General features: G+C 35.7%; 1 protein-coding gene across 3 annotated transcripts; it reads right to left on the bottom strand.

Moving 5' to 3' along the window:
* Positions 1-14,524: 14,524 nt before the first annotated feature.
* LOC145676510 (uncharacterized) lies at positions 14,525-64,994 on the bottom strand. Of its 3 annotated transcripts, none has more exons than XM_081747328.1 (3): positions 64,807-64,994; positions 35,839-36,404; positions 14,525-18,283 (listed from the first exon to the last, which is right to left on the bottom strand). In XM_081747328.1, exons 2-3 carry the CDS (start codon positions 36,273-36,275, stop codon positions 17,353-17,355), a joined length of 1,368 nt encoding a protein of 455 aa, XP_081603454.1. In that variant the 5' UTR covers positions 36,276-36,404; positions 64,807-64,994; the 3' UTR covers positions 14,525-17,352. The 3 variants fall into 3 exon arrangements, with proteins under 3 accessions (XP_081603454.1, XP_081603453.1, XP_081603455.1); XM_081747327.1 differs by having other exon boundaries at positions 14,526-18,283; positions 35,839-36,305; XM_081747329.1 differs by lacking the exon at positions 14,525-18,283 and adding an exon at positions 28,523-28,636 and having other exon boundaries at positions 35,839-36,305.
* Between the last annotated feature and the right edge of the window lie 7,095 nt (positions 64,995-72,089).

Raw genomic sequence — 72,089 nt, 5'->3', positions numbered from 1 at the left:
TTTTTTAAAATCCGGGTTGTAGTTTTCCAGATATTCAAAAAAACAGTTTTAAATGCCTCATTTTTCAAATGTTTGTGAGCCATTTTGATTTTTGTCGATTACAGCGCCATCTACCACGCAACGAAAAAAATGTTCAATACAAAAGTTACGTATTTTTTCACGGAGAATCAGAATATGGAATAAAAAATGGGGGTTCCTATTTAAGATTTCAAAGTTGCCTCCCCTCCCGCCCCCGGGGGTGGGGGCAGGGGGTCGAGTGTGGTATCGTTGGATGTCCCCCTTCGAGACGAACAACTTTTATTACAACTTTTTCAAAATCTGATTTGTAGTTTTCCAGATATTCAAAAAAACAGTTTTAAATGCCTCACCCGGTATATAGTTGATTATCGTAACATTGTACAATATAATTATGTTCCTAACTATTGTAAACATATGTATGATGTTATGCTTAGGCCTTATAATGTAATCATCATCTTTTTCTTCTGATATATATATATATATATATATATATATATATATATATATATATATATATATATATATATATATATATATATATATATATATATATATATATATATTTGTGCAGGCGTTTCATCTGTGGAACTAGCTTAATAAAATGCATATCAGGAAATTAAGCGTTGATGTCGAAGCTGTTTATTCTTTTGATTAGTATAATCCAGAAGTAGTGTATGTATCTATGTTTTATAACATGTACTGAATGGTTGGATGATGTATATGTGTTTGAGAGTCGACTAGTGATACAACATATGGATTCCCCGTGTAAAAATGATATATTAAGTTCGAGCCGATGAGATGCCGAACTAAATAGAATGAGAGGTGTTGAATCCAATGTTTTTCAATAATCACTCTGTTGACCTTGTCACTATGCTCACCTTCCATACATGTGAAAAGTTATTATATGACTACACACTTCCAGACCGATTTATTTTATGCTGACGTCGACCTGCTTTGTCTAACGATAACGCCTTTTACCACGAATATAGTATATCGTCACAACAGTTAGGGATTCCAGTCTGAAGCGAATCTGGAAAAGCGATATCCTGAACCTTTTTACTAGATGTAACAAATTCTCTATGAGAAGAGAAAGTTATAACAAAAGTCAGGATCACAATCTTCATCATCTTCTTTGCAAACTACATCACTTAGTTCTTGCTCTAACATGTCCCTTATTCTTTGAACATATGCCTCATAGCTTTCGGCCATGCTTCACTTGAATATATACAAAACTATACAACAAGTGCTTAAAAAACATCGAAATCAACACACGGAAATATGAAGTTTTCTCTTCTAAAATCGCTACTTAATATTATTTAATCGTTCTAGTAAAAATAACATCACTGGTAACGTTGGGTCTGTCTGGCCCACTCTATGGAAAAGCACGCGGCACACAACAATGACCAAGCGAAAACTAAAACAGGCTACGTATGATTAAACTACAACTTAGGAGTGGAAGGTAGGGGGAGGATGTAGCAGTTCAAGTGTTGTCAACTAAAGTTATATTATTTTTTGTAAAGGCTTGGGTCTCACAGACCCAACGTTACCAGCGTAGTGTTAAGAATCTAGTCATGTCGGAAATTACCTTTTTTTGTAATTATTGATGCATAAATATTAGTTCTGGCCCATATGAATAGATACGTAGAAAAATTACATTATAAATTAGCTTTTGTACTGAAAGAATCTAGTATTAGTTTATACAAATTCTCGCGTATTGATCAGTGTACTATAGTTCATGTAGTGGCTTGTTGATTTTTATATATAATAACACTGTTTTGTACAATCTAGGACAGAATGATGGAACAGGATGCCTATAAAGGAGTTTATGTTATAAACGACAATAAATATACATGAATTAAGATAGTGATAACTTATATATTGTAGTAAGCGTGAATAAATAATAGGAGAGCCATGCATATATGTGCCCAGCTGTAATTTTTGCCACAAAGTATTGATTATATTTATAATCAATGTTTATAAATGTTTCGTGCACTGGTTATTACATTAGAATTTTGTGTGAGGATACTGTGTCGTGTGAAAATGACTGCTTGTATTTTCACTTTGTGGCCCGACATTTAATAGTAACCGTACATACTAACTGCTCATCTGGTGTGGCGATTGGAATAGTGGTCATGCAGCAAATGATTCTGGATAGTTTCCAAGTAATCACAGAACAGAATAGCGGTTTGCAGAATTGGTAAAGTTTAAATATATGACTTCGGCTTACATTTGCGATACTACTCTCCAACTTTGATTTTTCCCCCACGTCATTTGATTAAGCAAATTCATTACTGTTCGCAGAGGTGAGGAAGTGGATAGGACTGAATAATATAGTAAATTTATTACAATAGACTCTCCTATTTCCGAAACAAGCTGTCGATCCTCCCCCTTAAATATTTACATTTTCATTAGTTTCTGAACTAAGTAGTGCTTGAAATTAAATGACACTTCAAGATGTAGCGAATCTTGTGGATTGGGAGCTATTAGTAAGAGTTTGGCAATCAACTCATACTAATTTATTTTACACTTTTTTATTTTGGCAAATCCCTCTTAGATTTTGTCTAGTTATTGACTTTATTCTAGTTTCCATACTTTACTCGGAACTCTTCTCAGCTCTTGAGGGATCGAATATTTTTTAAATTAGAAATTAGAGACCACACTGACCTTTCGGTAGGGCAGGAGTCTCCAAGGTTTCAGCCGTATATGGCGAGAAGTAGGATTTCCAAAAGGTCAGTCTTTGTAGAAGTCCAGCTCACAACACAGACTAGCTTGTGGGCTTGGAGATATATATTTAAGCTAAATATTTAGTAGGGTACCTATTTCGGCATATAAAATTATATTTGGCTGTGGATTGTTATATGTGTAATTTTGACCATTTAGCTTTGTAGTATTTAGTGTGTTTTCCTTTGCCGCACCGCTTTTTCTTTTCTCTTCTCTATCTATCTCGCTATTCTCTTCTCCAAGATTTTTTTTTTATTTTTCCGATCTTCCCTCTTAAGTTTTAAGTAGACAGATATCAACCACTTAATATATATCATTTGAACCTGAATTTCCGACTGAGATGTTGCGACGCACAATTCGTGGAAGAATATGTTGATGCCGAATATCAAGGGACCGTTTCTCATCACAATTGGACCCACCGCGATAGTTCGGTGTACGATTCAATTTTTGCTTTCGTTTTTGTTATCGCTATAAATTTGAAATTCTCCGTGGCACTATTCGTATTTTGTACTTTTGTTTCCATGGATTACCATAGAGATGTATCTTGTTTAAATTTTGGGCTCATAAGTATTATTGTCATTGTTAGAGTCGTTTATATATATAATTTCAGTCTTTACGTGCCTGCCTTGTACATTAAATGTCTACTTTTTTAAAAATTGTTTGAGAATATAAAGTTTCATCATTATGCGCGGTTAATCAGTTGTATAGTCGGATGTTTCTTATGTGAAGTGTTGCAACCTTAGAATTTTATTAATCGAGGTCATTGATTTGAAAGATTAAATGAAAACTCAGTATATGTAGGCTATGTTGAGATATAAATACGTGTTGAATGTGATATTTAAGTAAAATGTATAATGTTGAATTAAATATTTCTAAAGGGGCTTGATATCTTGCCCTGAACGGTTGTTGGTTGCCATAGTTTTTCTTTCCTTTGAATTTCTCTTTTCGCTTACAAAGACGCCACAATTACTTGGAACTCAACTTTTTTACCAAAATATTCTATCATGTATTTTTTGGACGACATATCAAAATCTATCACTAACACTTAATTAGTTACGGAAAAAAGGAAACTTATACGAAGTAAAGCACATTCTGGCGAAGCCCTTGAATTTACAGACAAAATATTTTACAAAATAGTATTCGCTTATTTTCGTTTTAAGACAATATATATACGATTGAAACATATTGAAATTTCTTAAGATTTTTTTTTCTTTTACTTAATTCACACCTCTTGAATTCACAGAAAAAAATAATCCTATAAAAATGTGTTTATCTTAACTGTAAGACAATATTTGCATGATTCAATAATTTTTAAATTTCTAAAAGCATGGCTTCCTTCCCAAGACCACCTTGAAAGTGTTCCAACCATACAATTTAGATCCGTTTTGTAACATTAAAATTATTACAAATTTTCCAGATATAGAAATGGATAATGGTGTATTACGTAGCTATTAAGATATTCAAGATACTCTATATTTTCCGTAGCTATACGTTGATTAATTAGAATATCTTTTATGGTGAACAAGAATTTGTTAATTGTAGTGGAGCTATAGAAAATTTCTAACTATTCAAACTAATATATAATCATCAATTTAGGTCTGAAAGCCCGTAACAATAATACATTGCTTGAATTATAATTGATGAAACATTTACAGTAAGGAAACGTGGTAAATGATACATAACTAATAGAATGATTCCATTACATAATGACAAAAATAAATGACGCTAACATAACAAATGATGTTAAATTAACATGTTTCGAAACATTTCCAAAATATTGAATGTTGTGTAAACAGCACTTTAATATCATTTCTAACTATTACGGGTTGTACTGCAATGTTACATAAAAATTTAAGGGCATTAGTCTACACATATTTGAGAGGTCTCACTGGGTTTGGTCTTTATGTAATGATACATGTTTAAGACTTATGATCGCAAAACGAGCTATCAAACTTCGCAATCATCTTCTGAATAATCTGAAATGAAATGAAATTTTTAAGCTTTACGTCCCACGATTATGTCGGCTAGACTAAAGGAGACGGTGATGGTGAGAAATGAATATGGTGGAATGAAGAAAATGGGAGGAAGCGGGAGAACCCAGAGAAAACCCCCACACAGAGTGTTTGTCCACCACAAAATTTACCTGGAGCGAGCTGGAATCGAACCATGGACCCCATGCAGCAAGGGTGAACACTCTACTACTGAGCCACTGCCCGCCTGAATAATCTGAAATATCTCATAAGCTGCCTACGGGCAGGAGATTAATATTATTTTCGTTTCCATCATCATCAACTAAAGTATGGGTACTACCATCCGTAACCAAAGTATTCACTATATTTCCAGGTAAAACGGGACCCTCTGAGCACATCGGTTCTAAAAGCTTTTCAAAAATATGCCAACCATGTAGAATTGGGCTTGGAATCTCTGGATTTGGTATACTTGATTGCTTGGATATACCACATCTGTAATATATACGTTTGATATGAGGAAGTAGCGAACGTTTGCATTGTGGCAACTGGGAGAGGTCTACTTTGGAAGAACCTTTCATGACTTTATTTTCTCCAACTATTATCTTTAACATAAACATCCAAACTTTATTAACGTCTTTCAAGCGAAAGTGTCCATAGATCAAGAAGTAAATTCATTTAATTTTACTGTTAATGCTTCAGAAACATTCCATTGGTTTCCTAAAGCAGCAAGTGTCCTGAAATGTTTTCTTTTGCATTTTCTTCAAAGGTATCTTTATCTTTATCTTTCCCCTTGAAAGCGCGGTTGCAATTGCAATCCCCCTCCGAAAAAAGCATCACAAAAACCTTATCCAAATTTCCTTGCAACATCCGAAATATTTACAAGTCGTGTGTTTCGTCCATTTCCTATATGCAAAGAAACTAGCAAGGAATCTAAAACATGTCACTATCAGGCTCCGAACTACTGCATTCTCTATTTTCTTTCATGTAAACGAGGAACAATATTACTGTAGTATCTGTTTCTTCTTGCGTAGAATGAAGAGACTCAATCTCTTTCTCCTCAACTGATTTTCCATCTGATGTCAAAAGGAAAATCTTTCCTTCAAAACAAACATAACTGTTGTTTACCAACAAGTCGTGTTGCAACTGAGTCACCTTTCCACACACAATGCATTAGGTCCACCAATTACTCCTTATTTTCATCGTTTTGCAAAAAAGCATGGAACCCTGCAAGTTTTCTGAGTTTTGTTAGTTTAAGTCCTTGAAATAATAGTCTCTCATTACATCCACGGGGCAAACGTCTTGAGATTTTATAGAAATCTCCACGTAAGTATCAGTTGAAAATATTACATGTGCTTTACGACTGTGGGAGTCCAGTACTTTGAGAAAAATTTCTCAAAAGTTGGTGGCAGATCCTTGATTGCATGAAATTGGGCATTGCGATCTTCTATGAAAAGGGTTTCTTCTGTAAGAGGGGGTATGCAGTATCTAGAAAATCTCTAGTAAGGAATTGCACTATTTTGCTCTTGTTTGTTTTCGCTACTAATCCATTAGGTGTGCCCTGACTATGAGGAACAGGTATTATACAATATATCATGAGCTCATCAATGCTCACAAGTTGTTCTTCAAGCTGAGAGTTAACAAGTATTTTGAAAGCAACATCACCCTGTTCGTGGTATTTTATAAGTATCCCATCGAGTGCTTTCTACTTGGTCATTTTACTTTTGTGGGCCATTGATTTCGATTAAATCGTGGCAGTCTGTCAAAGTATTTGGGGGAGGGGTATCTAACTTTCTTAAACCTGAAGCCCCTCATGTAGAAATTTATTTTTCTCTCTTGTTTCTCTGCTCCTTGAGCAGTAGAACATCGCATGCCATATCTGAAGGAAGAGGAGCACAATATGAAATTATGTACAAATTATTTTTATCAGCAAATGGAAACGGATTAACAAAACCCTGTATGTCATCCATTACACGCTGAACTGGAACTTCGTTTCGACAAATTCCCGTTGACGAAAGTTTAGGATGTTTGCCGTTTTGGAGTGTGTCTTCACCGAGAATCATTCCAGTCATTTCATAATACTTGCTTCCTTGAGAAGTTTTACGGATCCAACGTTGGTAAAAACCACAGTTAACCATGACACCACTGAGTCCAGCTCTACGAGAACTAAGACGAGATTCAGCAAATCTCATGAATGTTTTCTCCAGAGTTCTCTCAACAGAACACCGGTTACCTCGAATGAATGAGAGAGCGACTGAAGTGCCCCTTTATTCAACATCTGAGTAGCTGCTGGGTGAGTGGTTTCGATATTTGCAAGGAACACATCAAACTAATTTAAACTACTTACCGTTCAAAACAATACGAGTGGTTTAATCCGGATTTAAGTCTACTAAAACAAAGCTTGTACAATGGAGAATATTTCACCAAAAAAGTAAGGTAACGGGCATAATTGTGATCACTAAGGCTGAAGAATTGATTCGCCATATTTCCCATACATTTATGAAAAAGCATGCATTTGTTTGTCTTGACTTCGTACAACAGCATGAACACAAGCTGAGCATGGTCCAAAAAGCTTAATCAGAACTTGACAGTTTTGCGTATTTCGCCATTTCTAAGTTTCTCTTAAAGAGAATCTAATCTTTCATCTGACGTTGGGTAATAGGGACTTGGAGAGCTGTGTCAAGATTGTTGGCAGTGCAAGTTTTTACTAGAGTTTCATGTAAACGACTCTAAGATCTCATTAGTTTTTCGCCATATTATGACAACTATGCGTCAAGAAATAGACGTTGCAATGCTTCACTGACTATCCTCAAGCACCAAAAATTTGTTCTAGCCTTTCCCATTAAGGACGCCATTTAAGTAACCGGCAGACATTTGGTTGGCTTCCAATATTATTTCGGAGTAACCTGATCCTTCCACCTTGCGGTCAATCATATTTAAGAAGTTCATTATCGTATGAAAAGCTCCAATAAGCACTAAATGATATGCATATTCTTCTGGATTACTCCAATTAACTGGAAGTGCTTTCATACATACCCCTAGATCAAATGTGATAGTGTTTACCTGACCCACCTCTGCCATAGCCTCTTCACGCCGTTTAAAAAGTTCTATCACAACATTGTACTCCGTGATAGGCTCTGCGATTGACGGAAAATTATCAATAGTTTGTTAGGCGAGTTTCTGTCTATCCGGTTGCTGATATGAATCCTGTAAAACTAAATACTGTTTGCTATTTTGTGCTGCGAGTCCATATTATTGAAGTGCCGATATTATATGAAATAACATTATTTTAAATTTGCACTTATACCTATGATCAAGTACTACGAAAAGTTATTTTGAGAAGGAAACCATTCTTTTAGAAATTTAAATATTTTTCAATCTTATATGTATTGTCTTAAAATGAGATAAAGGGACTGGTCTTTATATTTTTTTCTGTAAATTCAGGGTTTCACCAGGATTTGCTTTACTCCATACATTTTTTTTATCCGTAACTAATCAAGTGTTACTCAGAGATTTCCGTATGTCGTCAGATACATGATAGAATATTTTGGTAATAGACTTCACTTAAAAGTAACTGTGGTTTCTCTGTAAGCGAAGAGAAATTCAAAGGAAAAATGTATATTTCTGATGCTTCTTCTTTTTTCTTCTAAACCTAAGAAATATGGGGACAATAATATACTACGCTCTTAATTGCTTGTTATATACCAAACAAAACAAGGTATGTTTTATAATTCTACTGTTATTAATTTTTGTTCTGTAAATCTTTGAAGAAAACAGTTATTTCATACGTAAGGAATGTTGCGACTGGCGGCCATCTTCAATTTTCATTCTTCAGAGCACTTTTTTCTTTTTTTGCGTGTAAACATCTTAAATCTGATTCACGGAAGTATGAAGCTTTTGAAAAGATTACTTTCATTTAGTACTGGGGGCGGGGCGTGTAAATTGAGGGCTAACCTAGATACCCTACTATCGATATTAGTTGAGAAATAATTGTTAATTGAGAAACAAAAACTACTCTGCTTCGCATTTTATACCCATTGCTTTCTATTAAAATAATTGGTGAAGTTTGTGTTTATTATATGGAGCGTTCAGAGTACAATGCAATCAAGCGATAAAGTTGTGAGCAAAACAGACATAAAATTTGTACTGTAAGCTTAATTACATGGAAATTTTAAGTTTGTTAGTAGGCTTAATTATAGGCAGAAGTTATGCATTTTCTCATTTACTTTGGTCTACTTTACCTTGATTTGGGACTTTCAAATTTCATCCTATTTTTTTTTTTTTTTTTTTACTGAAAAGTGTCTAACAGGGAAATAATTATATATGATACTTAAATTGAAATTCACCGTAATATGGCCCACCATTTTATATCGTGAGTCAGATTCAGCGGTATTGTAATGGAACGGTGCTCGAGCCATTGCCCATAGAAATTCAAACTCCGATTAATGATCATTTCATAGCTTTGTTTTATTACAAGTGTAAACTCGTAAACTCTTTAAAGTGTAGGAGACCTGGGATCGATTCCCAGCGGGAGTTCATGTAGTTCAGATTCCATGTTTCATATAGCTTCGCTGCTGAAGGGATGTTAAATTGAAATCAACTTAACTGATCAGCGGAGAGGAGGGCGAGGATCATGTATTTTTATGGCTCACAATGGGTCAGGGTGGTTCATGGTGGGTGGTAGGCCAGAGTTGTGGGTCAGAGTGAGTGATAGTTGGTCGTGAGTTGTGGGTCACGATGGGTGGTGGTCAGTGGGTAGTAGGTAAAGTTTTCATTGACCCACGTCATCTCTGGTAAAAATGTGGTTTTAGGGGAGTAGGACTCCCGCGAATTTGCAACCCTGATTGTAACGCTATGTTAAGATTGTGCGGGAAGTAAGTATGCGTGTGTTATTTTCGTAAATAATTCAGGAATAGTCGTACGTGTAGTATCATCAGAATGCCCGAATGGACCAAGTTTTTTTTTTTTTTTTTTTTTTTTTTTTTTTTTTGGAAATCCATTTTCTGACTGTTCATTTGAAAATAAGTGCTTCTGAAATAAAGTAGACCAACACTGAAACTAAACATTGCGGACAAAGATGGAACCTTAGCTACAGATTTCGGCGCCTCTACACTCACCTTAAAAGCTTTTATTTCTTCTTTTTGTTTACAAATAAGAGAAGCAGCTTATGTTGTTATGATACACGGAATTTTTATGAAACTTCTTAGACAGATCATTACAACAATCAAAAGTGATCATTATGTGTAAGAGGTGTTTCCGAGAGGCTTATCTCGGAGTTCATTTAATTAAACTTAATAAAACCATGTTTGGTTGTACTATACAAATCCACTTGGAGAAGTTATGGAACTTTACAATTATTAAGAAAGTTTCATAGTATCGATAAGAAATTAAATTTCAATTCATCATTGTAAATTTCTGTAATTTTATTCTGTACGTGGCCACATAAATAGCATTGTAACAGGAGCGTCATTTCAGATTTTGCTGGGGGGGGGGCAAAACCCCTTGATATAAGTCACATTTCGCGTATTTCAATGATTTACTACTATTTTATTGATAAAATCTATAGAAATTTCAAACACAGGGGGGGCAATTGCCCCTTCTTGCCCCCCTAAATGACACCCTGGCATTGTAACTTCGATTCTTTTACGGCAAAAAAATGAAAAACGAATATTTTGTAAATGTAACAGAAGTTCAGAAGGAGCCTTGTTTGTGAATTTCTTAATATTGATAGATGGAGGTGAAGAGTATATTTATTATGTGTATTTAAAGTCCAAAATACACTTTAGCTAGTACATGTGTTTGAAATTATAATAATTACTGAGTTCCTTAACGACTGAATATTCTGAGTTTAAGGTTACTTACTATTAATTGACATATTAAAAATACTCTCATATACATTATATATATACAGGGTATCTCAAAAGTCCCATGAGATAGCGTAGCTGTTCTGTACAATGTATTACGCCCACTGTCAAGTGAAAATGCAACGTTGTCATTTACCTGTTAACATATTTCAACAAATTTTACTGTATTTAGAAGGTGTATGTTTGATCTATGGAACTCTCAGTTCAGATAAATCATATCATTTCAGTCGGTATCAGCCTCCTATCTTGATTCATTTTTGAGACTCTTCAGATCGCTTTAAAATATATAATCACTAAAGAACAGGAGAAATAGGATTTCGTTGCCAAATTAATTGTAAACAGAAAAATATATTACTTTGCATTAATTGATTATTGGAATAATGCATAATATTAGCACTAACAAAATACAAATACTGGCAGTTACAACGTCATATATTAATATTCCGTTCTTTCTTCACATGAACAAAATACAATCTCGACCGAACACGGACCCGAGCAGTGTTTTTCTAGCAAAATATATGAAAATGAAATGAAATCTTTGAGTTTTACGTCCCACGGTTATGCCGGCTAGGCTAAAAGAGACGGTGATGATGAGTAATGAATGAAATGGTGGAAACGGGAGAACCCCAAGAAAACCCACGCACGCGGTGTTTGTTCACCACAAAGTTCACTTGGCGGGGGCTGGGATCGGACCTGGGACCCCAAGCACCAGAGGTGAACGCTCTACCACTGAGCCACCGCAGCCCCTCTAGCAAAATATAATTTGAGGTACACATAATTTAATATTTACTTATGCTCAATATTTTTTTTATTAACGTAGACAAAGTCACTCCCTTACACTAAAGAAAGTAAAGAGCGAAATATATAAACAAACATACTACGACGAATAATCTTCCATCAATGAAACTACTTGTGTGTGTATATCTTTATGAAGGGTAAAAGTGGATTTGAAAAGGTGGGGGACGGTAAGTAGCGTAATGACGTCAAACCGTTCCCTCAGTTTATTTTTAATCACTGTAATTTTTGAAAACTGGAGGGACTCTGTACATATTTTTTCAAAGTGGGGTAACGGCATTCCCCCTGATTTTTACCCCTGGCTTTATAGGAATAATCAGAATAAACGTCAGATAGTAAAGGAAAGGAATATCATAATTATTCACTTCTTTAACGCACACACTTTGAATACCGGTTTTGAATGTCGCGTATAACTTAGCAGTTTAAATATTATAAGTAAGCTTATATAAAATAATATCGCAAAGTTGTTCACAGAATATAACATCTGAGATATATAGATCTATTAATTTTAATATTTATTGACAATCTATGCAGAATAACTCAATATATCTAAAAAGAGAAAAATATACTCATAAATACTTACGTTAGCCTCGCTTTATACATCTAGAATACGGAACTGGAACATCAGTTTTGATACAAAGAGCAGCTACAAGCAAGGGATTTACAAAGGTAACCAAAAAGGTTCTGTTGGCTTTTCTGGAGGTCTGTGTTAAATTGGCTCTCATGCCGTGAGTTGAATCCAAATGGAGATAAGTTGAAGGTCAGTGTAAGTGTGAGTATATCCAATATACAACCTGGTTGTGGCAGTTCAATTACACCGTGAACATGCGTAAAGACAGAGTAAACATGGGACTTCCACAGAGCGTCATAAGGACGTATATGCTGGACGCTTCAAAACTAGAGTCAAACGCTGCTGCAGCGGGACAGAAGATACGCCTGGCCTTTGGTGAGCGTGTCGTGACTACGCGGACAGTGCGGCGGTGGTTTAACAAGTTTAAGAACAGAGACGAAACACTCGAGGAGTTATCATGTGAAGGAAGACTAACACATGTACAAAATGAAGATCTTCAGGCAGGAAATGAGGCGAACAATGGCGAGATATGTGAGGAAATTGGACTACGATAAACTGTGAGTGAAAAAAAACATTCAGCAGCACCTCAATCAACTTGGGAAGAACTACAATTCCTGTCGATGTGTCCCATATGATTTGAATCCAGGCTACAAGGCAATGCGAGCAGGGACCTGTGTTTGTTTACTATCTCGTCTGAGGAAGGAGCCATTTCTGGACAGGGTGTTGACATGTGATGAGAAGTGAGTCCTGTACGAAGCTCCATGGCGCCGTCATCATTGGTTAGCATCCCGAGTACCGGTCCAAAGCAGCCGAAACCAACACTGCACCAGAATAAGGTCCTCCTGTGTGATCGTGGACTGCTCGCGGCATCTTGTATCGGGAACTCCTATCAGCTACTAAGAACATTAATGTATACTGTCAGCTGTTGAGCCGTGTTCAAGAAAGACTCAAAACTCTGGAGCCAGCAGTTCTGTATCGGTTTCGGGAACTCGTGTTATAGGACAACGCTGAACCCCACGCCAATGGGATATCCCGGGAAACGATTCTAAGCCTTGGATAAGAAAACCATTGCATCCGCCATACTCTCCGGACATTGCAGCGTGCAATTATCACATTTTCCTTTCCTTGTACAACCACCTTTGGGGACTCCAGTTCAAATGAATGGTGAAGGTGCAAAATGCAGTTACCTTCTTCGCCTCATGGCTCACTAAATTCTACCGCGATGGAATCTATGGGCTTCTCGACAATTACCAAAAGGTAATCAATACTGATGGGAACTATGGTGGAAGATGTTGATGATGCAGAATAGTGGAAGGAAAAGCGACAGAACTTTCTTGGCTAAATTTATAATTTAAACTCACAACGATGCACTATATAATATACTGAGCCGTTTATCTAGGTAACACCTTGCTATCATTGCACATTCTGTTGGATCTGCAGGCCACCTCTACTGGCTATTTTCCGGTACCTACGTTCCAATTCCAGGAGAATGAGTTCCAGCTGAATCACGTGTATGGCACGCCATTCCCGTTTGCAGAATTTTCACACGCCAGTGACGGTGCGGACTGGATGATGAGATAGGTGCCACTTGAAGAGTCCGAAAACACCAAAGTAGAATGAGCTTGCATCTAGACTCTTGCAGAATTTCACTCGGGAATTGCAGAAATTCGTGTTTCCTGTTCTGTTTTTACTTTGTCTCGACGCAGCTCAACTGGCTCAAAATATCCTAATCTCTTCTAGCATATGTAATTCTTGATATCGATTTATCTCCGTCTAGTTTATATGGCGTAATCGTAAACGTCTAAAGAATAGAGACAGTAAGTGTTATCCATTCTAACGCGTTGTTAACTATTGCTAATTTCATTTCATGTTCGCGTACTTAATTTCAAAAATAACAGAAAGCTAGATAAACAACGAAGTGAACTCACTCATAGTCACACGGTCACAGTAATCTTGTAGCTTTTATTTCATATAAAGCTATAAGTCCGAGTCTCATATAGCCCTGATTCTGTAAAAAAAAAAAAAAAAACTCCAAAATCCAATTCAACTAACCAGAAGGGATAGTGAGGGTATTAAGAAAACGAAATAGGCACGCTGGACACTTCAGAAGTTCGGGGAGATATTACTTAACGGTTATCTTAAGGCAACACAAAATGATGAACTCTAGTCTAGGAAGAAGTGAGACGTTTAAATTTGATTTCCAAAATTCGTATGGCAGTTTTTCAGTGCTATGCTGAATGATGTTTTTCCAAGGTTTTGTTCATTCACCTTAGCCAAATGCCGGAATTGTACAGACAATATATGTATATGTATCACACACTGAAAACCTAATGCGTGCCCTAGAATATTATATTCAATGCAGAAAAGTGCCCGATATATAGACAATAAATGCGACTGTTAGTATAACAGTTAACAATTGCTTCTAAGATTCTAAAATAGATTGAAAGATCCTTAAATATACTCTAAAAATCACTAAATCGAATAAACGATTACTTTAAAAACATTGATTTGTTATGCGTTAAAAGTCAACTTTAAAAATGGAAAGATGTAAACAAATTGAAGTATAGCAACTGATTCGTACTTAGAACCCACGTTCTAGATAACATTATTTTTTTATACTTTCTCATTATATCGCCGATTTTCCTAGGTATGAATAAAGTATTTTTCAATATGAAAAACGAGTTTTTAATATTTAATACGCCGAACAATTCACAAATATATTAACTTTGGTATGAAAAGTCGAACTGTGAATTTTATGTCTACGAATTATTTTAAGCTGAATGCAATCTTCAAGACTAATACTCACTCAATCTTTAATGCTTAAAGATTGCCCACTCTCATTTCTGAATGTTTCTTCCCTCTTCAGCCATAATTATGTAAATAGCTTGCAGATATTACCACCATGTTTTTCTCACGCTTTATCTTTTAACTTTCATAATAGATTTTTCTTAGTTTTATCAGACGGAGTTGAATGTTATCGAACTATTCAGTGTTGAGAACTGACCATCTAGTACACACCATTGGCTTCGAGGTAGTATGTTCCTTCTCCAAAAGAAAATTAAACAAAATCATACAATACGATTTTTAGATTGCTCATTTTGCAATAATTTTTATTGTACTTATACACTTTCATTTTTGATAAAACTTTTACTATTGTGCAATGGGCTTATTACTTGTGAACAATAAATATTAATTGAATGCTAGCGTGGTCAATTGGTAAAAAACAATATTATTCAACCGATGATTTCTTCTCGATTTCCACCACAGAAGATATACTAGCTTATGTTTAAATACGTTCTTATTCTAAAGACAGAATAACACTGGACATTGATGGCAAGTCTATATGTACACTATCTGACTTCAGTACGGAAGCCAGAGCTTTTTATATAACGGGATTACATTCTTTTTATATATATCTGGCTCGAAAAATAGCGAGAGAACATATGAATCTTTTGCCTAGCTAATCTAAGTCCGAAACATGTATTATTATGTATCGTATTGGTCGCAAATCCAATTGGATTGGGAAGAATGTTCTGGAACAATTACAGCACTCCGAGAAAAAAAATGCATTTGGATACTGAGCATAGTAATAAAATTTCGAAATCTCCCATTATATATATCAAAGAATAATTTGACCGTTACAAATATGGCTTCAGAAAGGAAGCACTAAACAGTGTGAAGACTACATATCTCACAAATCTTGGATGTTATACTAAATATTATTCCAACACTCTCAACGGCTACGTTTTTTTCTGAACCATATGTGTAAGTTTTGTCTTGTAGTTTGAACTTTGTGACTAAATTCTCACTCCCATCTTTGGCGACAAAACTACTTAAATTTATTCATACAATATGTGTTGCCAAGCATGTATGATATGCAAGCATTTCAATGCTCCGCACTCGTAAGATTTTTACCTTCTGAATGTCTTACTATGCGTCTTGCTAAATACGAACTATTTCCTCTCCACACCACTGGCATATGTTCTTTGAAATACATTTTTGACATGTGAGTCAACTTTCATTTTGCCTATACTTCTTTGTAAACTTCCAGGTGTGAAGTTTTAATAGTATGTATTGATATGTGTGTTGCCGAATTAGACCTTAAACTACATCCTTTCACTTTCGCGATCTTTATATGTATATTAATGTTTTAGCTAGAACTCAGGGAAAACTAAATCACTTTCCACACACTTCGAATGTGAGAGGATTTCACCAGTATGTAGTACTGTGTTACCAAGCGTGTTCTTTCAGTAAATACGATTCCACCATTTTGGCATTAGGCGATTTTTATCTCTATGTATCAACGTGTGTTGACAAATCTAAGGTTATTACTTATATGAATTATGTGTCTTGCCAAATGTAATATACAATAAAATCTTTTCGAACATTCTTGGCACATCCAAGACATTCACCTGCATGTACTCGCATGTCTTGCAAAAAATGACCTGTAAAAAATTTCCTTTCCACACTCTTAACAAGAGAGATTTTTCACAAGTATGTCATAAAATGTTATGCCAAGACTGACTTTTGACTAAATCCCTTTCCACACGTGAGGTTGACCCGTATATATAAATATGCGCTGTGGCAAACATGAGTTATCGCTGAATCCATATCCACACTCTTGGCACGTGAGAGTTTTTAAGCTCTATGTGTTGAAATGTCTTGCCAAATCTGACCTAATTCTAAATCGCTTTTCACACTCTCGGAACATATGGGGTTTTGTCACTAGTATGTATCAATATGTGTGGAGAAGTGTGAGCTTTGACTAAATCCCTTACTATACTCTTGACACGCGTCAGGTTGTATGTATGTATAAAGATATGCCTTGCAAACCTTGTCACTGAATCCCTTTCCGCAGTCTTGCCATGAATGAGAATACTCACCTGTTTATATTAACATGTATGTTTTCAACGTTGACCTTTCACTAAATTTTTTCCACTCCTGGCACGTGTGACTTTTTATCTGTATGTATTTACACGTATCTTGCTAAATTTTTTCCACTCCTGGCACGTGTGACTTTTTATCTGTATGTATTTACACGTATCTTGCTAAATTTGACCTACTCCTAAATCCCTTTCTGCACCACTGCTACGCGTGAAGTTCCATACTACTGTTTAAAAACATAGGCATGCAAAACTTTAACTAAAACTGAATCCCTTTCCACAGTCTTAGCTTATATGAGGTTTCTCACCAGTATGTAACAGGTGTGTTCAAAAGTGTGAACTTTGACTAAATCCCCGTTTACACTTCTGCCACGTATGACGTTTTTCACCCGTTATGTATGAATATATGTCTTGTCAAAACTGACCTAATTAAAAGTCGCTTTTCACACTCTTCGCACCTATGAGCTTTACACCAGTATATATTGATTTCAGTCTTAATAAGGGCGACCTTCCTGTAAATCACTTCCACGCTTTTAGCACGCGTCACGATTCACATCCGTATGTGTAAACATGTGCCTTTCCAAACTAGAAATAAGGCTGAATCCCTTTCCACACTCTTGACATGTATGAGGTTTTCCATTAGTATGTATCAACATGTGCGTTGCTAAATATGACCTATGTCTAAATTTTTCACCACACTCATGGCACGTGTGATGTTTTTCTCCTGTATGTATTGACATGTGTGTCATATATGACCTTTCTCTAAATCTTTTACCACACTCATGGCACGTGTGACGTTTTTCTCCTGTATGTATTGACATGTGTCTTGCCAAATTTGACCTACAATTAAAACCCTGACCACAATCTTTGCATATGTAAGGATTTTCACCAGTATGTATTAACATGTGTGTCAGCAAGTATGACCTTAGACTAAATCGCTTTCCACACGCTACGCAGCTATGAGACTTTTTACCAGTATGTATTGACATGTGTCTTGTCAGAGTTGACCTAATTCTAAATTGCCTTCCGCACTCTTCGCAGCTATGTCGCTTATCACCAGTATGTATTGACATGTGTCTCATCAAGTATAACCTTTGACTAAATCCCTTACCACACTCTTGGCACACGAGACCTTTTTCACCTGTATGCACTGACATGTGTCTTGTCAAATCTGACCTAACTCTAAATCGCTTTCCACACTTTTCGCAACTATGAGGCTTTTCACCAGTATGTATTAACATGTGTCTCGCCAGAGCTGACCTAATTGTAAATCGTCTTCCACACTCTTCGCAACTATGAGACTTTTCACCAGTATGGATTGACGAGTGTGTCAGTAAGTCTGACCTTCGACTAAATCCTCTTCCACACTCCTGGCACGTGTGACATTTTTCACTGTTATGTGTTATCATGTGGTTTGCCAAATATGATTTTTTAATAAATCCTTTTCCCTGCTCTTGCTTCATTCTGAATATTAAAAAGATAAAAGTGAAATGTTGTATATTATCTCTTAAAAGTAAGAAAGTTGACCTGTGTGGAAAATATTTTAGAATATTCTAGATGCCTTCCTTGAACTGGCATTTTTTTATCGCTTTATTTTCATTGAAAAGAGGATCGTAAGAAGAGGACATGGATTTAAAAATATATACCAAAAATTGTCATCTCATTAGTTTGTCTTGTTAGAAAGAGAAGATTTGGAACATTAACATTTGAAATAAACTTTTGCTTGCACAAATTTTTTAGAAAATGACATATTTAGAACGACGTGAGACAATGGCCTTATTAGTAACCAATATCAAAAAAGGCATCCTGCTAGGCATTAGATTTGGAAGGGATGAGTTGGTTAATATTAAATTTTATGCTGCAGGCAGAACTGTCCCTAAAAGGGCTCTTTTAAGTTTTTACGTTACCTTCTTTTGAATGAGGATCCCATGAGAAGTGGTGCTCTTCAGCCGGTTCACAATAACCGGCTGCAAAATATTTTTGTTCGCCAAACCGTTTTTTATAACCAATCATAACAGTAAAATTTATCAATTACACCAAAAAATAGTCAATTTTAGTTTAACTGTTTTTGTTTTAAGAAATTTGTCCAGCTACAGGTTAACCAACGATTTCTCAGAACACGGTATAGGCGTTTATTCTTTAATCTCAAATCCTCAGATATCAAGAATGAGAACTGGAATCACATGAATGTAGTGGTGAACACTATTTATATTTGAAACGCATCGAGATATTATTATCAACAATTATCGATCCATTGCTGGATGAAGGTCTTTCCAATACAGTATGACAAATATCTATGTTCGATAATACGTTTCCAATGTATAAGCAGAACTACGCTAATTTTGTAGTAATAGGAACCTGTGTAAGTCTACTTGTCGTCTGCGGTATCTAATAAAAAAATTGGTTTTTGTCTACATTGTTTGTATTTACCTATCCATTTCTCTCTCTGATATATATATATATATATATATATATATATATATGATTAAAAAATGAAGATAACACCACTGCCTATGAGTAATAGGACGGGTTTAAATTGTATACCAAATCTAGGATCTGTAAAGAATGGATTATGTCAGCGTGGCGAAATACAAAACAGAAAATCTTTGCTGAAACCCAGTGGGGAAATGATCTACGCTTCATGGAATAAATTGGCAATTTGCGTGGTTTTCTTATTAATATTATTCCTGTACGATACAAAATTAACACATGAAATACAGACTTCCATCACACGTCATGTGATGCAATTTAGTGTGGACAGTTTCCTAGAATAAAACAAAACTTTTGGAAAACTAGGTTCCTATGCAGATGTTGCGAAATAATATTGAAATGTAAACCTATACACTGTATCGTTCGCTCCCATGAATAAGTATTCTTATGTATTTTAAATAATATTGATAATTATTTTTAATTAGAACGTCCATTTTTTGTAGAGGTAAAGTTTGTTTTTTGAAGTAAACATCCGATCTCCTATACTACGAGAACAGTTTGCGTTACATCCAGCATCTACCTCACTGAAGAAGTGTCAGAAACGTTCCCTCTTACTTTGACTATGAGTTAAGCACACCACCCAAGTTGAAAAACGTATTTTTTTTTGTAAAAAAAAAGAGCAGAAAACTGGAAAGTTGTCTCCAGAACAATATGTCGTCTAGTCTTACAAAAACGTCATCCTTCACAACGATTTTTTAGGGAAATAAAGTAGCCTGTAACACAGACAGGTTGCAATTGTTAAATTTATGCTATAGTAAAATATAACAATGATCACTTCAGATGTGCGATGCTTGTTATTTGGTAATCTACTTGGTAACTTCTTTACACTAAGCATATAATTGCATTTTTAAACACATATTACGTTAATTAATCATGGCACAAACTCGAATTATATTCTGCATGGTCATGATAATATACAAATGGAGATAAATCATTATGGCTAGTGATGGCAATTACATATAAATAAAAAATAAGGTTTATAAATTGTTCATTCCGTCCAACGACAGAAGATTGGATAATCGTTCCGACCTGATGACAGAGAGAATTTATAGGTAAGTTAATGGGATCGGCAAAAGTACTACGGCTTTTTGTTGTAATAGCAGGGGAAAATTTTAAAAGCTTGTCCTACTTTTCAGTGTAGCCCTGCATCCTTGGATTGTCCACTATAGATATATCTACCCTTCCATTGATGTGAATCCATGGCACTGCACTACACGAAATGTCGCTCCTATAATTCATTCAATCGTGGCTTATGGAAGTCCTTCCTTTGTATTCTGACGGCTGCATCTCTGGTAGATGAACCTCTTCTGTTCGTCGAAGTATCTCCTGACGACACTTGGCTTCTGGACAGTGTTGCACCCGAATACATGAATCTCCTCCTGGTCATCTAGTCTGACTTTTTTGCTTTAATTTAAAAGGAGTTCCTCGCATTCTTCACTGAGTTCCTTCATAAAGAAATAATACAATCGTGCTTGTCTCACTACTCGGAGTGGAAATGTAACTTCTCCACTACACTACGTTTGGTTTTAACGTGATTAACTCTTTGGGGCACGGTGTTTCTAAACCGTTATGTAAAAGGTGGTATAATATAACTACTACCGTGCTTCAAAGATTTAAAAAAAAGTTTCAAAACGCAATTTAGAAAAAATTGAGAACGATAACCTTTTAATATATATATTATATGTATGAGTTTTGGAGCGCTTAAGTATAATTTAAGTCGTCGCGCGGGTGACCACCCCAAAGCAAAACTATTTTTTTATATTAGCCGTCCATGCTGATTTTGCACTTCACGCACAGAAAATAATATGTCGAAGTAATGTCAATCTTGTGTTGAGTGTGTCTTTGAAGAACCACCAGCCTGCACCAAACTAACTTTGGGTGCTTTCCAAATAATTTCACATAAAAAACTTAGATTTTACTTCTTTTTCGAAACTTTAACAACTGCAATTTCTGTGTGTTAGTGGTTGCTTTATTTCCTGGAAAAAAATTCATTTTGAAGGATGGTGTGTTATGGAGACTATTCAACCTTTTTACTTCTATTTTTTTTTAAAAAAAAAACCTCCTTCAACTTGGGTGGTATGCTTCCGTCATAGCGAAAGTAAGAGGGTACGTTTGTGCCACTTCTTCAGTGAGGTAGGTGGTCGATGCAAGCCAAACGATACTCGGAGGTTAGGAGAAGGGATGTTTATTTTAAAAAAAGAAACTGCCTCTGTCAGAAATAAATGTTCTAATGTAAAATAATCTTCAACGTTATTAAAAACATAAGAATAATAGCTCACGGGAACGAATGTTACAAGTACCCCCTACTAAGACGTTGCAAGTCATGCAATTAAGTTGTAGCACGGTTTCGTCCTAAGAGAATCGATGTTTACATCTGTCTACTAATAAAATATTTCATAAAAATTAGATCACTAATACAAAATTTTCGAAATTCAAATAAATACACACAAATCTTGACTTTACTGTAGGCTACTTAATGTTCTCTTTTATGTTCCTAATCCACTGTTCCTTCCTCTTCTCTGTACATTTCCATACCGACAAGTTATCGATATGCTAGGGAACCAGTTCTTTTTCCATGCCGGACTCTATAATACTGAAGGTATTTGCTCCCTTGCTTTCCTTTACACAATAAGGACCCTCCTAAAAGTAGAAGAATTTTCGAATGGTGTGATCTGCTGCAGTGGTTAACGCTTGCCCCTTCAGGAACACCAGGCCCCGGGAAGCACAACAGGTCCTTTTCTTGCCAGTCTGTTATTCCTTCTCTTTCTCAAGGTTATATTCTTGCGAGATGCGCAGAACAATCTGTCATGCCATGCTTCTCGCTTTTCTCTTGGGATCCTAAAAGGCTCTACAATTGGGTTTCTTCGCAATGTGTCTAAGAATAACTCTACCGGTGAGTAAAATAGCGATTTGGTTACAGTATGACTCGCAATGGTAGGTGAATGTATCCCGCATGTAGTATGATTCTTAGCACAGAAGACGCTGAATAGCCGCTGGAGATTTGCATGAGTTCGTTCCACTAGATTTGACTTAGGATGGTAAGGTGGGGTGTACAACACCTTGATGCCAAGACATTCCATTTCATCTTTCCATGTCTGAGAAGTAAATTGTGTTCCATGATCAGTGGAAATAGCGGTTTGTTCTCCAATGATGGGTAAGAAATACCGTTTAAGATATTCGAGGACCAAATTCGCCGAACTGTTTCTTGACGCGATTGCCACTATATCTTGTGCACCCATGCGTCACAGTGAGAATGTACTTTTCTTATGTAGATGTTCTCGGTAGAGAACCGACTAAGTCCACATAATAAATATATTTCGGTCTCCCTGCAGTGTATAAGGTTAATGTTCGTTGTGGAGAATGACGATCGACTTTGGACCTGGCACAAACTTCGCAGTCAGCTATCCACTGTTTCAAGTCCCACCTCATGGTCTTCCAGAAGTATAAATTGCTGAGCGACTCCAAGGATTTATAAAATCCGAAGTGACCGATCCTGTCATTTACATACTGCAGAGCTTTCTGTCGTAGTGTCAGCGGAAAGCAGATTGTCAACATTTGCGGACAATGAAAATTTCGGAGACACAAGACTTGGTCAACAGGGTGAAAATTTTGGTTCCAATTTCTAGTCCTAGTATTTACATCATCAGCGAAACACGTTGTAAAGGAACTTTTGATGGTTGTCCACTGGGGATGCTCCTGCATTTTCGCTAGCTGGGATTTGGTGTTGTCTAGTATTAGTGCTTGCTGTTCAATAGCGTTCACACTGAGTGTGCTAGCAGGACCTTCTTAATAATATCGTTACAGTGAATCAGCCACGACATTATCCTTGCTTTGCATTGTTTTACATCAAAGGTATAATCTTGTCTTACACTCTTCTGCGGATTAATCTGCTGTTCCAATTCTTGCTGTGTTGCAGCCACTGCAGATTAAACCGCTGCTGTTTGCAACTACCAGATTATAATTGTGATGTGGAACATTGCAAAAGCCAGGATAATATCTTGGCTGATTCAGTCACGGTATTACGAAAAAGGTCCTGCCAGCACACCCAGTGAGAATGCTATTCAACATCAGACCAAACCGGCGTCACCAAATCCGAGCTAGCGAAAATGCAAGATCCCCAGTGGACACCCATCATAGATTGCCTCAGAGCGAGAAACGCTGATAATGTAAACACTAGGACTCGAAATTGGAACCAAAGTTATCACCTTCTTGACTAAGTCTTGTGACTCAAAACTTTCCATGGTCCGGGAATGCTGACAATCTGCCTTCCGCAGGCACCGCGACAGAAAACTTTGCAGGTTGTCCATGACAAGAGCGGACACTTCGGACTTTATAAATCCGGGAAGTCATTCAGCAATATATACTTTTGGAAGATCATGAGGCGAGACTTGAAGCAGTAGATAGGTGTGAAGTATGCGAAAGGTACAAAGTCAATCATCTTCCACAAAGGATATTAACCTCAGGGAGACCGAGATATTTATTGTGTGGACTTAGTCGGCTCCCTACCGAGAACACCTAGAGGAGAAAAGTACATTCTCACTGTGATGGATAGGTGCACAAGGTATCTAGTGGTAATCGCTTTAAGAAACACTTCGGCGAATTTGATCCTAAAATATCTTAGACTGTATGTCTTAGCCATCGTTGCAGAACCAAACGTTATACTCACTGATCAAAGACAACTCACTTGTCAGAGATGGAAAGATGAAATAGAATATCATGATATCAAGGTGTTGTACCATCCTAAGTGAAATCTAGTGGAACGAACTCATGCAGAACTCCAGCGGCTTTTCAGTCTTCTGTGCTAAGAATCATACGCAATGGGCAATACATCTACCTTACGATGGAGGTATCAAGTAGCCTAGACTAAAGTCAAGATTTGTATGTATTTTATTTGAACTTCGAAAATTTCTTTTAGGGATCGGATTTTTATTAAATGTGTTATTAGTATACGGGTGTAATCATGGACTCCTTTAGGATGAAGCCGTGCTACTACTTCATAGCAGCACTTGCTCCATTTTGGGAGGGGAGTATTTGTAACTTTCGCTTCCATAAGCAAATGTTCTTATGTATTTTTAATAGCATTGAAAATTATTTTATATTAGAACATCTATTTGTGACAGAGGCAAACTTTCTTTCTTTAGAAGTAAACATCCCTTCTCTTATCCTCCGAGAACCGCTTTCCTTGCGTCGACAACCTACCTCACTGAAGAAGTGCTAGAAACGTTTCCTCGTACTTTCGCTATGAGGGAAGCACACCACTTAAGTTGAAAAAGGTATTTTTCAAAAAAAAAAAAAAAAAAGAGCAGAAACCTGGAGAGTGGTCTTCTTAACAATATGTCATTTAGTCTAAGCCACGCATCCTTCACATTGATTTTTTTAGGAAATAAACAAGCCACTAACACAGAGAAGTTGCAGTTTTTTAAATTTTCTGACAAAAAGAAAAAAGTTATTTTTCTGTTTGGAGCTAGTTGCAAATCAACCCGAACAGTCAGTTTGGTGCAAGGTCGTAGTTCTTCAAAGACACGTGCTACACAACTCACCTTATTTAGACATATTTCTCGTGTGCATGAACTGTAAAATCAGCATCAGCGGCTAATTGAAGTAGTGGTGCTTTGGAGCGGTCACCGGCGTGACGACTAAAATTGTACTCACGCGCTCCAGAACCCATATATATCCAGAAAGCGTCATCTACCAGAGATGCAGCCGTCAGGATACGAAGGAACGACTTCCATAACTCACGGTGGAATGAATTATAGGAGCGATATCTCGTTTAGTACAGTGCAATGGATTCACATCAATGGGAAGGTAGATATATCTATAGTGGACAATCCAAGCATGCAGGGCTACATTAGAAAGGGAGGAGAAGCTTTCAAAACTTTTGTCCCCTATTACAAAGAAAAGCCGGAGTACTTTAGCCGATCGCAGCCACTTATTTATAAACTATGTTAGTCATCATGTCGGAACAATTGTCACTATGCCAATCTTCTGTCGTTGGACGGAATGAACAATTTAAGAACTTCATTTTTTTTATTCATATATGATAGCCATCAATAGCCAGTATGATTGTTCTATATTTTTAGTATCATGACCATGCAGAATATAATTGGAGTTTGTGCCATATTTAATTAACGTAATATCATATGTTTAAAAATACAATTATCTGGTCAGTGTAAATAAATTACCAAATAACATTGATTGCACATCTCAGGTCAGCATTGCACCACTTTACTGTTGCAAAAATTTAATAATTGTTCTTGTATTTCTGTTAATCATTCAGTGCTGGAAAGTACAAACTTAAATTCTTGAATGTGTATTTCCTGCATAGAGAAAAATTTATCGTGATGACAAGAGTATTTAGTTTGAGACTGTTATGTCAATCCGTAGTTGATACAGACCAAGTGATAGAGCATGAATAAGTAGAATGAAATAAAGTGCCATCAAATTACTAATTAAGATGTGACTCACATTACGTTAGAATAGGAATATTAGATATAGACAAATCCTTCGAGAAAGAACTATTTAGAAATAGAAAAGTAACGCATCCTTATTACTACGATAATTAGGTTACTACGAAATAAATATTTTTAATGTATCTAAAAATTCAAATGTCGACATTTCATGGAGTACTTGGCCAAATACTCGATTAACGTTTCTAATTATCAGCATGAATAATTGTGTAAATATAAATATATATATTCTATGTATGTATCAATGTGTATAATAATACTGTATATTATTATCATAGATATGATAGAAATTACTAAACGTTTGGTTTTGATGTGATTTAATAATTTTTATGGTGAATATATATGGAGGAATTTACTTACGTGAGTACCTTGTAGGCCAATGCGTGAACATTAAGGTTTTATAAGGCATATCTGTCCTATCTCCTTTTCTATATTTTTTGTGATTGTTCCCATGTTCCTAGGAAGTTAAAACTTACTTCTTTTATAAATTTTAAATTACCTAATTATCTACCGATAACTCACCCACTTACTACTTTAGTCAATTTCCTTTTATAGTTCTCTTTGTGCTTAATGACCATCATTTGTGCTCAACGAGCACTTTTATAGTCGCTGAAACGATAATTTCGCTATAGTGTTACGCTATATAAATCATAAAAACAGAGATTTAGTTTCCTGATGTATCTAGAATCAATGCCAGTTTCATCTTTTTTATGTAACTGTTTTAAACTGTCAAAATAATAGTTTCTTAGAAGTGCTGTGATTCTGAAGTATGTTCTAAAAGCAATAAGAATAATAGTAAAAATACAAACTGGAACACTCGTATATCCAGGGTGTTAATGAACTACGCCGACAAACTGTAAGAGTTGATTCGTCATATCAAAATATGTTAAAAAAAATCCTATGGAACTGTGGGAAAAAATGCATAGTTGCAGAGCTACGACTGTCCAAAATTACGATAAAACCAAACTTTAAGAGGCTATATTTCGAATTCGAGAAACCATAGAGTGGTGGTCCTTCTCAGCGTAAAGGAAATTACGTGTATACAATCCAAAAATGCATATTTCGATAATGTAAAATGGGTGTGTAGAATATTCACGCAGGGTATAATTCCCAGGCATGCCATCAACCGAATTTTGAGATATGCTCTCACATTATGATTGATCCAAAGTAGGCAACCGATAAGCCTTGAAAGCAGTGAACACGGAATCCTTTAGCGCGATGTCAGAAGTGTTAAAGATCAACACTCGGTATCTCGTGCTCGGGAAAAATATACTGCGATGTTTTCTTTCACGCTTATAAGTGATGAAAACGTGAAATATACCGTGACGAAATACATTGCATTACATGTTATTCCGAACACAAAAGACAAGGAGTTGCCAGTTCCTGACACATCTGACTTCCCTCCAAAGCTGTGAATGTCCATTGTTTTCAAGGCTTATCTCCAGTCTACTTTGGATTCTGCTTGAAATTAGGGTATATCTGAAAACTCTTTTAAGAGCATATTTGAAAATTATGACCTCCACACAGAATCAAAATAGATGTAATACGCATTTTTGGATTGTGTATGCGTGATTTTCTTTACGCTCATAAGGACCACTAGCCACAGTTTATGGAATTCGAAATACGGCCTGTTAAATTTAGTTTTATCGCGATTTTGCACAGCCGTAGCTCTGAAATTATTCACTTTTTGCAATAGGTTTATATGAACTTTTCTCTTATTTTAATGTGAGAAATCGTATATATATATATATATATATATATATCAACAGAAAGAATATTGTATTATGGGATACTTTTTCGTTTTATACAACACGATTTAAAACTTGTTATAACTTTATTTAAGGATATAAGTTCCCTATTTTAGAGAGAAGGATTAACACGTACTCCATGTACTCGTAATCCCCGATTTAAACGCTGGTGGAGCATAGCCTTGGAAAGAAATCAGTAATACCTAGGGTCACATTTCCATATTAGATTCGCTATTTTATATTTTTATGAATGATTTGAACTAGTGATGATTTCAAGGGGTGTTATGGATAGAAAATTGTACACTGCTCCAAAAGTAAAGAAATTTTCCTCGGTGTCCACAAAAAAGGAATAACAATAGTTTAGCTGATTTTATATTACCGAATGGCTTACATAAGTTGTGTCGTATATGCAGCAGATGTTCAAACGTGTTTTGCTAACATTATCAGATATGTTTTATCCATATATAAAACATACAAATATCTGGAAAGCATTTTTAACCTCCTGGAAAACAGGTGAAGAATGTTTTAATGATGCAACTGTTTTTGAAATTTAGTGTTCATTAGTAGTATTTTAAAGTGATGTACTTTTTCCTTTCGTGTGAAAGACACTGGGTAATTACTTTCCGTAAAAGCGTAGAATCCAGGTAGATAATTACAAACGAAACAGGAATAGAAGAAAAATTTACAAGACGTCTATTTGAATGTATTCCAAGATAAAGTCACAATTTAACCTTGTTGCTAACAGTACGGAATTTACTGATAAAAATTATGCACTTTGGCGTTGGTTTGGTTCGTATATGTGTAAGGTAAATTCTAGTCTAATAGGGAGAAGACGGTGCGTGTCTTATTCAAAGATGCTTCCAAGTATTTTGTCTTACTTGTTTGTACAGGACTAAAACAATTTTGCATGCAATGCCTGAAACTTAGCTAAGGTGAAAGGACACCAGTCTTTGCTTTAATATTCCTTTTTGACCAATACGACAGAACTTCTTTCTTATTTTCTTTGTTCGCTTGCTGCTCAATAAGTAAGAACTTTTATCCTTATGTTGAGAGAAGTTTCGTGGTAGCTCGGAATCTAAACGTGTCACCACAAAAAAATCTCATTCTTGTGGCTGCAAGTAAAGAAACTGACTTATAACATACGTGTACAAGTACATGCTAACCAGTCAAGATTAGCATCATAACAAATATCGATGGGATTTACCACTACATTAATATAGAGAAGTTAACTAAGAAAAAATATTTCACATAGGGATAAAAATGAACAAAAAGAGAGAGAGCTTAATGAAGAAATTGCCCTACCAGCTTCTATCAAAAGTAATCCTTTTATTTCTCACGCTACGCATAGATCTCAAGTACCCTTGTTATTTGTAATCTTTGAGACCAAAAATTTCTCCACATAATTTTCATAACCCTTTGTGATCTTGAGCTACATAGAACTGGCATTCATTCCATATAATAAAATACAGACAAGCATTATCTAAATACACAATCTACTTCTAGTAAATAACGGTGTAAATTTCCCTTAAGGAAAATATATCCAACAAATGTTCTTTAAATCACAACTCATTGAAGATCTTAAATAAGTTAATCAATTGCTTCCTGGCAATAACTCAAAGAATTTGATACTTAATTATTTACTAAACGAATCACATTACACATTATCTTAATAGTTTATGCCTGCCATTGCATTAAACAATTATTAAGCACTGTTTGCAATATGTGTGTTTATCTCTTTATTTACCCAGAGTACTTTAAAGTGCCACCAGAAAGAAATCATTATGGAAAGAAACTCGTACGTTGTGTTCGAACGGTACTCCTTGAAAAAAAAATCTGTTTTGCAAATCTAATGCCTGTCAGCATGTTGTAGAAGAAAGATATTTCCCTCTAATGCCATTTTGTTTCTGATAATCAATAGGCTGAGTCGCTCTTTTCACACCAAGTTTTTAAGAGACAAGCTAACTTCATCTAACAAAGTTAGGTGCTCGGACATTTTTTATTCTAATCAATCTGCTTGGTTGTCATGTACTCATTGTAATGTTTCGGAATCCTTTGAGTGTTGTGTACGAGAGAGCAAGTTGTCTTTTTTTTTTTACTTTGAAGTACCGTCCGGGCTGGAAAATTTTGATTTATGACTTTCTTTTATATCTTTTTTGACGTTTTAGGAAAAATTTCCAGTATCCTTCTTGACGAGCTGTATTTGAAATTTTTTTGAAGCGGACACATATCTTACTCAGATGTAAGCAGTGGCACATGCAGTTGTCATTTCTCTCCACAAACGTTTTTTTAACACACATAATATATATATTTCGAAGTAATCTCAAAAATGGATACCAAACATATAACGTGATGGATTTCAGATAAATTAGTCGTAAATATTGATATTAATTGGTGGTAAATTGGTGCATGTGATAGAGGCTGGAATGATGGATTCTTCTCTCATATTTTATTATAGTCAGTTTTTCTAGTCTTCAGATAGATCCAGCGGTATGAATGAAATTAGACATTACTTTTGCGACACGTTTGTATCTCTGGATCCATCTGATGAAATGTGAGAATTGTTAATACATTCGAAAATAAATGTAAGCTCAAGAAGTGTTGCGGTGCACCATGCATTATCAATTTATTGCGAAGAATGGTTGAGCAAGAATAACTTAGGCGTAAGAAAAGCGTATCTGTAGCGGTACGTAGCAATTTTTCTCAGAAAATACCTTATTCCTAATACTGAAAAAGCAGAGAAACAAATACCGAGCGCAAAGCAGTATAAAATATTAGAGTCAATTAACAACGGCATGAAATACATGTGGTATTCTTTGTTAGGAGTCAAAATGACATGTGTGAGCAAGCAGCCGGGGGGATGGGTCAAGTGCGAATGTCCAGTAGCTAAATAAATTTACTTTTACGATATTTATGTAATTCTTGTAGGGTCGAAATTAATATTGATGTACACACTAAGTTCGACATTATTGATGTTAGTACTTAAGCTACTTTGACTTGTTAGTAATGCGCGAATTTATTTCTAAGTGCTAATATCGGTCAAAAGTTCATTTAAATGTCACAAGCTATTAAAGAAATACAGAAGAAACGTTTATAACAATTTTCTGGTATGCTGTACATTTTGGAACAATTGGAATTTCTGATCTGACAGTATTTTGAGTCAAAGTTACAGCCAAATATTCAGAAATGACTTTTTTTTTGCAATTGTTACGCAAAAATATTTCATTCTGGTCCGATTCAAGCACAAACGCATCACAAGTTCATGTCTACCTGCATTGTTTCAAAATGTCGTAAATAAATAGTTAAACGATAAAGTAACGAATAATCCTTAATCATGAAGCAGAAAACTCTAAAGTTATAATTTGATGATATTTCGTTTCTGTCTTGACCAAAGTAAAACGAAGTATCGAAAAATGTACATATTCGTTTGAAGAAATCGAAACAGCAGAATGATTAAATAAATGATTCACACATTTCTATTCATTTTAATAATATCAGAACCTATCGTTTCTAATTGAATTTGAATTCTCTTGAACATATTCCTTCTTATTTTTAAGTTTAATGTCCCACGTTTATGCACCCAGGCTAAGAGAGAGGACGAGGATTAGATGCACGGAAATGGTGGAATGAGAAAAGTGGAAGGCAAAGAAGAAGTCCAAGAAACACAAACAAACGGTGCTCGTTTGTGTGGCGGCAAATGTAATACATAGTAGCAAAAATGCTCTATTATTTATAAGCTTTGCCCCGCGGTACAAGGTCATATCGTCGTTTAAGATGTGATACCTCGCATGTCCGAATTTTTGCAATTCTGAGTTCTGGCACTAACCAGATGAGAAAACAATAACCTATGTTCTAGCAACCCTTGTACGTCACAAGAAACCGATTGTTGAGAAACAATGTATTATTGTGTAGCGCGCATGTCGATTCTTGGCAATTTAAAGTGATACCTCGAATGGCAGCGAGTTCGAAGTATTATAGCCGTTCGTGTTATGATGAGAGTACCCAAAGCAATTTCGGGAAGGTCTGAACTATTTATATTGTGAATAGATGCCGTGAAGTTCTTTTCGTCTCCTGAACAATTAACATATTGGACATACAAGTTATCACAAACGAAGATGTGATGAGACTCGCCGTCATAAGGTATAAAATTCTGAGACACGAGCCTTTATGTGTGAAGTTAATTAAGCCCAGGCCCGTAAGAAGAGGAGTCTGGAGGGCCTGAACCCTACAAAATATTTGCTGGTCCTTCCTAAAATTTTCACAGTAGGCTTGAAAATGAACTACAATATGGTGATGAACTATAATATGGTTTGATCTCTCCCATTTACAGTTTCAAAGCGATAAATAAATAAATAAATGCAAAAACATAGTTGTTTCCAAAGCTAAACCAAGTTTTCTTGTCAGCAATAAAAGTATCAAAAGGTTATTAGCGTTCATATGCGGTTAGTCAATCTGCTGGATGTTGCTGGTATTTGAAAATTTAGCTGGTTTACCTGTCTCCAGAATAAACAATGAAAACGAACTATTTTCCGTACTCAGCGTTGCAAACCGATAAGCAAATAAATAAAACAAGAATAACCACAGGTCATTCAACGAACAATTTTTTTTGTAATTATATAATTATAACAATATGATTTTCGGTAATGGTCGGAAGATAGATCGACCCTGGACCGCCTGTTTGACCGATATTGTATTTTTACCCATATGAATCGGGTTTGTCCGATTGAATAGTATGAATATGGTTGGCCTGATAACCCCATATTTGAGAACAAAGTTAGTCTGCCATTATTGTAAATGGTGTGTTGTTTCACTTTATTATCGTAATACAAATTGTTTTGCTTATTACGTAAGAACTCGTAGAGTCTATCGGGTCAAACGTTCCATACCGGTCAAACGGTCCAAACAGGTCAAAACGGACATAGGGCGGGTACCTGGTTACGTGAAAATTTCAAGCATTAATTATAGGTTAAAATCATAATTGAGCTCTAATGGTTTGCATTCACTTTTTTTGTAGTTAGCCAACCAATGAACTTGCGGATACATAAATACAAATGTCAAATCTAAATTATTGCATTATATTATTGCAATGAGCATGAACGTGATTTACTATTAGGAGTTAGCGTCACGCACTAATGATAGTGTTTTACAAATAGCATTCCTTTTCTTCTTCTTCTTCTTATTATTATTATTATTCGATGGGCCATCTGTCTATAATGACAACTCAAAAATTTTTTTAAAAAAGGAAATGTTTGAAAAGCATTCTATTAAGTACAAAGATCCTCACATTTATTAATGTATGCAGGATAATATCTGATTAATAAAGCTATCATTTTTAATTTCCTGTGTGTGATATTCTAATTTGAGTTTGTCCAGATTTTATACATGTTATAAAATATATTAGAAAGAAACTGACCAAATATTGACCTGCCTAACTATATCATAAAGTGAGATAATATACTTCCGAGCAGAGCAAACACGCAGAAACTTTATTAAGCGTACGACTAATATTATTATTATTAACAATAATAATAATAATTAAATTCCTGGCGCAGCAGCCCTTAGAGAGTCTGGAATTATGGCACTCATTCCTGTGGGGTGATGTGTTGCCAGCAGATCGGCTACACTCGTGGTTGATGCTGTCTTCGTACACTGCAGTTTGATCCTTTTTTCTTTCAAGTAGCTTTGCAGTTGTTCTCACGACGCTAAATGGGCGCCGAAACGCCGTTTCGTAAGTACGAATGGTCATACCTATATTTGTTCCCACCAGACCCGGCACTGCTTGACCTCGCATTCCAGTGTAGCTAGGGATTTGATAATAAAATAATAAGAGGAAATTAGCTAAGAAATATAGAGAAGTATTAAACTGACTCCCTAGAGCTACGCAACGGTCCATGAAGGGCTGTGCCAGAACAATGGCACAATACAACCATCAGCTACGCACTAAAAATATTCGGAACAGGAAGATCTCGATTGTAAAACTGTGTTGCTATTCCTTTACGCAGTGCTTGAAGTGAAATATTTAAGGAAGTATACACCACATACTTCCCCTCTGCTATTTAGAGCATTGCCTTTACGACACTTATGGAGAAAACATAATGGAAAGCCTTGGATAGGGAATACACAAGTTTTGGTCTATTCGATAATATTTACATACTTCCCGACATAATTTATATCAAAGTAATTAGTGTTTTAAGCTTAACAAAGTATCAAGGTAACCAACAACGTTCTGTAACTTTTTTTTTACCCAGCACCTTCGAACATCAATATGTCACCTATGACGTACCTGAAAGATCATCAGCATCGACGACCTGCTGCCAATGTTGTGGATGGTCATTGATTCCATCTTGGTAGAAGTAGGTGGGCCATAAAGTGAAGAGCGTATCAAGTGTATTTTGAAAATCTACTAGGGATTTGACCTGGGGTCCCCTAAAATGAATGTCCAAGAAACTGAACAGGTGGAACCCAGACGGTGTAATGTCCGGGGAGTATGACGGAGGCAATAGTGTTTCCCATCCAAGGGATAAAATGGTATTCTGGGTGACCTATCTACTCTGGTTTAATGTTGTCCTGTAACAGGAGGAACCCTTTGCGATTCAGTACTGCTGACTCCAGAATTTCGAGTTTATCTTAAACACGGCTCAACTGCTGACAGTACAAAGTTGCACTGATGCTGTGACCAGCTGGTAGCAGTTCCCGGTGCACGATGCTGTGAACAGTACACCAAACACAGAGAAAGACGTTCTGGGGCAGTGCTGGTTTCCACTGTTTGGGAACCGCATCAAGGGATGTTAAACAATTATAATGGCGCCGTGGAGCTTCGTACAAGACCCACTTCTCATCACATGTCAACACCGTGTTCAGAAACTGCTTCTTCCTCAGACGAGACAGTAAAGAAACATTGGTGTCTGTTCGCGTTGCCTTCTGGCACGGAGTCAAATCAAGTGGGACACATCGACCCAACTTGTAGCACTTCCCAATTTGATGGAGATGCTGCTGAATAGTTCTTCCACTCACACGGAATTATAGTCTTAGTTTCTCGCATGTCTGGCCATTGTTCGCCTCAATCGCTGCTTGCAGTTTTTCATTTTGTACGTGTGCTAGTTTTTTTCGCACGTGGTGTGTCTTCAAGTGTTTGGCCACAGTCCTTAAACTTGTTAAACCACCGCTGCACTGTCCGCATATTCAAGACACCCTCACCAAAGGCTTGGCATACCTTTCGCCGCACTGCAGCGGCATTTGACCGCAGTTTGAACTCGTAGATCATACACGCCCTTATCACGTTATGTGGAAGTGCAACGTTCACTATATCCTTACGCAAGTTCACGGTGTAACTAAACTGCCACAATCAGGTAGTGTGTTAGATATAACTACACCAACAACTCATCTACGCCTTAACTCCATTTGCATTCAACTCACGGCGTGAGGGCTAATTGAACACGGTCCTAAACAAAAAGCGACAGAACTTTCTTGGTTAATTTATAAAATAAAATATCTTGTCACATTACATGAGCATGGCAAAGCGTACGGGTAGCTACAGAAATGTACGTTCTTCAATCACGCTAATACTAGCCTATACTAATGTAAAAGCTACGGATGCCAGACGGAACAAACGCTATATGAAGCTACTATTCTAACCGCAATGAGGTTAGCCATATTGAGAATTGAATACAATTATATCTGAGTTTGAGCGGCAACGCCGAAATCTAGTTACAAATGATTTATTATAGGAACAAGTAAACACTTAGATCTTGACCTTCGAGGAAATAACTGATTATGTTCTGTGACGTACTATATGAGATTTCGTATCACGAAAATATCTAGAGTCAGAGGGTACTGTTATAGATAAGCCAGAGGGTAATATTTTCACGAATAGAAAACATACAACTGAACTATGTGCCCACAAAATACACATACCTCCTATTGCAGTTAGTGTTTCACAAGAGTCCTATTTAATAATCTTGAGATTTGACAACACTTTAAACTATTATTGATTGATCGTTTTACTTCAAAGCAGTTTTTATAAGTAGAATTGCTCTTGGTATTACTCAGTAGCTTTCAATTATAACACTCAAAGCTTGCTGTAAGGAGGAAGTTTACAGTGATTTGCCGTTACGTTTGGAAACATATTTCACTGCTGAACTGTTTTACCTCATACATAGCTAAGCATTAGCTTGCGTTGTTTTATGTATTCTAATGTTTGCAACTCTACTAACTCTGTTCAAATTATACGTAACGAATATTCATGTAAGTATTGCAAGGGTTAAAAAGAAATATTTATATAGAGATGACTGTGAGGAAATAAACGAATTAAACGTACCTGAGGGCCTGAAGATTGTTATCTGTCTCTCGATCACCATTTTCTTCAACGTCCTCTCTGTGATAGATTTCACCTTCAATACCGACAGAATTGTCACTGCTTAACTGTTTTGTATTGCGTATAAAATCGGAAGACTTCGGCTTGGTGTTACTCTGAAAACGTTTGGTTATTACAAGTACTTCAGCTGTTGATAAACGTTTGTCCACACATATAGCTTCCGAATTTAGTTTCCAATCTGACATTGTTTCATCCTGATTACTTTCTGAAGCGATATTTTTTCCTTCCATTGCACTTTCTGGTTCCTTACAATCCAAACGTACTGCAAGAGGATCTTTATCATCATTTATGTTACTAGTACATAGTTTATAATTACATTCCTCAAATGCCTCGTTCTCAGTTTTTACTTCAACTTGAATAGGAACGTGTTCTGTTTCCATTTCAGTTTTATTACGAGGGAAGTTCAAATACTAAAAAAAAAAAAAAAAAAAACCATTTCGCTAGCTAAAGACGGTTCACATTGGACATCAGAAACTTCAGTACTTAATGTTAAAGGAAAACAAACAAATCTGAAAACAAGAAAAATATTATTCATTTAACCAAATTTATGAGCGTACCGGGAGAAAATATCGATAAGTTCCGGCAAGGTTCCAAAACACAGGTCCTCCTTCCCATTAGCAATAATAAAGACAGAAAACAACGTGCTCTACGGGACGCTAACGCTCCTTGATTCACTAGCGTTCGCTTGACAATATTAACTGAATTAAATATTAAACTTTGGTACAAAAAGAAGGCAATCTAACTCCAAATCTCTAAGGAGGGACCTGTGTTCTAGAATCTTTCCGTAAGTTCCATTTCAGATGAAATTAGGTTTGCGGGAACAATTGTTTGTGATCAGACTAGGGATGTAAAATCTACTAAAACTACTATTTTAAAATATCTGAAATTTTCCTGCAACTAGTTCGAAAACGTCGATGTACCTAAATACAAAAATACGATAACATACAAAAATATCGAAATACTGACCAACATCCGTTGTTTCCTTTCTTGGTAAAGCAAAACCTATTATAGTTTTCTTCTACTATACATACAAGTATATTATAGGGCTATATTATGTTCATGCTCTATTTGCTAAACATACGTACATTTTTCATTTTTATAAAATTTATTTTTAAATGAACTCACGAATTCACAACGGATCAGTGTTGCATGAGGACAGAAATCGCCAACACTAAAATTTTCTCTGCCATATTAATAGATTGCATACCTTAAATACAGTAAAATATGAAAAGCATTGCTATATACACTTTCTACTTAAAAATCGATAAGAATTTCAACAACTACTGTAATATTTTCTAGACAGATTTACTTATTCTCTGCAGCATTTCGTCTTTGCTCAAATACCACGTTATCATAAAATAAGTATCGCTGTTCAGAGAACTAGAGACGTAATCACTCAACAGAATGCAACCAAATTTGGTTGGAGCATATTTGGGAGAAGCGATTGGCGAAGAAAAAATATCAGTTCCTATCTTCCCTACCAGAGGTAGTTGTGTCGCTGTACAACGCAATGTAAGTGCAGCAGTGATGCTAAATGATAAGAAAGACTGCAATTATCTCTCCAGTCGCTTACTCACGCCTGCATGTGTTTCAGTGATACGTGTTTGAGGCCCACTATAAGCCAGAAATGAATTGATGGTGATCCGATGTTTTCACCTTTCATCTTCCTCTCTTTACCTTGTGTTCAAAGAGTCCTGGGTTTGATTTCCGGTGATAAAACACGTGAGTTGTATCCCATGTTACAATGTAGGTCTACTATTAGATCGCCATCATCTCATACGGTTCTAGTCACCATTCATTTTCCATGCTCAGGGAACTTCACGTCAAAGACTTGACTTTGGGCAGGACCCCACATAATCGTCATCGTTCATAACACATCACAACAGTACAGGATTATTAATAAGAGGGCAAATCAATGCCACGCGTCGCACGGGGGCATAATTACGACTTTCTTTCATTGAATATCAATAATATCATTTGACTTCCATACCACACTTGTAATGCCCCGGTATTCTCAATCTATAGCGTGCATTACATATATTTTAATTCGTGTTTTATAGTTATATTTTTGTTTACTTTCATTTGTGAAAAGTCCAGTTAAGAAATTTAATTGTGTTTAGTGTTATATATTTAGAAGACGGGGGCGGTGAGTTTTGTGGTTTGTAGCACCCGGAGATTAAACAGAGATCAATAGAACAAAAATTTATTAAATTAATGGTTGTCTGTTTTTAAAAACAGAATATATAGCTGAATGTATAAAAAAGGAAAACTTATACGCAAGTTAAGAAAGTTTTGCAGAATTTTGTTTATTTCCTTATACATCTGGAAAATGATCAGCCATATTCGTTTCTGCGAAAGAAAATTGCAACAGGTAACATTGCAATCATTGTAAAATAAATTTATTGTTTGTTATAAGGCCGAAAATATAATGATCATGGTTACGAGCTAAAAGTTATATGCTCGGGAAACTAATATTCCAAAAAGTTCCTGTTCCTCCTAAGAATATTCCTTCCTGAAATATTATGACAAAATTTAGGTAACTAACGGTTTGGAAACAACGGTTTGACGGTTTTACTGAATAAAATTTAAACTGGCTTCACATGAACTACTTTAACAACTAATTCCGATAGAAGTACATTAACATAATAAAGTGATATATTTGTATACGTATTAATTGTTTGGCCCTGTATATTCTACTCGTTTCTAACACCTCAAGGATAGTATATTTATGTTGTACGGTATTTATGTAGAGCTACGCAGCAACATCTTCATTCAAATGTAAAAGATGTCATTAATTCGTGCAAGTGATTGGTACGTAATTGATGATTTCGGTTCCCTGTAAAGAAAATAATGTAGGTGAAAATAAAATGAAGATACTTACAGAGAAGATAGTAAAATAGTGAGGAGAATAAATGAAAATATATAACAATAAGGTGATGTAAGCGTTCATAATTATAAATAATTGACGTTAATGAAATGTCATTTCGATATGGGGAAGAAGAATTAACGTAATACCTACGGTGATTATTCTGTCCACGTTGATGTTTTCTGCTGCATCTGCTACATTAGACTAATTATTATATAAAACTAATAAATAAAAAGCTAGCTCTACAACGTACCTGATCAAAGACAAATAACAATGGCTACAGCAAGTTCTCAAACAATTGAATACACATATGTTTTCCAAGATATGTATATCTATTGGCAAACGTAATGGCTACATAGCTATTGGGATTTACTTATCTGGATCCCTATTAAATACTTACCTTTTGAAAATAAACCTTACTTACCTGGAATCCTCTGGAACTACCATTACAAACTGTAACCTAACAGAACAATATTAATACTATTAGGAATTATTAATACTAACCTGAAACTTCAACTATGAACTCTGTTATTATAAGCATAATTAAATTTTGCAAAATTCATTTATTGAAATGTAAAAGATGCAAATTTGAAAGTTCATTTGAATATTGAAGTATTACTGTACAAAATTTTGTAAATTCTTCGTTCTGCTACATGTTTGTGATGGAATGGATAATATATTGTTTTTCGTAAAAGCACTCTTTGTATGTAATTCTTTTGTTATTATTATTACCGACTTTGTTAACGCAGATAAGGCTGGCGTCCTATATGTAGGACACTACGTAGGGTATCATAAAATGGTCTGTACAGTTGGTTATTGGTTGATAATAAATTGCAGGCCTGTTCAGTTTTCGAATAGTCCACATTCTCTGTGCTGAAACATTGGGCGCGCTTTTCGTGCTTCAGGTAAAGTTACAGGACACTGCTTTTTATGTAGTTCTCAAACAACTCTTACGGATTCCTGCAGTTTGAAACTAGGAAGGTAAAATAATGTACAGATTAGTTATTTATTTGTAAACTAATGTACGGAAATTAGCTAAAAATTGCTTAGATTTATTTCGAAAGTTGTTCTGAATGTTTTATGAATAATCGCTATTGAATAAGGACGTCGAACATAGCAGTGTCCTATGTATAGTTCGCCACGCTAATAGGGATGCATGAGGTATCAGTTTTTTTCTATACAGCTCGTAATATTTTTTAAAAGGCCTGACGCATAACGATGTCTTAGATATCCTAAATTAAGAGAATGGTTTCATACCTAATGTTGATGCCGTTGACACAACACTGCTCCCTTCTACTAATGCACGTGATGACGCCACAAACGAAGATTTCCAGAGATGAAGAAGCGAAAGATATTGGCAATTTGCTGGGAAGTCAACAATTAGCGGACGTGGTGACAATGGCGACAAACTTAATGCCAGTGGATTCTCTGCGTACCGTACAGAGATTTTCACAGAAGAAGAAACGTATTTGTGGCGAACAACCACATTTACTTAATGTATATAAGAAAAGTATGGGAGGCGGAGATCTTTCTGATCAAAATATTGCGCTATATAGGATATCAATTAGAGAACAAAAGTGGTATTTCAGATTATTGTGCCATTTGATTGAGGCATGTGTGTAGAATTTCTGACGCTTTTGATCACGGGAAGCTTGATGAACTCGCTTTTTGGCGAAAAATTGTTTGTGGAAAATAAAATATCTGTGAACCGAAATCCAAACCTTGAAAAGGTCTTGACGAAGCAATCCGTTGTGATCATAAAGATCACTGGGTACTAGATCAAGAAGTAAAAAATTAGAAAAGGTGTGGTCTTTGTCACAAGAAGGCAACAATTCGCTGCGTGAAGTGTGATGTAGGACTCCTTACAAAATGTAACCTTTAGTATCATGCAAAACCAAAAGCAGAATACTATGAGAAAAGGAACAAAACATAGTTTGTGATTCTTATTATGAAATATAAGTAACCAAATCTGTAGTTATTCCTTTGAAATATAATTAGTCAGAATTCATTTAATGTTTTTATTAGGATTTCTGTGATATTGCAACAAAATTGTAGTTAACCACAGAACAAGACAGACAATAAGTGAAATTCAAATAAAAATGCTATGTATACATGTTTTTTTTTATGTGCTTTAACTATTTTCCTATGAATAGTTAGACTATTATTAAAGATAGATTAAAAATATGTTATTGATGTAGAATACAAAATTATTTATGTTTAGTAAGCCTGGCGACATGGTATTCCTATATACGAAAGAAACCTAGTATAAGTGTCAGTACATACGTAGCGTGACTGTATATGAGCCTGGCGTCCTATATAGAGGACACCTGTTATCACACATCTCCAACCAAGTTAGTTAAAAATTCATTCAGGAATGTACTTATTTATGCTAAATCGATAAAATAAAACAATTATTAACAAAAAAGGACTTCAAAATATTTTCGTCCTATCTGGGTTAATAAATTCATTGTCATGTGTTTCCCAGCATTTTTACATGCCACTGCAAACATTTTGTTTAGTGTGATCTTACACGTTTTGTCACGAACCGACCTAACCTAAAATTTCTCGATTCCGCAAGTCGAGATGACGACGTTTGACTGGGCTGCAAGTTCAGTTCTTCGTGGTTTTCAGGATGCTGGAAAATGGAGGACTGCACCAAAAAACTTCAACATCATTGTAAGAGATTGATACAATAACATCTGGATTATGCTAATGCAGGGTAAATTTTACGGTATATATATATATATATATATGTATATATATGAACAAGTGTTTTAAGAAAATAATATTGCAATATGGAGCATTATACACTCACCGTATTAAATACTGAACAGAAACACAATAGTCTCTGGAGTCGAGATTTGACATTAATTTTTCCTGGAATTTTGGATAGAGCTTGCATTTTAGGAAGCACACGAAAGACTAGCATTTAATTTCGCTTTTGTAAGATATCTAAGAATTTTAAAGGGACGATTCACTTCGAAAGGTCCCTCGTCCGTAAATCCGCTACTGACCATGGGGTATTAACAGCATACGTAATCAAAGCCATGAGATCCACAAGAAGTGTAATTACACCTTTCTTATCATTTAGCATCACTAGTGTCGTTTTTCTTCCACGCTGCACTTAGTTGTACATCACCACAACTACCTTTGGTGGTTGAAATTGGAACTAATTTTGTTTTCGACACCAATCGCTTCTGCACGTTCTCAAATGTACTCCTGCTAGGTTTGGTTGCATTGCGTCAAATGGTTACGTCTCCAGAGTTCTCTAAACAGCGATACTTACTGTGATAACCTGGTACATCAACATTGGCAATTTCAAACTAAATTTACATTGTCCTCCTCCTTATATGTTTGTTTCCAGGTCTCACTCGTTTATGGTAATTTTAGATATTCAGTATTTAATTGTCACCGGATAGTTTTTGTAGTAACTTTGGTACTTCATGGTTGTATTGATGTACAGCGTCCATTCTAGTACCAATGTTATGTTAAATATGTATTTACTTGTTAATGTTGGATCTTAACAACATGAGTGCTTACCAGAAATGAACGAATCCTACGCACAGAAGGCGTTCACCCGAACCAAAGAACATCTAGAGAGCTCTTGTATTGGATGTAATGCGGCATATACCCACTTAATGTTTTTACAGTACAGAACATACCCATCTTTTAACGAACGAACAAGTATATTACAAGCGTAGGTATATGATATATTTTACTAAACTATTTCACAAAACTGTATCCGCTGTCACAATATTTTTGTTTTGCGATGTAATAATGTCTTTCGATATTTAAATCACCAATATCAATATCACCAAATCTTAATACTGAACTGTCCTATCGGAACATATCCTAACGAAAATATCCATTTCTTTTTAAAATTAAAGTAAACGAAAAGTTTAAACAACTATTTCATTACTACTTAATGATATTCTCAAAATAAATTTGTTTAAACATATATAAAGGTCTATTCACACAATTTTTTTTAACGATCGAAATGGTCAGGATAACTATCTTACAAATGAAAAATAATAGTTTATTTCTGTTTAATAAATATTTGTTTGAGTCAAACGTAAGTTTTGGTCGTTTATATAATAGCTGTTAGCCAAACTCCTCCCAAAACCGTGATAGAAGTTTCATTTCGTACCACAATTAATTCCATCCCAAAGACGATTCCTTTCCCGATACGACCTAATCAGGTTTACCAGTGATTTCTCAGGATCACTTTCAATTTCAGGGAAACACATTCTGAATTTATCACTGCTACAGCACATTACTCGAATGACATATTAACACCGTGATTACTAATTAAGTATACACATGGATTGGCCCAATAAATGGAGACTTCGATCACATATAAAAACGTCTTCCAAATCAAAGTGTATTTTATGTTTTCTTTCATATTTGTACAGAGTTAGCGATCTTGGATTATACATAGATTTCAAACAATGTAATTTAGATACTAGGAGATTCGGAAATACTCATTACCATATTCTGGGTGTATTAGGTACTCATGTGGGTGTTTTTTTTTTTTTTTTTTTTTACGGCAAAAATGTCGATAAAATATCTCTGCTGATGTCTTACAAATTTGGAACAGGAATTAGGCGAAAGTGCCACAATTTTTTCTTGCAGAGGTATTTAATATATTTCAATGGTCTGGATCAATATTTGTATATTGCACAACAGAAATACCCGAAACAACTATTCCTTTGGAATATGTGAAAATTATTTGCGAGGCACTGATTGTACACTCCGCATCAAAAAAATTGCGACACCTAACGCCGTGCAGCTAGGCCACCCAATATACACCTTCTTATCCCATAATCGTGTCTGGTAGAGAGACTCTCTCCCTCTTCTCCTTTCTTCTCTCCCATACTAAAATTAGCTAACATGAACGCAATTCTAATTTCAAACTACACATGTATTAGTATCGATAAAATGAAATAACAAAACCGAGACGAAACAAGATTCATAAGTTAATTTAGGGAGAAACTGAAACACACACAATGAAAAATTGAAACCAATGAATGTCTATTACACAGTGGTTTAGAAATGAGGCAGAGAGAGAGTGAGACAAGGCGAGAGAAGAAGAAAAAGAAAAGGGAGAACAAATAAAAATGTGGAATTTTAAACTTAGCAACAAAAGAACCTAACATTATAAAGTTCCGTTACCAGAAATCCAACAGTTACATAGAAATAACGTTTTTTTTTTTTTTTTTTTTTAGGACTGTTAGAATATATAGAGGAGGATGCTTGAAACATTCATTAAGTCACTTTCAAAAAGGATAGCATACTCAATTTCCAGTAGAACTCTAGATCTCACGGGACACATCTAAGATAATGTCAACAGTTTAACACAAATGCTTTGTTTCTGCGTGGTTCTGTTGTAAATTCGGTAGTGTTCATTGGACGTACTGATGCAAACTACGTTCTAATAAACCCAGTAGGTAGCATAGGTCATATCTTCAATTCTAGACTACTAATGCAAAGTGAAAAACAAAAAAGAAAAAAGGAAGGAAGAAAGAAAGATAAAAGTGAATGAGTGCTATTTTACTGGTAAATTTTTATCAGAAATATCCTATATTAAAAGTCCAAACCGTATCATAATGAAAAGTTACAAATGTTCAAATGGAAAATTGAATGTTCCTTATAGATGTAGCAGATCTTGCATGTTTCAAATTTCAACGTGAATAAATCACATTGAATTATAAGATGGAAACAAATTTGTGTCGAACTAGTATAAATAAAATTTTGTTTTCAAATAACCAAAGAGGTACCATTTTCTAGTCTTTTCCGAAGATTTATCTGTACGGACCATCCACCATCACTTTCATCTCTTGCGAATATAGCGTTGTAATTTGCACAGAGAGAATGAACACGCTAGAACTCAAACGGATCATAGTGTCAGTCGGATGATGTTGGTTAGCTTATGGACCACCACTTGATCGAGGATTCATACCCATAGTGACCCGGTAATTTTACTGAGACTCGGTAACCCAGATGATAAAAAAGATATTTTGCTTATTCTCTTGCGTTTAAACAGTATTTCTTTCAGAGATGACCAGGACTGGAGATGTTATCCCCAGAGCACGGAAAACTCGACACTGAAGTTGCCAGTTAATTGCATTCTCCAGACCACGTCTATCGTTCTCTTGCTCCGTTTTAACTTTGAAACACGCACACGCAGATGAAGTGCGTGTGTACGTGAGAGAGAGGGAGGAGAAGTGAAAGATGCAACGCCAGGATAGGGAAACGACAAGAAAGAAAGAGAGAGAGAGAGAGAGAGAGAGAGATGGACGAATATAAATATGAAACATACTTATCATTACAGTGTATGATAAAGAACGCACACACTGTTTATTCGAATTCTCGCCAGTGATGCTTTGTAAGTTCTCGAACAGAAGATAAATCTCTGTTTGCAGCCATTATTTTATACGAAAAAGTTACACTAGCTGGTGGGGAATCGAACCCACATTTTCTGCTTGGAAGACTGGTACTTTACCACTACACTACCGATTGCTTTACCCAAACATTGTTAAAGAAATGCTGTAATATATATTTCTGAGAACGGTAATACAAAAAGTGTTTACTGCAGATCAATGAAGTGTTTCGAATGTCCTGGTAAATCCCTTGCCCTTTCCCAACCAACATTCGTAAATCGTCTCTATCATGATAAAGGTGTTTGCTTCCACATTCTTAAGCATTGCACGTATAATATGAGAAATCGAATCTTCACTATCACTTTGTAAAAAATGCAAGTTTGGCATGAACAAGATTTGAACCCATGCTAGACACCTTTATTAATCGTAACTCCCTTATGTTACCGCTACACTACCATGCAACCTGAAGCTTGAAGGTAAATATATCTTACTTTACCCTTGATTATTAAAACGATCAAGCTTCTTCCTGTAAGGTTATTTGCACCTAAGTGCGCAAAGAAATTCATTTATTCGACTACCTAGAGAGAAATTAGTGCCCAGTACGGATGGACACCCCAGCTGTTGCACGGTACACTAGATTCGAACAGCCTGGCTCTGTTATATAGCAATCGTGCTGTTTTGTAACCACATATGAAGGAATGAGTTATGAAAAGACATTTTGCAGAATGGATTTCAATTTCAGTGTGCATGCAATTTTATTTCTCGTTTTTGTACTACTTTTAGGTGGGCTCATTCTTCAGAGAATTCCTAGTTTTACTGCAAGTTTGATAAAGTTTTGCTTCAACGACGAATTCCCATCCACCCACCTATGAAATATACCAACTGCTGTAATCAAGCTTGCATTTAATTTTCTTGTTTTAGAAAAGCAATTAGTGTTTGATTCTGAGATATTTCGAAGTTTATCACGTGAATAAGTGATAATATTATATTTTCAGTCTGTTAACGATAGCATTATCAACCAGAAGAATATTTAAATTCCAATAGAACGAACTTTAGCAGAAACAATCCATTCTTTGCTCAAGGCAGGAAGACGCTACGTAGTGACATTCATTTACCGGGAAGGATTCAAAATGGCAACATCTAGTTAATTAAGTAAAGAATATTCTCTTATCTTAAGGAACAACAAATATTTCTAAAATGTACAAATTCTCAAAATAACAACCCACAAAGTAGTTAAATAATACAAAACTGTTTTCCACTACGATTTTAATGATGTAGTGTTTAGGGTTCTATTTGTATTCAAGATTTGCTAGTGTTACGAAGTGCACCGTACGCTGAGGCAAAACTCTCTATCAACAACGTTTTTAATACAGAATAATAATCATCTACGCGCAACACAGTGTTTGACTGCAAAGGAATTTGCATCACACGTGAAACTTCCGAATACTCCACTTGCGTATTTCTCCCGGTTCTCGCGTTCGTAAACTTTACCAGGGCCAAAGCTGAATTATAATAATTAATAAATATTTTGAAGTAGTGAAGTTTTTCTTTGGTGCTTGCTAAAATAAAATCTCAGTATGTATGAAATAAGTTTTGGTTTATTTAAGATCAGATGGTATAAAAGTTAGTTGCCATTAAATGACATGTATCATTGATTTCTTTTTATCGGGTGAGTCACAAAATATATATTTTGAAACGTTTATTCGCATGTTAGTTAAACAATATATTTCATGTATTACTTCGCTCAGCGCAGTGCAGTGCCTAACTTTATGGGTTCAATGTGAGTCTTAAATTTGTGACTTTTATATCTGGGACATTACCAAGATTCGAACCCACAACTCAACGAAAGTATTTCTCTTGTCTTAATTCACAGAATGTCACTAATTAACTCTAGCGTCGGGTATGCACTTTTGGGTTTCGGATAGAACGACGATAAATTTCGAAAAGGTACTTATTGAGGCTTAAGAACAATTGAAAATATATTATTATGCAAAATTTCGTAGGTACCCCAATGGGATTCGGAGGTACCTTGGGGTACCTAAGTTATGAATTTTTTAATTTTTTGAAGCATATGTCTACGAAATCTTTCAAAGAAGGTTACAAATACTAGATAATAGAAAACCACATCTCGCTACACCTCTTGGTTACCGAAATAAGGGGGAAATAAACAGTGATACCACAGATGTGTGGGGTTTGCATTTTAGTTGGAACGATTTCGAAAAACTAATTACCGGTACTCATTCCTAATAACAATCTCAAAAGACGCTTAAATCCAAAACAAACACACACAGCTGCGGGGCAATGGGGGTACCATTGGGTCGCAAACCATCCATTTCTCAACATTGAAAAAACACGTCATAACACACTTTTAAAGACCATTACAAAGATGTGTTTACCAAAAATTAAAAGTAAGTACACGTAACTGTTACCGAAATATGGGGAAATCAAAAAACGGCACCATACACTAGTGTGATTCACGTGCTTAAAAGTGCAGTTTTGAAAAACTAATTTGTATGGCCTAACAATAATTTCATGAATATTCATAATCAATAAAAAAACACATACTAATGGGGTTAAGGGGTACCATGGGGTTTGTGAAACCCCCACTTCCGTTTTTTCAGCTAGCTTAACCACTACCCTCAGCTGGGTCGAATACCGAAAACTGCATGCCAATATCTAAGAAAGTAACCAAGATTTTAATTGTATTTTTGATGACGTCATAAATATAGAGATTCTTATGGATATGGACTTTTGGGTATCTACTATAAGAAGGAGAAATTTCACAAAACGAAAATATGTCCATTAATATACAACCAAATAGACATTCTGTAGTAAAATATGATGGTACCCCTATGGGTTAAGTGAGAACCCCACTATAGTTTTTATAAAAAGATTACTTCGTTTACCAATTTATTTCGGCTACCTTAAACAATGCACTCAGCTGTGTCGAATAGTGAAAACAGAACGCCAATATGGAAAAAAGAAGCGAGATTTTAAGAATTGTATTTTTGATGACGTCATAAATATAGAGATTCTTATGGATATGGACTTTTCGGTTTCTACTATAAGGAGGAGAAGTTTCATAAAACCAATATATATACATTAATATACAATCTAATACACGTTTTGTAGTAAAATATGATGGTACTCGTATGGGTTAAGTAAGAACCCCACTATAGTTTCTATAAAAAGATTATTTCATTTATTAATCTCTTTCGGGCACCTTAAACAATGCACTCAGCTGTGTCGAGTACTGAAAACTGCATTTCAATATCTAGAAAAGTAACCGAGATTTTAAGAATTGTATTTTTGATGACGTCATAAATATAAACATTCTTATGGATATGGATTTTTGGGTTTCTATTATGAGGAGGAGAAATTTCACAAAACGAATATATGTGCATTAATATAGTATCTAATAGACGTTCTGTAGTAAAATATGATGGTACCCCTATGGGTTGAGTGAGAACCTCACTATAGTTTTATAAAAATATTACTTCATTTATTAATTTCTTTTGGGTACCTTGAACAGTGCATTCAGTGCATATCAAAGTACTTGTCGACCTTACTATGTTTTTAAATATTTCAGTTAGGAGGATCATTGCCATTACTGTAAAATGTGAACAACTGTTAAGGGACAAGTTTCTGTGTAAGGAACCTGCCCGCTTGATTGGCCTAATGCTCCGCCACTGGATTGGAAACTATGGAAAATAAGAGGCTCAAAGAAGTTAAATATCATCCATTTTGAATGGTTGGACATGTATGTGTTATTTTCCGCAATTAAAAATGTATGTTTTCGAAGGGTAATATCTTTCCACTTACTATGAGAATGAAATCAGTACGCGTATCTTTTTATCACTTCGCGATTTAATCAAATCTTTTAAATCTTTTAACCCTAGATTATAAAGCTTTCGTAATTTTTACGACGCGATTTATATATATATATATATATATATATATATATATATATATATATATACTTAATGGTTGTATATTTTCAAAATTTAAAAATTATGTAGGATTCAGTTATATGCCTATTTTACGAACATATATAAATTTTGTTTATCTTCAGAGCGGGGAAAATAAAACAATATTTTTGTGTGACGTGTATTTCTAGTTCTAGCGTTTTTGCAAATGGCGCGTCGTAAAATTTACGAAGGCTTTGTAATCGAGGATTTTAAAGGCCCAGTCCCTAACAAAATCGATTAATGCATTATTTTTCTCTTTGCAATTTACCCAAGATACCAGTGATGTAAATGAGCGCGCTCATGTGAGCTAGCTCAAATAAGCGTGCTCGTTTATCGTAAGTTTTATCATGAGCTAACTCCTTTTGAAAGATGTGAGCGTGAGTTCAGTTTAACTCGAAATGTAGGTGAGTTTGATCGTAAAATCCCGCTCAACGCCACATAGTTTGATTTTCACAAAATAATGTAATTGTCCATTTGTAGGTTTGCTGTTATCCGATCTCTGAGAAGAGACTTTAAATACTAATTTGTAATTATATAAATTATGTAGGTTACGGACTTAAGAACTAGAAATAGCTCAAGGCGACTGTAGTCTGGAATTGCATCTATTTCAAGTGACAGTATTAGTTTAGCTGGCGGAATTTATCACATTTTTTTTTAATGTTTGTCCAAAATTATAACCCCATAGTTATGTATGAACCAAAGACAGAGAAAATATCTTGCCTTGTTTATAGTTGATCAGTTATTTTATTTTTAATCAAATCAAAGGAAATAGATATTATTGTATCCTACAAATTTTTAGCAGAGAATCATCTTATTAAAAAGATCAACTCGGTATTTTTAAATCAGTTACTTCTTGAATTTCTCAATGCAATAACAAAACGTAGTAGTCCCAGATTTATGACATTTTAGGTTACATTTTAGGCTTCCTGGCTGAAGCCTCGCAAATTTTATTTACTATGTTTACTAGGTACTTTTATTATGTGTACTTTTACTAAGTAAATGAAATATCTTGCAGAATTTTCACATTTCCAGGACTAAAGTTAGCAAAGATCCCCGAAACAAAATCCTAAATACGCCACTGCGTACCACTGTAAATATTTTTAGTTATTAAATCATCAGAGTGTGTTTTCATTATGTTGAGAATGAACTTGAGCGTAACTTAAAAAAAAACTGAACGTCAGTAGAACTCGCTTCTATAAAGCTTGAGTGTGAATGTGAATTAACTCACTTTTTACACTCTGAGTTGGAGCTAGGCTCGTTTCAAAAGTGAGAGTTTACAACCCTGCAAGATACTATAGATATATGATGAAACTTAGTGCAAAGAAGAAAATAAAACTAGCAATAATACCTGCCTCATTGGATCCGCACACGACTCACGGCCCGTGTTCGATTCTGTGTTATGTCTAGCTTTTGATTTTTCATTGATGAGGTAGGACAACAGCAAAAAGAAAAATATGAAAAAAAATTTAGTTGGGATTCAATATTCTGTACTTTTTTTTTTAAGTAATGAGGATGAAATAGGATTCTCGATATTCTCCATCTTTATTCCTCTGCAGATTACCCACTTCATTTGGAGCTCCCTTGTACAACCTGATGACATGGCCATTGTTTTATATTTGTTTTTCGTACTAAAGTAGTGTAGAAAATACTAGGAGATTTAACCCGTTCTTTGTTACTGTTGTTTTTTTTATTATTTAGGATGTCTCAGTGGCACATAACACAATTGTTTTTATATTCATTGTACCGTAAAGCGCACAGTGTTTGTTTCCTATTTTTTAACTGCAGTGACGGAATCCAAGCTGTAGTAGGGCATGGAAATTTCTACTTTTCGTACCGTGATGTAACCCATGTGGAATAGTAGATCTTACAGTGTTACTTTCACATTTTTCGATTGTCTCACGGTGTCTCAGCAGTATTGGAACATGGATAAAATTGTGTTACTTTTACTTCTCTTACCACAATGTGAACCATATGCCAAAACAGATTTTGCACTGCTATTGTCTTATTTTCCGTCTGCTAAGGTATTCCAGCTATAGTGGTATATGTGAGCATTCATCATCAGTCTTTTACTGCCTACATTCTGATTTCATTATAATGTGGAACATAGTCTTCAGTTTCCTGTATTTTCCGTAAGAGGACTCCCCAGTTTCTGTGAAAGTCCTATTGCGCACTTCAAATTGGGCCTCAATTGCAGCACCATTGTATTCTTCAGGTACGACTTCCTTTATCTTCTCTTAATCTGACATTGCTATCTCAATTTCTTCTTGCGTTATTGTGTTTTAAACATAGTATGTGGCGATTTTCGGACACCTTTCACCCGCAAACTATACCACTTCCACCTTTTTTCATATAATATTTTGTCCTTGTTTTACTTGAAAATCACCTTCCAAGCATTGTAACGTGTATTTTAAAATGCCCTGTATATATACGGTGTATCAAAACTACACCAACAGGGGCGTATGCACACGGGGGTCCACAGGATCCGACTCCCCCCCCAAAAAAAAAAACTTCCTAAATCAACCTACACTTTTATATTTTCTTAATAAAACTATACTTGTCTAGCATTGAAATGATTGATGTAGCATGAATATTTGATCTTACTCTTCATCCGTACTATCTCATAAAACAATCTAGTTCTATCACTTTTTGCTGAAAATATAAAACAATCTAGTTCTATCATTTTTCACAATTACTTATCATTTTTTCTGGTGCAGAATAATATCCGTTCAATACTACGTAAATGTAATGGCTTGTAACATTGGACCCCTCCCTACAAATTCTGGGGGCGCGCCTGAACACCAACAACGTTTGAGAGTTGATTCATGATATGAGATAAAAACAGACAGCACAGACTTACCTGGATATAGAAATGCCTCGATTTGGCAATATAACTTGCCGAAAATTTGTCGGAAAAATACAAAAGCAGCCTTAACGCAAGAACAAAATGTCGGATCGAAGTTGGGTAAAAAGGAATGTCCATTACGTTTAGTCGTAGATTCCACTTATACACAATTGGAAGTGATGCAGGGGCGGCACAATGGTGACCCCAAAGAAACTGGAGAATTCCTTAAATATTTTATCAAAAGTTGAACGACGAAAATGAACGCAATAAAATGAAGTTGAGTGACCACATACAATATCTCAACGAATAAAAATCATAGTACAACGAGTAAAAATTAAGCCAGAAGACGGCAAATTTGAAAGAAAAAGAATAGATACACGTGTTTGATTGCTCTACTTTGTCTCAATGCAGGACAAACTCTCGGAAGATCTCTCTTCTTCTTGGACATATCTTTTGAATGCATTATATACTTTAAAACAGCGTTTCCCAACCTTTTTCAACTTGCAGCACACTACGGATGTAAATTGAATTCTTGCGGCACACTCATAGATAATATTATTAGTAGTAGTAGTAAATAGAAAATACCGTCGTATTTTTTTTTCTGTGATTACTGACCACCTTCTCACAGAGAAAAAAGCTCGCTCTTTGGTTTTCCTCCATCGTAAATCATTATAATTATTTTTCATTCTAATCCAAAAAATAGAAAACAATTCCAATGAAATATAGGACTCATGCTTTTAAAAATACACTTTCTTTTTGAAAACTGTATCCAACCTTTCACTAAGGAAGATCACTAAATAACAGACGAGCAAACAAATCTCTTGTACTTTTAAAACAGATGGAGGTAATTTGTATGAATGTTTGCTTTGTCGAAAGGGTAGAATGAGATTTTAAAATTTCAAATTTCGAAATAACCTGTAACAATAAAGAAGCAATAATGGTTATAATAATGTAAATAAATATTTTTCTGAACATTAAAAATGTACAGACAAGTAATACGGTGTGAAACTTATAATTTATTAACATGGTTAATATACATCACAATTTTTAAATATTAATAAAATTCTGTTTTCGAAATAAAATACAATCTGTGTAGTAGTAATGTATGCATATACAATAATATTTTACAATTACAGTATTTTTTTCCATTGTAGAGGTTCATAGTAATGTGAAATACAAATACACATTTTTCCTATTTTGTAATTTGGTTGCTATATATTTCATAATTTTGTTCTCATTTTCTCGCGGCACACCAGCGGCACACCGGTTGGGCAGCGCTGCTTTAAAAACTATTAAGATATGTATTTTGTTGGAGTTAGCAGGTTGTACTGCACGAACAATCCAACACTTGAAATTTCCTCTAGTTCGTTTTTTTTTTTTTTTTTTTTTTTTTAGAATCTGTCCTTGGTGTATTTATATTCTTGAGTTGATGCACTGTCGAACTGCCGACTATAGGATATTTTTATCTTCCCTATTACATGTTATCTGACAATCTCTGTTTTAACTCTTACCCTTGAAGTACTCGTAGTTGAAGTTTCATAGTCCTATTTCCTTCACAACGTCTTCCTACTGCTTTACGTTTGCGATGCATTGAATTATGTAAAAGTAAAGTATCAGTGACTTCGTCAGAGGGAGCAAAGAGGACGAGCTCCTTCACTGATGACGACGCCTGCTCCATGGACACATTGTATTGTAATGTAGGTCAAAAACTACCTTTTCGTGTATATAAAAATTTGTTGTCTCCCTATTTGCTCTCCACTGCACTTACTTCCCCCCGACCCGCAAAAAATTAATGATTGCGCAGTCAGTTCATTGTATCAATTTCCTCAAAATTAAGAACAAAAACCTCTTGTGAATGATTTACAGGTTATGAAATTGTTATTCTGATGCGATGAGGCAGTCTGTAGAAATTAGTTTCCTATTGTTGACTACGTAGGTCTTGTAGAATCGATGTTCAAATGTCCACAAATGACGTACATTGTAATATCGAATACCCTTATATGAAGGACGCCCAATAAATATTCTCAATTATTGAACATTGACCTTATCCTATATGATTTGAAGTTATTTGCACTATTTCTTGGCGTATTTCCATTCGCTTACAAAATGATTTTCCCATTTGGCTACGATTTTCTTTGTACTACAGTATCCTAGAACAATATTCTTCAGTCCATCCAGCAATAGAAAACTGTCTGAATTATTTAGGTAACCATGATAGGACTAATAATGCGTAAGACTCATGAACAAAATCTGCTTGATGTCTCTCTCTATGCTATTCAGGCAATTTGCATTTTCCTACAACTAATCTAGAGCTGTAGTTCTCAGCCTTTTGAACATGATCCTCTTTGTTGGTAGCTCTTCTTCCTTACAAATAATAGCAACCGTAATGAAACTATTTGAAACCACCTTAACCAGCAACCATTAACAATTCCTGAGCCCTGGAGAACCAGTTAAGAATAAGTTACCTAGAAAAACGTATTTCCCTATTAGGAAAAAAAAAAAAACTACGAATTCCACATTTGCGAGCATCAGTACTTTCTCTACATTGTTTTATCACATGTGGGATATACTCGACAAATACATCTCTCATAGTTACAGTTCTTCCTCCAAAGTGGGAAAACAGTGGAATAGCGATAGAGAACTAACTTCAAGTATCAGACCATAAGTGCTAGTGGATAACATCTATCCCTGAGTTTTGTAAGAGTTTTCCTGTTTTCCTTTTCCTAAGATGATTTTGTGGTTAAGAAAGTAGGATCGATATATCTATATATAAAATAAGAAGTCCTGACTGACTGAGTGCTCAGCAGGCCCGTAGCCAGCCCAAAAATGTAGAGGGGGGCCCGGAAGAAGTTTGGGGGGGCGGGGGCTGAGCCAAACATATTATAGTTCATCAAATTGTAACATCAGCAATTCATTATATCTGCTCTTGAACACTGGGAAAAAATTGTAGGTGGCGTACTTAAAAAGATAGGTTACATGCGTAATTCCTGTAGTTTTTGGACTTAACGTACAGCAGACGTACAACTGAAAACGCATGTTTTATAATACTTTCTGTATAAGTATTCTATCTATACGTACTTTCCGTATGAAACAATGTAGGCGGTCTGGATCTCACATTCAAATGGACGTATATAACATATAGCTGACGAAAATAACATAAGTATATGCATGTGATATACGGACAACTGTTCGTAGTCAGACATCCTGCAACGCCATGATGTAACATCTAAGGGCAGTGTCTATGTAGCATACGGATAACGTATGCTTCGTACTGATTTCTATAGTAAGGAAGAGGATACCGTATATTTGTACAACATACCACTGTCCGGAGAAGGGATTTTTCTCTGTGAATGTTTAAGTATTTTGCATCTACTTAATTCTATTATCCCCCTCTACTCACACACACATTAAGTTAACATTATGTAATCTACATAAAAAAACGTAAATTTTATTAAAAAGTTATTACTAACTACACGAATTAGAATTAAAATATAAATGTTTTAATAGTCTCACATGTAATACTAACATTAAGATCAAGAACGAGAGATGATCTGTGAAATAAGGAAATTCAACTTTACTGAGGCTCTTGTTTAGGGTCAACTTGGGAAGTTGCCCTTCCGTTTTTTTATCAAAATTTTGAAAATTTACCTAGAAGAAATAGATAATTTGATTGCTTGTGTGCTTGATAACATGTAAGTGAAGCGTAATTTATGTGTAATATATTTTGATAAGCGGTTATAGACGGGACTAATTCGCAAGTAGAGGGAACTACTTGTCTCTAGGTTCAGAACGCTTGGATTGTGTATAATTTTCGAGTAAACATGCCTGCAAGTGTACAGGGTCTTTGCGCTGGATGTGAATTGAGAGTACTAAAATTTGTAAAACATGTTGTTGATAATGACGTCAATCTTTTGAATATTCATGGGTTAATGAATGAAAGAACAAAGACCACCAACAATCGTTCATGAGTTTTTGCTTGAGATAGGAGAGCTCTACAAACCTAAGTACGTACTAAGGTAAGTGCGAAGTAAACATAACCTAGCCTAAGTAACCTAGTAGTGAGTTATCCCCCCTTACTTTAGCTACTCGTTTCGCTCGTTCTTCCCTCTCAACTCCACCCTCCCCATTAACTACCCACAACCGTGCTCCACGCGGTCCGAAAATCTCCCCTTTAGGTTAATAATGGTTATCGATATGTAATTGTGGTTCCTCCCCCATACTCACACCCTCGAGGTAACTTAAAAGACCATAAAATGAGTAAAGTTTAAGTAGAAATTGATGATTGTAGATTTTATTATGTTTTTTGTTGAAAATTTGGTGGACGAGTAACTTTGAAGTAATTCCCTTCTTTACAATTACAGTTGTATTTTTTAAAAATATTTATACTAAGTTCTTGTTTAAAATCTTAAACTCGTTCAAAGCAACACTGAGAAAAAAAATGTATGCGGCATACGTAATATCGTATGTTACATTTGTAAATCCTGTAGTTTTTGGACTTAACGTACAGAAAGCGTATAACTGAAAACGCATGTTTTATAATACTTTCTGTATAAGTGTTCCATCTCTACATACTTTTCGTATGAAACAATATAGGCGGTTAGGATCTCACACACAAATGGACGTATATAACACATCTACACATCTCCCCAGACTTGATTCTATTCTTAATTCCTTTATCGCTATAGTCCGTTTCCGTGTTCCTGCACTTCGAATATCATCCAAGAAGGAACTCTTGCGACATCTCAATATACAGATTCCGGAAGTACGTAGAATTATCTCTGACCTGAAATATCTTCATAAAATAGTGAATGGAGACTTAAGATCGGAAATATTACTTCAGGAACTATCCTTACTTGTCCCTTCTCGCATCACCCGAAACACTACCTATTCCATCTTGCCCGTCCTAGGCTGGCAATTATACAGAATACCAATTTTCTCTCTCTCCTTTTTTTTTTTTTTACAGAACACCAAAGTGTTATAATCAAGTAACAACTAATGTGGACATTTTTTCGAGCAACCCGGTGTTTGATAGAGCAATTAAACGAGTTTTGACGGAATAATATCAATTTCACACTCTTTTTTTTTTATACTGTTCTATGTTGTTGTTGTTATTATTGTCTTCTTTTCTTTTTTCTTTCTTTTGTTAACATTTCCCAGTGTAAAATGGCAAAGTTATGCTGTATCTGGGAAATTGTTCAACAAATAAATAAATATAGCTGACGAAGGTAACATACATATATGTATGTAATATAAGGAAGATTGCTAGAAATCAAACATCCTGCAACGGCATGATGTAACACCTAAGGGCAGTGCCTATGTAGCATACGGATAACGTATGCTCCGCTCTGATTTTTGTAGTAAGCAAGAGGATTCCGTATATTTGTACAATATACCACTGTCCGGAGAACGTATTTTTCTCAATCTACGTAAAACGTTACAACCATCTAGTATCGAGTAAAAGCAATACTGCTTCTTTAATGTTGAATTACAACATTATTACGCGTACGCGACTAAGAAATAGTTCCAATTTACGTTTTTTATATGAAAGCTAGCTACTTCAACGGGATCCCCCACCCCAAGTACAATACAAAACATTCTGCTACTTAATTGCTACTGCCTACAGGGTGTCCATAAAGTCTGGGTACATGGGGAAAAGCACAATTTAGTCAATTTAATGCTAATGAATAATATTTTCTACATTATTTGCGTGCTGTTCAATGCATAATTTGATGCGCTTTGCAAGATTAAGGTGAAATCGATGGAATAGGTCTGAATTGCCGTCGATTTCAGCACACCGATTGATAATGCGTTCTGTCAGGTGATTCAAATTTCTAATCTTCATCGAATATACTTTCTCTTTCAGCATATCCCAGAAAAAGAAAACAAATGAAGAAAGGTTTGGCGAACGAGGGGACCACTTCACATGACCTCTTCTCCCAATCCAGTGAGTGAAATTGTCATTCAACCAATCTCTAACAGCTGCAGCAAAATGGGCAGGGGCCCCATCCTGCTAAAACCAGTCTGGAAGTCCCTCACTCAGACGCTCAATTTGAGACATCAGTTTGTCTCTCATCATGTTTAGAAAGTCTCACTAGTTACATGTTCATCAAAGAATAAAGGTCCTAGCACGGAACGGGGTTTGTCCAACATACTGCCTGTTTCTTTAAACTTGGTAATTAATTTCCCGACAGCAGTAAAACAAATATATTGACAATGAGGGTGTCGAAGGTTAAATTCTTGCTCATTTTTGCGATACGATCGTCCTTTCCGTCCACTTAAGAGTACCAACTCGACTCGTTCTTCTTTAGTCAGTCATCATTGAATCTGGAATAAAAACAAATTACTAGAATTCCCTATTTGCCCAGACTTTATGGACACCCAGTATGTGGGTATCTGTTTGTGTGTGTCTGTGTGTCACGCGATAACTCCTGAGCACACCAACCAATTCGAATAAAACTTTCACAGATTAATTATTTGTTCAAATGTCTCAACTGCCGTGTCGTATACAGTGTTAAGTGAAGAGTACAGCACGATAGTACCGATTGAAGTAGTGAGTCCGCTACAACAACTACAGCCGCAGCATTGCAGCACACGTAGTCGAAAGCAAGGTGGGCAAAAATACTTACGAGTACTCCGCAAAAAAACGATTTTGAAGCTGCCTCTACTTCATCACAACGGGCCTTTACCTTATCATTGCAATTATAAAGATGTTTAGCTTTCTAAGCCCCACCCAACAAAATCCAATCGAAACAGCCAAAGAAAGGGACTTCACACTACTACAAATTCGATAGTTAATCCGAAGAATCAATGAGTGACTTGAACGAAAGTAGTGACAGTTTGAATGATTCTACTGATGATGTTGACGATGATGAGGAAAGCAGACATTGTGGTAAATTGTAGTCGCTCAGTGCAGGGGAGAGAGATTGGTTAAAATGGCCAGTTTGTAAAAGGTAATCCCACGAAATGTCTCCCGTGAACGGTGGAGAAAAATACGTTTGTGGCCATTGTTCTGCAAAGTAAAACTGGAATCAAAATTTAGACGCCATAAGACATGCCAATTTAGTATGTTTGAAGTTTTTCTTTTATATAGTTTTTTTTTTTTAAGTTTATTTGTCGCACGTAGTTTGATTCCCGTTCTAATATTTTTTTTATTGGTTGTAGCTAATAAACGTACTTATTCCAAGTTAAAATATATTAAACCTATTCCAAAAGTTAAAATCAGTAGATATTATAGCCTATTACAGTAATTTACAAACATAGACTTAATAATGAAGAAGTCAAGTTCGATAATTATCTTCTGTTATCGATAATTATCAAGTTCGATAAAATTCTGGTATTTCTGCTGTTTTATATTTTAATTATCTTAAGAATGTTTTGTAATTTTATGTGCACTTGTCTTATAGACCTACCAAATATAATATATAGGCTACAGCGCGTATGCCTACAACGCGACATTTGGATAATTCGATCATGGGCACGATTCCTGCTCAGACCACCCATCCTGAGTGAAGTTTTTGTGGTTTTCCTCAGTCCTATCTGGCGTATGTCGAGATGGTTCTTTCCCCGAGGTCAGGATCGAATTCTTTCCAATTCGTAGATTTATCTTACGGGCCGATGTGATCTCAGAGTTGGGACTTTGCTCTTTTCTTGAACTAATAAACTAATTTATTTCTTAAATAAGCAAATAAACTGCTCGAATGCATTGCCCATGCTCGAAATAACCAAATGTCGCATTGTACGCATACGCGCATATTTTGTTCTAGTATTCCATTCTAAGAGCATGTAGTGTTCCATATTAGGAGCGGGGTGTGCCTAATTTCCGTTACTTTTTTAGATATTGACATGCAGTTTTCAGTACTCGACACAGCTGAGTGCATTGTTTAAGGTAGCCGAAATAAATTGGTAAATGAAGTAACCTTTTTATAAAAACTATAGTGGGGTTCTCACTTAACCCATAGGACAACAATCATATCTTACTACAGAATGTCTATTAGACTGTATATTAATGCACATATTTTCGTTTTGTGAAATATCTCCTCTTTATGGTAGAAACGCAAAAGTCAATATCGATAAGAATCTCTATATCAAAAATACAATTCTTAAAATGTCGGTTACTTTTCTAGATATTGGCATGCAGTTTTCAGTATTCGACTCAGCTGAGCGTATTGTTTAAGGTACCCGAAAGAAATTAATAAATGAAGTAATGTATTTGTAGAAAATATAGTGGTTCTCACTTAACCCATAGGGGTAGCACCATATTTTACTACACAATGTCTATTAGATTATATATTAATGCACATATATTCGTTTTGTGCAATTTCTCCTCCTTATAGTAGAAACCCAAAAGTCCATATCCATAAGAATCTATATATTTATGACGTCATCAAAAATACAATTCTTAAAATCTGGGTTACGTTCTTAGATATTAACATGCAGTTTTCGGTATTAAACCCAGCTGAGGATAGTGGTTAAGCTAGCTGAAAAAAATTAAAAACTGAAGTAGATGTGGAGTTTCACAAACCCTATGGTACCCTTATATCTCATTAGTATGTGTTTTTTTTTATTGATTATGAACATTCATGTTATTATTCTTAAGCCATAATAATTAGTTATTTTTTTCAACTGTACTTTTAAGCACGTGAAACCCACTAGCGTATGGTGCCGTTTTTTTATTTCCCCATATTTCGGTAACAGTTACGTGTACTGACTTGGGATTTTCGGTAAACACATCTTTGTAATGGTCTCTAAAGGTGTGTTAAGACGTGTTTTGTCAATGTTTAGAAATGGATGGTTTGAGACCCCATGGTATCCCCATAACCCCGCAACTGTGTGTGTTTGTTTTGCACTGAAACGTCTTTTGAGATTGTTATTAGGAATAAGTAAATAGTTTTTCGAAATTGTTCCAACTAGTACGCAAACCCCACACATCTATAGTATCACTGTTTTTTCCCCCCACATTTCGGTAAACAAGAGGTCTAGCGAGATGTGGTTTCCGATTATCTAGTATTTGTAACGTTCTTTGAAAGATCTCGTAGACATATGTTTCAAAATATTTAATAGTTCATAAATTAAGTACCCCATGGTACCCCTGAACCCCCTTGGGGTACCTACTAGTGATGGGCAAATTCCCGGGAAGATATTTTTCGGGAATCTTCCCCACGATGATTCCCGAAAAGATTCCCAAAATGGGAATTTTTTCGGGAATTTATGTACAATTTTAAATAAAATTGCATTCTATTACTATATTATGGTTTCAAAGTTAAGTTCGTATTTTTAATCACAGTAGCTATATTATTACAGTTGTCTCCAGGCCCGTATTCAGGGGGGTCTAGGGGACCGCCCTAAAATGTTCACGGTAGACTGGCAACTGAACTATAATATGGTGATGAAATATAATTTTGTTGCATCGCTCCCCCTAACTTCAGTTGGCCTAGTGATGGATAAATTCCCGGGAAGATATGTTTCGGGAAGATTCCCCAAAATGGGAATTTTTGTACAATCACAAAGAAAATTGCATTATATTACTATATTATGATTCGTTTATATATCGCAGTATATTATTACTGTTGTCCCCAGAGAAGTCTTTAGAGTGTATATTCTGAACGATGTTATGTTATTTTATTAACACTTTATTGTATTTTGAGAGTATAGTAAATGGATATTCATTTACAGTATGTTTTATGAAAATAAATATGTTTCAAAAATGGTATATAAATCCACATACTTTTAAACCACTCAACAGTTTAAATTTACATGTTGGTGGATTTTCTAAACTTCTACTACTGATATTATAAACATATTAAATTTTTAAATGTTATAAACAAATTAGGTTAAGTAACTGCCAGAACACAGATGTCCCACCATTTTATCACCATTTGCGCATAAATGTGTATGTTCACAATATTTAAATCTCTTTCCTGTCTTTATAATTTTGCACGTAACATTGCCACACACGACTTTTCTTCCTGCCCATTTCTCAAAATTCCATGCGTTAATTCACATGTAAAAGAAGTTCGAGTACCTCTTCAGAAATTCGAGTCAGAGAGAGGAGACAGACTGACGTCTATTAAAAACGGTGGTTCATGGTTTATTAATAGTACTTCATTTCTATTTCTACATAATTCTACATTACTATACAAAACGGTTTCTTTCAATCATTTGTAAATTAGTACTTTGTTACTTTCGGCGATTGTTTAGCTTTGACGGGTCAGATTTTCACCTACTTTTTTGCGATATTCTATTCCGATGTTGTAGTTTTATGGTTTCATACGTTAAATTAAGTTACCAACATTACATTTGGAGAGCATTGCCGAGCAAGCGTTAGCGATTGAAGGCGGATTACAGCCTCGCATAGCACGTTGTTTTCTATCTTCGTTACCAACAATTCACTTTCTTTTCTCACATAAATCACTTCCACTTACCTTTACGGTTTGTACAAATTCCCTACTGCCCTTAAAAAAGAAAAAAAAAATGTTCGATACTTTCTTGACTATTTGAGCACTACTTTCAACTCATTTCTTCCGTAAATCATCCTTGTTATTGCCAGTTTTGCCCCCCCCCCCCCTCAATACTAAACAATTACTGTAGTTTATAATGCAAATAGAAATGGAACTTAAAAAAATCATATTATTAGTTATATAAAGTAGTCAAAGAATTTTAAATTTTTTAACCTCCAAATTCTTTAAAACCTAGAAGTAAATCATAATATATTAAAATAATGTAATTATTCATATGGTTCTTATAATTTGGAAGATAAAGTAAAGAAATGGAAATAAATTCCTTCCCGGGAATATTCCCATTTTTTAAATTCCTTCCCACCGGGAATATTCCCACTGCCCATCACTAGTACCTACCAAATTTTGCATAATAATACATTTTCAATTGTTGTTAAGCCTCAATAAGTACTTTTTCGAAATTCATCGTTGTTCTATTTGAAACCCAAAAGTCCATACCCGACCTAATGCTAGTTAAACCTTTCGCTAAGGGAATAAATGATTTAACTTTGCTTTTGGATGCCCGGAACTTTCAAAAAGTTGTCTTCGTTCACATACAGAATTTTGGTACTTCAAGGAAACAGACACTGACTACGGACACATTATAACTGAGCACAAATTCATTTGCGTTTTGCATTGTAACTTACTATTATTGGGTGCCATTCAGAATCTCCACAAACTCGTTTCATGACTTACAGATGGATTTGATTTTGAGTTTACCGTCCCTTTCAGCAGCGAGGCTATGAGACGTAGTGTTGGGCAGTGGGAATATTCCCGGTGGGAAGGAATTTAAAAATGGGAATATTCCCGGGTTTTTTCCCTGACCTATAAATTCCCGGGAAGGAATTTATTTCCAACTGTTTACTTTATCTTCCAAATTATGAAGACCATATGACTAATTACTTTATTTTAATATATTATTATTTACTTCTAGATTTTAAAGAATTTCGAGGTTTGAATTTGCACTAAAAACTAAGCTAATTGTTTACATTGGAGGGCGAAAACTAGCAAAAAGTAGGATGATTTACGGAAGAAATGAGTTGATAGTGATATTCAAGTAGTCATGAAAGTATCGAACACAATTTTTTAGGGCAGTACAAGATTTGTACAAACCGTAAAGATACGTGAAAGTGATTTATGTGAGAAAAGAAAGTGAATTGTTGGTAACGAAGATATAAAACAACGTGCCATACAGGGTTCTAACCCTCCTTTACTCGCTAACGCTCGCTCTGCATTGCTGTCTGAATTTAATGTTGGTAACGTAATTTAACGTATGAAACCATAAAACAACCGCATCGGAATAGAAGATCAAGAAAAGAAGGTGCAAAAGCTGGCCGCCAATGCTAAACAATAGCCAAAATTAGAAAAGTACTAATTTACAAATGATGAAAAGGAACCATTTTGTAAAGTAATATAGAATTAAAGAAACTTATGTAGAAATAGAGACAAATGCGCAAATGTTGACAAAATTGTTTATAACATTTAAAAATTTAGTATGTTTATAATATCAGTAGTAGAGTCAAGTTTAGAAAAGCCCCTTACATGTAAATTTAAGCTGTTAAGCGGTTTAAAAGTATGGGACTTACTATACCATTTTTGAAATATATTTACTTTCATAGGACTCTACTGTAAATAAATATCCATTTATGCGTACACTCTAAATATAACAGAATATTAATAAAATAACATAACATCGTTCAGAATATACATTTTAAAGACTCCTCTGGGGACAACAGTAATAATATGCTGTGTTAAAAAAAATTAATTCAACTTTGAAATCATAATATAGTAATAGAATGCAATTTTCTTTCTGATTCTACATAAATTCCCGAATAAATTCCCATTCTGGGAATCTTCCCGGGAATATTCCCGAAAAATATCTTCCCGGGAATTTACCCATCACTAATGAGACGGGACCTACTGATTAACCTGGTATCCGAACCACATGAGTTATAGCCAGGAATCGAACCGGGGCCTCCCATGACGACTTCACAATTGAGTACCTTGTTTTTGTATAAATTCTGATAAAGGTAGGAAACAAAGATTCCCAGGGGACTTCTAACCGCTTTTTCTCGCTCAGCAATATTTTGTAAAGTAAGGAACACTGGGTATCTTATACGTGCAAGATAGGGGGAGAAATTGAAAGCTATTATTATTATTATTATTATTATTATTATTATTACTGAACCCAGAGTTATGATACAAATTGTGAAAGAAATTATTATTCAACGATTACTTCTGGTGAATAACGTGAATTTAATTTATGCTAAGTAGGATTCCAGCCTGTGGCTTAGCGAAAAATATTCTAAATAACAATTAGAATGGCCGTTAAGAGTATATAATCTTTGAGAGAGTCACTAACCTGATTTACAAATATATTCAAATGCACGTCAATATATTTACTTTTCTTCCCTGAAACCACTAATCGTTATTGAAATAAGAACCTCGGACATATATCCTACCAGCAACAAATGTAAAATTGTTTTTGTGTATCTCACAAGGAGGATTTTTCAAATTAAAAGTAAATTGTCCATGTGATAGTTCCTTTGAGTGAGAGTGAGAGTCAGTGATGCCAATTCCTTCAGAACAGTTTTCCCTTAACAAGCTTCAGAATTTCCCTTTCCCGGACAAAATTTCCCTTCATCCAAACCGTCCAAGTACTGTATTTAGTAAACGTATTTTTAATCGTTTTCGCTTCCACCCCTCACCCCAATCTTATAACCACACACAAGCAGATACCTGACAGCTTTCTTTTGAGCTTACGCAGAATTTGAACTTGATTTATTGTTTAGATATCTAAGGCGTCGCGATAGAGGAGGGGAAAGGATATGGAAAGGTGTAGGCCAGGACCTATGTTAAAGGTGCAATCTCTGCATTTGCCTGGTGTGACTGAGGAAAAATCCTATAAATACCTCGGTCGGGACGGACAACCTAAATAAATCATTTAAAAATATAAAATAAATATTATGTAAATTTAATTTTTATCCTAGATATCATGATAGATTTTAATATTAATGTAACATAAGGTACAAAGAAAATATTAAGTATATATTTTGTATGTACTTACATAAGAACAGCACTCCCATATTTACTGAACCGAATACGAACAGTTACAAAGAAAACTAGCTGCTACTGTCTTTGGCTGTACACGAGGAATGTTCGTAAGCACAATACAAAGTTTAGAGATGTAGAATTTTTAAGAATTTATAATTCAGTGCGTACAGTCACCAGAAAATTTGTAAACTTACACAAACACACATACACTAATGACCCAGTATTCGCCCACATATACATATTTACATTCAAGACACGCAGATTTTCCTCTCTTACATCGATTAATCCTCTTCACAATCAATTTTCTGGTTGGGAAAAACATCTTCTGATTAGGAAAACCAAACTGTTATAATACTTGGAGTAATAATTTAATTGATAAATATTTCATCTTATTGCATTGCATTTAATTCAACAATGGGAAGATTGTGTAATATTGATAAACATTAACGAATGCAAAGTAAGATAACTTGTGAGAATTTATGTGAAATACGGTATGTGCAACGGATTATGTTTGGAACATATAGGATGTTAAATTTATACCGAATTTTAATGAGATTAATCAGATGCGTAAATACATTCAATCTATAAATGATTGAAGAGAGGTTCAAATTTCCCTGCAATATTGAGAGATTACAGGCAATTTCCCTTTTTCCCTTTTCTCCAAAATTTACTCAAAATTTCCCTGCGCCAAGGGAAATTTCCCTTCAATTGGCATCACTGGTGAGAGTCATTGCTTAACGCCTTATCATTTTTGCCCTTCGGCTCCAGTGATACCAGTTTTGTAACAGCGAAATTCCCGTCCAAAACCATAAATTTCCCGATTAGATACAAAATTTCCCGTCAACTTCAATAGATATAATTTACAATATCTATAGCAGACCAAAATTTAAAAAAATAGAATGTACACTTTTTTTTCGAACACTATGGTGTTTTTTGTGGTTTGGAAGGGATGTTGTGCTCAGCAAAACAACACTTAATTAAATTGTATTGGCCTTAACATGATTCTAGTGTTGCTTGTACACCGCTTGTTCCTTGCCACAAAAATAAATAAATCAAAATTTAAAATGTTCAAAAATGCAGCGATAAGCAGGGTATTTTCCAATTGTTTACATTAGCTTGAGGTTTCAAGTCTTTTGTGTGTTTGTAATTTTCACTTTTACCCAGGGATAAAGTAGATCTTACGTAAAGCCTTCGCTGAACCTATCTTTCCCCATTGTAATTTTTAGAAGTGAAGGATACCACAGATATCTTCTGGAAGTGGGGAGACGAAATCCACCTCCGTTCCCCCTCACTTTTAGCCCTACTTTTACCCAGGGGTAAAAGTGGATCTGAAAAGTTGGGGGTACGATAGGTAGCGGCATGACGTCACGCCGTTTCCCTGCCTATCTTTGCCCATTGTAATTTTTTTTTAGGAAGAAGGGGGACGGCGTACATATTTTTTCGAGGCGAGGGAACGACGTCCACCCGCATTACCCCGCACTTTTACCCATGCTTTTACCCAGAAAGAGCAGAATTTCCCGTTTTCAGCCTATTTTCAAGAAAAATTCCCGCATTCCCGTCAGTGCTCAGAATATCCCGTTTTACGGGACATTTCCCGGCAACTGGCATCACTGCTCTTCGCCATATCATCGTTATCTATAACTGGTTTATTCTTCTTCTTCTTCTGCTGCTGCTGCTGTTTTTATCTTGTTTAGTGAAGATTTCGGTCTCGGCAATTATAGACGGTTTTATCAAATGAAACAGATGATGAAATGAGATGAATCTTTAGATATGCTTATAAGATGCGAAATAAAGTGGATCGTCGTAAATAAAGATAATAAGCATTAAGAACAGGTGGAGATAAGGTGAAAATTAACGAACTAACTAACTCTATGGCCTATGGAACCCGGAGGTTCAGTGCCGCGTTCACAAAAGCTCTCCACTGACTTCTATCCTTAGCTAATTGCATCCAGTTTCTACTTTGTATTCCTATCTCTGCGAGATCCATCTTAATATTATCCTCACATCTGCGCCTAGGTCTTCCTAATGGTCGTTTTCCTATGGGTCTACCAGTCAAGACTTTGAAAGCGTTTCTACTTTCTTCCATTCTAGCTACATGACCTGCCCACCTAAGCCTCCTAGACTTGACGACCCTAGCAATGTTGGGTAAACCGTATAAACTATGTAGTTCCTCGTTATGAAGCTTCCGCCATTCCCCATTCTCGTTCCTCTTGGGTCCGAATATTCTTCTCAGGATCCTGTTCTCAAATACTTTCAGTCTATGTTCTTCCCTCAGAGTGGGCGACCATGTTTCGCAACCATACAGAACAACAGGCATGATTATCGTTTTATATATTTTAAGCTTCAAATTCCTCGACAGAATTCGCGACGACAAGAGATTTTGAACCGAATAGTAACACGAATTCCCTGCTTTTAGTCGACATTTAATTTCTTCGTGAATATGATTTTCGTCTGTTAATATTGATCCTAAATATTTGAAAGCATCCACTTTATCAAAAGTATTATTTAATATTTTAACGCCTCCACAATTTGCCGTATTACGGTCCCGACGCACTTCCATGTATTTAGTTTTCTCTGCATTTACTTCTAAACCCATGTCCCTGCGAGCGTTTAATAAGATCTCTGCATTTATTTCTACTGTTCTCCTATCCTCCCCTATTAAATTTATATCATCAGCATATGCCATAACCTGGTGAATGCCGTTCAACTCTAGGCCCTGGCTGCTATCTTTGAATTTCCTTATGGCGTATTCCAGCACAAAGTTAAATAATAATGGCGACAACGCATCTCCTTGTTCCAGGCCATTTTCGACGTGGAAGCTCGTGGACAAAAATTTTCCTACCCGGACTTTACTTTGGGATTCACTTAAACATATCTTAATTAATCTAATTAGCTTTCTCGGTATTCCAAGTTCTGTAAGAACGTTGTATAGTGTTTCTCTCCTAACCGAGCCGTAAGCCTTTCTAAAATCAATAAATAGTTGATGTACCGGGGTATTGTATTCCCACTTCTTTTCGAGTATTTGGCGAATGGTAAATATTTGGTCGGCAGTTGATTGATTCCGTCTAAATCCGCACTGATAATCTCCAATAATTTCATCTGCGTATGGGGTCAATCTTGGTAATAGAATATTTGAAAGGATTTTATAGGATGTTGACAGAAGAGAAATGCCTCGATAATTATTACAGTCAGTTTTGTCGCCTTTCTTGTGAATTGGAACAATGATTGACTCTTTCCACTCTTGTGGCAATTCTTCCTTGTTCCAGATAAGGAGAATGAGTTTGTGTATCTTGTTCCACAATTTTTCGCCTCCAGCTAAAATTAAATCAGCCGGAATTTCATCTACACCCGGAGATTTGTGTTTCTTTAATTTCTTTATAGCGGCTTCCACTTCTATTCGATTGGGTTCTGGAATATACAGTTCTGCGGTGTGTATCTCCTTTTCTCCACGCACATTAGTTTTTGGCTGCGTGTTCAGCAAATCGTCGAAGAAATCTTTCCATCTATTTAAGAGGCTATCCGTATCAGTGAGAACTGTTCCGTCAGATTTCTTTAAAATATAAGCACGAGGTTGATAGCCTTTCTTAAATTCGCTGATCCCCTTATACATGTCCCGAATATTTTTATTTTTACTATTATCTTCAAGTTCCTTAATTTTAGCTTTCAAAAAATCCCGTTTCTTTGTTCTAAAAGTTTTGGAATTTTCCCGCCTGATATCTGCGAAATTTTGTGTAGTTATTTCATTCGGATTTTGTAGCCACCGTAATTTTGCCTGTTTTCTCTTCTCTGCTAGTTTCATGCATTCTTGGTCGAACCATGGTTTGTTCCTACGTATTTCCGCGTGTCCCAATTTTTCTAATGCTGAACTTTTAATGCTATCTCTAATTTCAATCCAAGTATCCTCAACACTAGTGCACTCCGAGTCTTCTAACACCGAGAATCTATTCGAAACTTCAATCTGGTATTCCTCTCTTACCTGGCTCTCTTCTAATTTCTTTAAATTAAATCTCTCCGTTTTCGGACATTGACTATTACCTTTATTCAACGATAATCTCTCCCGTATTATCGCTGCTACCAGGTAGTGATCAGTGTCACAATCAGCCCCTCTAAACGACCGGACGTTAATTATGCTAGATTGTCTTCTTCTATCAACTAAAACGTGATCAATTTGATTATGTGTTTTTCCGTCTGGTGATGTCCAAGTGTATTTATGAACGTCGCGATGTGGGAATTTTGTACTCTTCACTATTAGGTTTTTGGATGTTGCAAAGTTCACGAGTCTAACACCGTTGTCATTACTTTCCTTATGCAAACTTTCGTTCCCTATAATCGGTTTGAAAATATCCTCTCCTCCTACCTTCGCATTGAAATCCCCTAATAGAATCTTCATATGGTATCGCGGGAGTTGGTCAAATATCCGTTCCACTTCTTCGTAAAAACTATCTTTTATATCGTCACCCTTATCTTCATTTGAAGCATGTACATTTAAAACAATAATATCACACCACCGTCCCTTACGAGTAATAAAAGAAAGTCTGTCAGTAACAAATTCAACCCGTTTAATTGCTGGTAATATTCGTTTGTGAACGAAAAACCCTGTTCCTAACTGGTGATTTTTATTTCCTTCCCCGTAAAGGAACGTAAAATTTCCGGATTTCTCAGATCCATTTCCTTTTCACCTAACTTCCTGAACTCCTACTAAGTCCATCCTGTATTTCTCTAACTCACTCGTTACAGATTTTAACGCGCCTGCCCTATAAAGACTTCTAATATTCCATGTTCCAAATCTCATGTCCATTTAGTTTTGCTGATGTCGTGCCAAGTTATCAGTCCTTGTCCGAGGCTTTTGTGAATGTTTCTGAACAAGTACCTTTTTTTACAGGATGAGGGTGTTAGCCTTACCCAAACCCCCAAGCTGGAGGACCACTCCTAGTCGTCTGTCCGCGACTGCTTATTCAGTATATTCGCAGCTAACCTCTATATCTAGAGGCCTTCTCCTCGATCCGCAACCTGAGGACGCGCCATGCCGTGCTGACAGGAACCCACGTTAGAAAATTAACGAATCTACATTAAATGCCCCATTACCGTGAAATTTATGAGGAAGGGCGAGAAATGACTGGCGATATTGTTGGTAGAGAGGACAAGAGAAAATGAGATGAATGATTGAGCCAGTATCGAGACCACAGTTACAAAGTGGAGTAGTGCGTTTTCGGAGAAGTTATAAACGTTGGGGAGTATACAGAATGTGAAGTTTATTACGGAGAAGAAAATGGAAGCAGGAGAGAGAGATTATGATGAATGAACCAAGATGGTGAACGGAGAGAACAGGGATGAAACCAGTACCAACCTGCCTTTGTACATTAGGCATTATAAGCAGTCCAGCGGTGATAATGTAGTGTAGTAAGTCGTGGAAAAAGGTCAATAGGCGAGACTGAAAGGTCAATGGGAGTGCCATGCAGAGCTCAGAAACGGGCTAAGGCATCAGCTAAGAAATTCCCGAGGATACCTACATGACCTTTGGACCAGATTAAGCTGGTACTATAGTTGAGACAGGTACGATGGTATAGGAGAAGACGAATTTCATAAAGAATCCAGGAGAGTTCGAAGTCCAGGGGGAGATTGTAGGGATTGGAAGAGAGATTTAGAATCAGTTGCGATGGATATATGGATACTGATAGATGGATAAATGGATATAGTGGATAAATGGATATATGGATCAGGTAGATGGATGCTGATACTGAAGAGAATGAAGAAGAGTCGCAAATAAGGCATAAGCTTCAGTGAGAAAAGTGACATAATGAAGCAGTTTAAAATTGAAACATTGCTGAATAGAGGAATCGTTAAAGGCTGATCCGAAAAGCAAGCCCTGGCCAGAACCGTCGCAGTACAAATGCAAGGTGTCCTGTGGGAGAGGAGAAACAATGTTGGTAAGAGACGGAATTGGAAAGATGGGCGACGAGGGAGTTGGAGAGAAATGGTCAAAGCAGGAAGAATAAATGGACCAATCGAGGGTAGTAGAATATGGACGAACTGTAGGGGATAAGGAAGGAAAGCGAGGAGAATTATCGTTATATAAAATGATGGGGAAGTGATCACTGCCGTATGGATTGAAAGAAACAGTCCATGTAAGGTGGCTAGAGTAAGCAGGAGAAAAAAAGGTAAGGCCGGAAGCGGTAGGAAGTTCGTGGGGACGGGGAAAAAGTGTGGGAGTGCCAGTATTCAGAAGAGTAAGGTGGGAAGTAGGCGATACAGGACAGAACCAGCTGTGTTGGAAAAGGGAGCCCCCCAGAACGGGTGATTACAATTTACGTCGCCGCCTAGAATCCAGGGAGGAGAAAGAAAATTAAAAAGATAGTGAAAGAGATGATCAGGAAGGTGAATGTGAGGGGAATATAAAGGTTAACCAGGGTGAGAGAGTGGACAGTGACCATTTGGCATTGAACGTCAGGGTATTGGATAGGAGGAGAGTGTAGAACGTAAGGTATAATATTATGGAACCCGAGAGAGAGTCCCCCTCGACCATCTGGACGAACATCATGAAGCCAATGACAGGAAGGGATGTTAAAGCGGTAGGAATCTGTAAGCCAGATT

This window comes from Thermobia domestica, unplaced genomic scaffold, assembly GCF_964235325.1.
Source record: "Thermobia domestica unplaced genomic scaffold, izTheDome1.hap1.1 HAP1_SCAFFOLD_185, whole genome shotgun sequence".
NCBI lineage: Eukaryota > Metazoa > Arthropoda > Insecta > Zygentoma > Lepismatidae > Thermobia > Thermobia domestica.
Note: the sequence above shows the minus strand (reverse complement) of the source record. Positions and strands in the feature narration are given on the sequence as shown.

Excerpts from the sequence above, each read along its gene's own strand:
- LOC145676510 (XM_081747328.1), bottom strand. The coding sequence starts at position 36,275 with ATGGAAACAGAACACGTTCCTATTCAAGTTGAAGTAAAAACTGAGAAC. Across the intron at positions 18,284-35,838 it reads AACAATCTTCAGGCCCTCAG|AATGAAGCAAGAGCAGGGAA; the intron begins GTACGTTTAATT and ends TTTAATATTCAG.